The 71,321-nt window shown below is 48.4% G+C and overlaps 4 protein-coding genes across 7 annotated transcripts in view; 3 read left to right on the forward strand and 1 right to left on the reverse strand.

Annotated features, from left to right (window-relative positions):
- The first annotated feature begins 16,529 nt into the window (after window positions 1-16,529).
- Window positions 16,530-17,634, forward strand: LOC144158745 (uncharacterized). The gene has a single exon (XM_077689841.1). It carries the CDS (start codon window positions 16,804-16,806, stop codon window positions 17,632-17,634), a length of 831 nt encoding a protein of 276 aa, XP_077545967.1. The 5' UTR covers window positions 16,530-16,803.
- Window positions 17,635-27,138: 9,504 nt separating this feature from the next.
- LOC144169512 (uncharacterized) lies at window positions 27,139-30,048 on the forward strand. Of its 2 annotated transcripts, none has more exons than XM_077698718.1 (2): window positions 27,139-27,415; window positions 28,740-30,044. In XM_077698718.1, exon 2 carries the CDS (start codon window positions 28,751-28,753, stop codon window positions 29,117-29,119), a length of 369 nt encoding a protein of 122 aa, XP_077554844.1. In that variant the 5' UTR covers window positions 27,139-27,415; window positions 28,740-28,750; the 3' UTR covers window positions 29,120-30,044. The 2 variants fall into 2 exon arrangements, with proteins under 2 accessions (XP_077554844.1, XP_077554851.1); XM_077698725.1 differs by lacking the exon at window positions 27,139-27,415 and adding an exon at window positions 27,488-27,621 and having other exon boundaries at window positions 28,740-30,048.
- Window positions 30,049-48,516: 18,468 nt separating this feature from the next.
- Window positions 48,517-64,975, reverse strand: Sar1 (Secretion-associated Ras-related 1). The gene is made up of 7 exons (XM_077676711.1): window positions 64,818-64,975; window positions 64,267-64,323; window positions 61,722-61,841; window positions 58,736-58,801; window positions 55,632-55,735; window positions 50,354-50,485; window positions 48,517-49,763 (listed from the first exon to the last, which is right to left on the reverse strand). Exons 2-7 carry the CDS (start codon window positions 64,307-64,309, stop codon window positions 49,650-49,652), a joined length of 579 nt encoding a protein of 192 aa, XP_077532837.1. The 5' UTR covers window positions 64,310-64,323; window positions 64,818-64,975; the 3' UTR covers window positions 48,517-49,649.
- A 305-nt stretch (window positions 64,976-65,280) lies between these two features.
- Window positions 65,281-71,321, forward strand: part of Mrps24 (mitochondrial ribosomal protein S24) — a 12,320-nt gene continuing 6,279 nt past the window's right edge. Inside the window, exon 1 of one of the 3 annotated variants that reach the window (XM_077676739.1) lies at window positions 65,281-65,439. In XM_077676739.1, the coding sequence (XP_077532865.1) occupies window positions 65,410-65,439 (30 nt within the window). In that variant the 5' untranslated portion in view covers window positions 65,281-65,409. The other 2 variants (XM_077676720.1, XM_077676730.1) reach the window with 2 other exon arrangements.

Consider the following 71,321-nt stretch of genomic DNA (forward strand, 5'->3'; position numbering starts at 1 on the left):
CGTCTCTCAAACTCTTGCGTGAGGTGAAGCCTGCAGAGACCGTTGCGGCGATAAAACACTGTCACGCAACGGGCTCTCCGCCCTGGTAGCGGAGCTAACCTCACCTCATTGGTCCGTTTGAACGATGCCCGAACCCGACTCTCGCCGGGGACGCGAACGCGCGCCCTGCGCGGGGGTCCGTTCGGGGGAGACGCTTCCAGGACGCCGAAGGCGTTGGCCGAAGGTATGTGACGCTTTCTTTACCAGCCGGCGGCAACCCTGTTGCGCCGGCGAAAGCCCACCAGCCCTTCCGGCTGCGGCCCGTGCCTAAGGCTGCTCCTGTTGCCCCTACGCTTGCATATAGTAAGGCCGTACCTAACACTCGACGATCACGCCGTGCGGTACGCGCCTGTGAGCGAATGGGCCCCGTCTCCCTCGCTGCTGCGAGCCGATCCGGCCAGCACGGCGATGCGCGCGCGCGCAACGTGCGCGCACCCCGGAATTTGCCCTGACAGAAGAGCCCACTGGCTCTGCGCCGACGAAACGTGCGCACTTGCGCGTGGCGCCCCATCGCCCCTTTCACCTAACGGGAAGTACGTACCGGTACTGTAAATTATGTAATTGGGTCTGTAAAATATGTGACTAGAATGTTAGTATAAAATAAACGTCTTCCCTCCGTACCCTGGGCATATTCCTTTGTCGCCCCCTTCTCCACCTGCCCAACAGAGGCTGTGATAAGTTGGCGCGACGGCGTTTCAGTATCGTGAGCGTGCTCAACTAGCCCGAACCCACGGTGGTTCCTCGCAGTGTGCATGAATGCCTGCCTTGTGCAATGATAGGATTATGCATATTGTGAGGTAGAGAGACCACAGGGGGAAGGTGTTAGTTTGGAGCTGGTGAAGTATAACTGCTTATGTGGGGGAGGAAATTGTTGGCGGTATAGTCGGTAGTGAAAGAGGATATCGTTTTATGTTAGCAGGGGTTGGGGCGTATAGTTAGTGGAGGTGGTTGGCAGAGGTTGTTGCTGTCCGGAATGGCCCGGTGTACTGCTTCTCGAGCCGCGGTATGTGCCGCTTCATTGCTGACTAGCGGAGCTACATTGCGACGACCGGTACAGATACTGTACCCAATTGAGCTTACTGCGGCGTAAACGAAGATTACAACCCTCAGTGCTGGGGCCGGGAGGATGTTTTTTATTGCCAGGAACTGTGATCTGTTTTGAAATTGGCGCCCTCATGCGGGGGCCAGCGCGTGAAAAAATAGCGGGAATTTTGGCGCGACGGCACGCGGAGGAGACAGACGAAGACGAGAAAGAAGGAGAGAGAGATAGAGAGAGAGAGAGAGAGAGAGAGAGAGAGAGAGAGAGAGAGAGAGAGAGAGAGAGAGAGAGAGAGAGAGAACCACTTTATTTTACGGCTGGTTCAGGGGGAGGAGGTGGCGGGCCAGAGGGTCTCCGCGACCTGTTGGACCCTGGAGACGAGGGTGGTCTGGGTCTCCAGGGTCGAGCTCAGCAGGGCCTGCTCCCAGTGGTTGGGTGTGGGCAAGGGGGAAAAGGGGAGCGCGGGCAGTCACAGAGAGAGTGTAGTTGAGAGTCCCGGGCGCCGCAGAGTGGGCAGAGTGGGGAGGGGAACAGGGAAGGGTGTGAGTGGGAGAGGGAGGCTCTGCAGGGGAAGGAGTGCGTTTGGAGGAGGCGCCAGGTTCTGGCCTCCTCCTGTGTGAGGCTGGGGTGCGGGGGGGGGGGGATAGAGGTGGCGGAGGAGGCGGTAATATTGTGTGATCTCCCGGTACGAGATGAGGATGTCCCGGGAGCTGGGAAGGCCGTGGTTGGTCCCCAAAGAAGGGCCTGCTCGGGTAGTCATAGCTCGAGCTTCTCGGTTGACCGCCTCGTTGGCAACTATTCCCGTATGGGCGGGGACCCACAACAAGACCATGGGGTGGGGAGGTGGTTTTCGGGGTAGAATTTGGAGGGCAATTTTGGATATCCGGCCAGCTTGGAAATTTCTGATTGCGGATTGTGAATCTGACAGGATGGTGTCTGAACAGGGGTCTTGGGCTAGGGCGAGGGATATGGCCGCCTCCTCCGCCGCTGTGGTTGAACTCGTGAGGACAGTGAGGGAGTCCTGAGGTGTGCTATCCTCGGAGAGCGCTACTATGGAGAATGCAGCTCGGAAGGGGTAGCTAGCAGCGTCTACGTAGATGGTATGAGGTGAGGGGGGGGGGTGCAGGCGTTGCAGGTTCGCTGCGCGTGCAGCACGTCTGGTCGCATGTAATGTGTCGTGACAGTTGCGAGGTAGTGGTTTAATTCTTATGAGTTGGCGAAATTCTCGGGGGATGGGGACGGAGGATGGGGGTAGGATAGGGGTTGAGATGGAAAGTCGAGCGAGTATGGAACGCCCAGTGTGGGTGCGGGCCAGTCGGTGGATTTGGGCCGTGCGGTGGGCTTCGATGAGTTCAGACGTGGTGTTATGTACGCCAAGCTGAAGGAGGCGGTCGATAGGGGCATTTGGTGGAAGCAAAAGAGCAGCCCTATAGACTTTGCGGAGAAGGCAGTCCGATTTGGCTTTGTCTGTTACGGTGAGCCTGCAGTATGGGAGGTGGTACGTGAACCTGCTAATTACGAAAGCATGGAGCAGCCGAAGTCGCTCGGGCTCCGTGAGGCCGTGGTGCCGAGATGTAATACGTCTGAGGAATCCTACAGTCTGAAGTGTGTGTGAGCGGAGTCGTTGAAAGGTGAGCGTATTGCCGCGGTAAGCTTGTATAGTGATGCCAAGTATACGTATGGAGGGGACGACAGGCACTCGTGTGTTGTCAATCCAGACGGTGATGGGGGGCGCAGTGGGTGGGCGTGAACGAGTGGGATGTAGGATGAGAAGTTCTGATTTGCGCGGTGAACATGATAGACCGATTGTGCGGGCGGCTGTGCTCATAGTTTCTGCTCCTAGCTGCAGCGTCTCTTCGATGTGAGCGTCACTGCCACTGGTCATCCAGAGGGTGATGTCATCGGCGTATATAGAAGTGTCTAGGTTGGGGATGGTAGTAGGGTGGTGGCCACAGGGATCATAGCAAGGTTAAAGAGAAGGGGGGATATAACCGAACCCTGAGGGGTGCCGACTGGTGGTAGGGGGAAGAGGTCTGAGGTAAGGGGCCCTAGGCGAAGGGTTGCTGTTCGGTTACTGAGAAAGGAGGCGACATAGTAGTAAGTGCGAGATCCCAGGTTGAGGGAATTTAGAGACCTTAGGATGGCTGCGTGAGAGACGTTATCGAATGCTTTGTGCAAGTCGAGGGCTAGGATGGCCGCACGGTCACTCTTGGATGGGGAAAGAAGTAGGTCATTGTGCAGTTGAAGGTGGGTGTCCTGAGTGGAGAGGCCGGGGCGGAAGCCGGTGAGGTTGTGTGGGAGAAGGTCATGATCTTCTAGGTAGGTTGTGAGACGGCTTGTTATAATGTGTTCAAGGAGTTTTCCTAGACACGAGCTGAGGGATATCGGTCGGAGGTGTTCTATTTTGACGGGTTTATTGGGCTTCGATCGGTATCAGGTAGATGTCGGCATGGCGCCAGGAAGTGGGGAGGGTGCCAGATCGCCAGTGGTGGTTGAACAGGTTCAAGATGGTGTCGAGGGTGCATCCGTCTAGGTTACGTAGGAGTTTATTAGTTATGTTATCTGCTCCAGGAGATGTCTTGGTCACCATGTTAAAGCTTCTTATGCCCTTTACTTACTGCAAATACAGTTAGCTTTTCTCGCTTACCGTTCGCCTTTGAGACTCTTCAACAACTGGTGTCGACGTGGAATAGCGGTAAACTTGGGTGAGCGTAGGTGTCCAAGTCCCACTGTCGCCATGCGCTGTTAGAAACGCTTTAACGTAGTTGCAGGTGTTCGTACCGGGGTTGAGGATGGCGAGGCCGTGTAGGATGGCGTCGTGAGTGACATTATCGAAGGCTCCTTTGATGTCCAAAGCAAGAATGCAGTATTTGTGGTTTTTAGGAATACGAAGGATGATGTCTTCCTTTAGTTGTAGAATGTCTTGAGTGGACAGGTGCGGTCTAAAGCCGTACATGGTATTTGGTAGTAATGCATTGTCTTCTATATAGTGAGTCAATCGAGTGTGAACCAAATGTTCCATCAGTTTATCGACGCACGAGGTAAGAGAAATGGGACGCAGGTTTGAAAGAGAGACAGATTTCTGAGGTTTTGGAATAAGTGTGATGTCGGCATGGCGCCACTGTGGTGGGAGCGTGCCGCGGGCACAGGCAGAGCCATCTAGGTGGCTCTGGCCCAGTTGTCATTAATGTATTGGAGGAGATTCTCAAGAGCCAAGTCGTCCAGATTGCGGAGGAGCTTATCGGGGATGTGGTCGTGTCCGGGCGTAGTGTTGCGGATGAGTTTACTCAGTTCGGCTTCGAGCTCTTGCATGGTGGAGGGTGTGACAAGTGCGACATTGTGGCTTCCCGAGTACACCGGACATTGAGGAGAAGGTTGTGACGGGTCACGTGCGAATTTCTTTCGCAAGGTGTCAATTAATTCTTGCTCGGTGCCTCGGGAGTTTGGCCACCAGGGGGCTGAATAGTGTGTATGCACTCCACATGGGCTCCGTCTTTTCCAACCGTTTGTGGCGTAATTTCTACGTGTATCCCAGTGAAAATCACCACGACGTGTATCTAGAGGTCTCCGCTACTACGGGACACCTTTCTTCAGAAGATCGGGCCAGCGGCTGGCTCGCACAAGCCGCTTTTCTCATCCAAGGCGGGGCCGCCCCGCTAACCCTACTCAAGGCTTCGCCTCACCGCGGCGGAACGTCAGCGGCGGCCTAGTCCCAGCCGGCTGGCACCCCTCCCCCCCCCCCCCCCCCTCCGCGCCCCCGGGCGCCGCCCAGACTCGCGGGTACCTTCCCCCGAGGACCACAGTCACAGCATGGAAGGCATCGAAGTGGAAGGTGAGCCCATCTCACCTCAAGAAATCACGAAGGAGGCCGGGTGGCTCGAGAGCCATCGCCGACGGGGCGCACGAGCCCTCACAGAGCTAAGCGCAACCTCGGAGCTCCAGCGCGAGCAAGATGATGCCGGCTCCCGCTCTGGGAACAGGATTTCACGTGCTCAGCAGCTGCTGCGCCGGCAGAAGCGGATGCCACGGCAGCCGCCCCTGACCAAGGAACACATCAAGGTCGTGCTCCGACCGCGAACGGGGCTAGACGTTACCAAGGTTAGCAACGCGGGGTTACGTGACGGAGTGCTCCGCGCGACAGGCCTCAGATACGAGGAGGCATCGGAGGATCTTCTTCGCATCAACTCTATAAGAAACATCATCGTCGCCAGCACTCCCAGCGTACAGCGAGCAGAGAAATACATTGCCGTGCAAGAACTTCGACTCGGAGATAAGAAGTACGAAGTCACCGCGTACGCAGCACCCCCTGAAGACACCGTAAAAGGGGTTATTCATAATATCCCGGATTACGACAGTGCAGAAGATATTACTAGAAGCCTCGTATGCCAGAAAAATCCCACCATCCTTCAAGCAAGGAGGATGGGCCGAACCAACTCGGCCATCATTATTTTTGAAGGCAACACGGTACCATACTACATTTACTACCGCGGAGCCGAATACAGGTGCTTCTTACACAAGAAGAGACACGAAGTATGTGATGCTTGCGGCAGGCTTGGACACCGCGCCGATGTCTGCCCGGCCCCAGAAAACAAGATTTGCAAGAGCTGCGGCACCAAGGCCCCAACCGAAGATCACGATTGTGAACTAAAGTGCGCGCTCTGCGGCCGCGATCACCCGACCGGCGACAAAAAGTGCCCACTTCGTTTCTGCACCCCCTACCTTCTCAAGAAGCGTAAATGGGAGAAGAGACAACGACAAGAAAACTACAGAAGACAGGAAGACGACTTACGTAACACTATACTGAAGTCACCCAGCTTCAAGCAAGACTGCAACACCAACACGCGTGATCGCTCGAGCTCCTTCCCACGCCTCTCTTGTCAAGACCGACAAAGCAGAAGCGACACCTTAGCAGCCGACCACTCTACCGGAAGCCAACGTCGGTCGAGATCAAAGTCGCGGCGCCGCAGCCCCAGCACTCAGGGTGCAAGACGCAAGTCCAGATCCAAGTCCCGAAATGGAAGGCATTCACAAGGCAGCGATCAACAAAACAAGGTGAGCTGGGCTAGTGCGGTCTCCCACAGCAAAGCTCTGCCGAATAACATAGAAACGGAGGACAGAATTAGCCGAGGGAGGGCAGAACAGGAATCCGAAATTGTAAAAATCAAACAGATGCTGGAACTGGTTCTTGCAGAAAACAAATTGCTGAAATCAGAGTTATCCAAGCTCAAAGGCGCGAGCGATGGCACGACACCATCCTCGTCCAAATCAGTCGCTCCCTCTTGCAACTCTGGGAAGGTAGCAGGCAAAACTGGGCCCCCCAAGAAGCCATTGGGGGCAACAGAACCACCGCAAATTCCGATCCTTGATAATTCGTCTAGCGATGAGATGGAAGAATCGAAGTCAGATTCTCCTCCATCGAAACGCAGAGCCAAGGAATTAGCTTCAGATCAAAGCCATGCCCCGTCGGGTGGAAATAAATACGTTAATGAAGGAACGCTCCTCCAATTCGGTGAAAAGCTTACCGAGACAATTAGCGCCACGCTTGGCGCCAAGTTCGACGCCCTTGCCGCGAGTATTGGAACTCAAATGGCAGCGCTGAACGCCAGAGTAACAGCTCTAGAAGCCGCCATCCCGCGCCTCGGAGCTGGGCGGGAAGGGTGCGCGGGTCCCATTAAAGGCACCAAACCATATTCCCGACCCACATTGGTGGAAGGCACAAGAACGTCTCTTGAGTATGCATCGCCCATAGATTATGCTGCAGGGAAAGAGTAACGCGCTGGTCTTGTGGCAGTGGAACTGTCGGGGGTTCCGAAAAAAACGAGGTAACTTAGAACAATTTATTAAAACTACAGGTTCGAATGAAGCGCCGGACGTCATCTGTCTCCAGGAAACCGGCGTTCAAACAAAACTCTCAAACTATAAATCATTTTGCGATTTGGAAGAGGGCGCGTCGGGTGAATGTCCAAAAAAGAAACCAATAGTAGCCACTCTTGTGAGGCGGAACCTTCCGGCCGTGCGTCGCGACATCGGAGAGGACACGACGGCTGCGAACCACGTCCTTGTAGAATTAATCCCAGATAGAAAACACAGGGGAAGCAGCATTTTTGTACTAAACATTTACAGCTCCCCCCGAAGCAACCACAGATTCGCTAAGCTTTTTCGTAAAGTGTTAGACTTAGCTCGAGGGAGCACGATAATTATAGTAGGAGATTTTAACGCCCACCACACGGAGTGGGGATACAAGCGGGCCACGACTAAGGGTAGGAACCTGTGGCTCGACGCGCACCAGGAAGGTTTTTCCCTGGTGACGGACTCGGCGCACCCCACACGAATGGGAAATAGTGTTAGCGATGATACGACTCCGGACCTTACGTTCACCAAAAACACACGCAAAGAACCCACGTGGCTAAACACACACGAAAATTTAGGTAGTGACCATTATATCATCACTATCACAGTGGAGACTAGGATCGCCAAGCACAATGGGAAACAACTTAGGATTGTTGACTGGGATACGTTTCGCAAGATCAGGGACGCCGAGCGTGTCTATGATATAAACGATGTCCCTCTTACAAGCGACATAGACGATATTCAAGAATGGGCAGAACAACTGCACAGAGATACTAAGCAAGCCACCAAGGATATCCCGGTAGAGGCGGATCTTTACCAGGCTGATGCTAAACTCCTACACATGTGGGAGGCCAAACAAGGCTTACAAAAGAGACTCCGAAAACAAAAATTAAATCGTACCTTACGACGACGTCTTGCTGCCCTCAATAGGGACATTGAAAACTACGCCAATCAACTGATGCGGCAGAACTGGTTCAGTACATGCGACAGCATGGAATCCCAGATTGGTCTTGCGAAAACTTGTAATCTTCTCCGCTGCCTCATTGACCCGGAAAACAGCAAGACCACGCAAAGGCAGAACTTGAGTATTCTGCTTCACAGATTTGAAGGTTCCGACAAAGAGCTAATTGAAACAATCCGACAGAAGTACATAGGGGACTGCTCCGCAGAAGTGCTCCCGCCATATTCAGGGACCGGGAACGAAACCATGGACCGCCCCCTCACGGTGCACGAAGTACGAGATGACATTCACAACCTGCGAACCCGCTCCGCCCCGGGTCCAGACGGCATTACAAATAAAATGCTACGGAATCTGGACAACAATTCGGTCGAGGCTTTAACCCGATACATGAACGTGTGCTGGGAACGGGGTCAAATCCCGGGCCAGTGGAAAACCGCGAAGGTAGTCATGATTCCCAAATCAGGCAAAAAGCTCCAGATAGAAAACTTAAGACCTATATCTCTTACTTCATGTGCCGGGAAACTTATGGAACACGTGATCCTCAACAGAATTAACAAATACATGGAGGAAAACGGCCTATTTCCACACACAATGATCGGTTTTCGGCCTAAACTCTCAACACAAGACGTGATGATTCGACTTAAACATGACATCATAGACGGAGCGCATTGCTCACCCCTAGACACCAGGGCTATACTGGGAATTGATCTCACGAAAGCATTTGACTGCGTAAGACACACGGCCATCCTCGAAAACCTAACCAAACTGGGTCTAGGCCGAAGGACGTACGATTACGTTAGCAACTTTCTTTCGGACCGCACGGCTACGCTCAGCGTAGGGGGTATTCAATCGGATACGCTGGAACTGGGGAGCAGGGGGACGCCGCAAGGCTCTGTCCTCTCTCCGTTCCTGTTCAACGTAGCCATGATTGGCCTCCCCGAACTCCTGGATAACATTCACGGCTTGCAATACAGCCTGTATGCAGATGACGTCACGCTGTGGGTTCCGGGTGGAAGTGACGGACAGATACAAGACACACTACAAAGGGCAATAGAGGTAATAGAAACTTACGTGATCCCTCGTGGCCTGAACTGCTCTCCAGAGAAATCAGCGCTTCTACTCTATCGCCCGACTAGCAGGGGACGCCGGACAGACTCAGTAGCTCCGGACATCCAGCTCTTTACATGCGGAGGCCAACGCATCCCGACAGTTTCAAGTATCCGAGTCCTGGGCCTCCGCATCCAGGCCAACGGACACAATTCAGAGACCATACTCGCTCTCGAAAAGAGCGTACACCAAACAACTCGCCTTATCTCACGAATAGCCAATAGACACCACGGGATGAAAGAACACAACCTCGTGAGACTGGTACAAGCCTTCGTCATTAGTAGAGTAACATATGTCGCCCCATTCCTGCACCTGAAACGCGATGAAGAAGCCAAGCTAAATGCCATGATAAGGCGGGCTTATAAACAGGCCATAGGGATCCCGTTAACAGCCCCAACCGCACGGTTCGAGGCACTCGGGCTTCACAATACCCTCAGCGAGATTATTGAAGCTCAAAGGCTGTCACAGCGGGAGCGACTTATCCAGAGTCTGACCGGCAGACATATCCTCAAATCACTTGGCATTTTTCCTGCAGGGATACCCCGAGCCAAAATAAACCTACCAGCGGAAATAGGGGATCGCATGCACATACCACCGCTACCGAAAAACATGCACCCCGTACATAACCAAGAGCGGCGACAGGCTAGGGCCAAAGCCCTACACAAAAGATATGAAAAATCAGAGGACGTGGTATACGTAGACGCCGCTGATTACATTGCTCGCGACGCCATGGCCCTCGCAGTGGTCAATTTCCGTGGGGATTCAATTGCCTCATGCTCGGTCCGCACGACGGACACAGAGGTGGGTGAAGAGGCGGCCATCGCCCTGGCGATGACAGCTTCTCCAAAAATTAAATTCATTGTTAGCGACTCTAAGTCGGCTATTTTAAATTACTCGAGAGGGCGAATTTCACCCGAGGCGTCCCAAATCCTAAAATCTCGATCCCATGACGAGCGGAACGGGAAGATATACTTGATATGGGCACCGGCCCACTCGGGCCTGGCCGGAAACGAGTGTGCGCACGATGCGGCTCGAGGCTTTACCGACCGAGCTGGCGTCGACACTTCTGACCCAGACGCTCACTCGCTCCGCTGGACGGGCAGAGACAGGCTCGTGTCTTACAGGGAGCTGACTACTCATTACCGGCTTGAACGAGCCCGCTACCCCCCCGCTCATCCATCCCTCAGTAAAAGGCAATCTGTGGTTTGGCGGCTTCTTCAGACGAACTCGTACCCGAACCCCGTCGCGTATAGTCATTGTTATCCTGGACAGTTTTCAGATAAATGTCGGAGATGCAAGGAACGGGCCGATCTTGCACATATATTATGGGCATGTCCTCAGGCGACTCCTCAGAGCCGCAAAATTAGCAGTAATGAGCAGTGGGAGACCGTACTGCTCAGCTCAGACCCGGCGGATCAAGTCTGGGCCGTCCAGTTAGCCGAAGACGCTGCTAGGACCCAAGGGCTCCTGGCCGACGCCTAGGGTGGAGGTCTAGCTCTCCTCCACAAACTGGAAAAATAAAAGTTATTTCTCTCTCTCTCTCTCGGTGCCTCGGGGGTTGTGTATAAGGCGGTGTATAGGCTGTTCAGTGGCCGATTTTGTCTCTTTCGTTCCCATTAGGGAGAGTATTAGGTGCCATGTTTTACGGGAGCCCAAAGTGCCCTGCAAGCGATCGCAGAATTGCATCCAGTGGTGTTGGCTTAAGGATTGTGCATATTCCTCAGCTTGCCGTGTAAGGTGTGCAATACGTAATTTCAATTTCCGCTTTGTTTTGTTGCGCTTCCAACGCTTGATGAGGCTGTTTCTCGCAGTCCACAAGTTGTTGAGGCGTTGGTCGACGACTGGATAGTCGGTGGTGAAAGGGAATTCTTTTGAGTTGGCTTTCAGTACACCCGAAAGAGCGGCCGTCCATCTATCGAGGTCGTTAATTTCTTCGGCGGGTAGATGTTCGCGAAGGTCTTTCCAGTCCGCGAGTCGGGCTGTGCCTATGCGAGAAGGGGCGATACCTTGGATTGTTATAGATATAATGTCGTGGTCGCTACCAAAAGTGTCAGGGAGGCATCGCCATGTGTATTCCGTCACGTTGCTAACAAAAGTGAGGTCTGGCGTAGTATCCCTTGATACACTGTTGCCTATCTGGGTGGAAGGAAGGAAGGAAGTAAACTTTATTTTCCTGAGCACCCTTAGTCCAGGGCGCCGTCTTGGGAAGCCGTGGCCATGGCTTCCTCCGCTCTGGACGCTCTGCAACCTCCTGAACACTCCCACCAGGATAGGCTGCGACACAGCTCCTGCCTATCCTGGTGGGAGTGTTCAGGAGGTTACAGAGCGTAAGCCGGTGTTGATTCATAGCGTCCCATACGATGGTGCCTTTGCGGGCATTACGGGGATAGCCCCAGGCCATATGCGGAGCATTAAAATCTCCAGTCATCACAAGTTGGTGCTGTTTATCGACGAAAATTACTTGTTTTAAAAGGGAGGGGAAGTCGGCCAGAGTGAGCTGGGGAGGACTATAGACGTTTAGCACAAAAATACTGTGGTCACTCTTTCGAGTTGGCAATATTTCCACGAGAATGCAATCGATGGTGGACGTCAAGGCACGATGCTGGGCAGTATATCGGTTGTGAACGAGCGTAGTTGTGCGTAAGGATGAGTCGTTTTGGAAGGTAGTGTAGTCTCGAAAGGTCGGGTGCTGTGCGTCAGCTTCTTGAAGGGTGATGACGGCAGGGAGGTGTTGCGATGTATATGGTTGGAGAGAGGCTTTCTTTTTGCGGAATGATCTACAGTTCCAGGGCCATATTGTGAGTGGTTGGATAGGCGCGCGGAGTTTACGTGGAGAGCGTGGAGGAGGCATCGTCGTTCATAATGGCGTCAGCAATTGAGGCAGGGGTGAGAGTAGGGCCCGGTTTGCGTTGTTTCTTCCGTTTGGTGGTGTCAGTTGCTGTGTCTTCCAAGGCCTCAATTCTGACTACAAGAGCAGTGAATTCTGACTGGAACAGTAGTTTAAAGTCGGAAATGAAAGAAGTAACGGCTGCCAGAGGTGAGGTAGAGGGAGGGGGGTCGGCTGGTGGGGGCACTGGTGTGTACGCTGGGTGCTTGTGTAAAGTAGTGTTCGCAACACTAATATTTATTCTTGAAGTAGGGTTATTTGACGTTCATTCTCAGCTATTTGCACTTTTAACTGGGTGTTTTCACGGATTAAGGTGTCGAACTGTGGAGCTGGCGCTGTTTCCTGATGGGGATCAAGGGGTGGGAAGTCGGCTGTAGTGGGAGGAGGGGGGGCGGCGACGCATGACCAGCTCCAGCTCACCTGTGATTTCCGTTGGGAATCCGGCTTCAGAGGTGGGGTCTGGTGGTGGAGAGGGCGGGATGTCGAAGTTCTTGTGTTGGCTGACGGATGCGCACGCGTGCGGGGGGTGGAGGTGGTCGTAGCTTTCGGCGGCACTCTTTGATGGCAGTAAAGTGTTCTATACGCGGTTACTACTCAAGAACGGCACCACCTCATGTAGTGTATCACTCCGCCAAAGCGCCGGACCCGTGACGTCAGTGCGCGCGCGTTTTGAAAGGGGTTTGCTATGAATGCGTGATATCGTCTGCCTTGTCTCACGCAGTTTGTTTGTCGTCACTGGAGTCGTTTATAAGCATATTAAGTCCAAAAAATCACGGGAACGGCTCACGCCATGTTCAAAATATTCCCAGTAACGCCCTACTTGCGCCGCGCGGAGAAACATCCAGCTACGGTGATAAGGCACAGTGGCAACTTCCGGTGCCGTTCTTAAGTTGTCACCGAGTATAGTCCGCAGAGCTTGCACTGGGGGGCGGCAAGGGTGGTCGGGAGCAGGATCCGGTGTGTGGCACTGGGGGCAGATGCTCGGGCGGGGAGAGGGGCACACATCGGAACGGTGTCCGAGTTCACCACAGCGCACACTGCACTGATAGGTGTTGCGGTAGGGTTTGCAGCGAAAAAGTGTTCCGTAGACACCACGTAGAAAGGCACGTGGAGGCCGTCGAAGGTGATGGTCGCCGTGTCGGACATACCGAGCATGCGAGCTTCCAATATCTGAGGTCCTGTTGTTGTGATGAGTGTGAGGAGCTGCTCAGGAGAGGTGCCCGGATCTATGCCTTGTATGACGCCTCGACAAGTGCCCGGAGGATGCTTAATACGTCGGGATTTCGTAGTCGGTGGTGCCCAAGCGAAGATTGGTAAATTTGCGTAGTGCGTGTATACGCAGGCTTCGTTGGGTATGCTGAGCGTGATGAAATACTGAGTGGTTTGTGGAAACGGGATGACTTCTGAGCAGAAGACCTGTATAGGAATGTTTCTTGCTTGCTGAATACTGGTGGCCAACTGTCGGGCTGTCCAGGCGTCGACTCGCAGGCCGGCTCGAGGACGAATGATGATTTTGTTGTCGTTTGCGGGCAGCTTTGGGAGTGTGGGCTTGCGTTGATTCGCTTGCGGTTGATCGGCTTGCGGGAGTCTCTTGCGTTGATGGCGGGCATGGAGCACTTGTTGGCACGGGTCATAGCGCGGGAGTGTGCGTCCACTGGCGGGGTCATGCGTTGGTGACATTTGGTTCGATTCATCCATGGCTCCCCCGCTCGATCAGAGAACCCTGCTGAACCACATGGCTCTCGAAGAATCGTGTCGGAACGTTCCGGTAGAGTTAGTAGAGGCGTATCGGCCGACCCAGCCCGGTCTTGTGTGCAACTTTCGCGTCATCTATTATCGATGCCAAAACGCGGACCCGTCTCGCTTCGAATCAACTGAGAACTGTTGTTCATAAACCACAATTTACATTTCATGAGTTGAAATTAGATTCTTGTATCGTGTAGTTCTTGTATCGTGTATCGTTCATAAACCACAATTTACATTTCATGCATTAAAATTAGATTCTTGTATCGTGTTTTCAAGAATCATTTTTCCCCAATCAGAAATCACGGCCGTGGGGCCAAAAATGAATATGAATAAACCTAAAGTAATGAGGAATAAACATGCAAAAAACGTACCTTCAGCTTAGGAAACGAAACGCTAGAAATAAAAGACTATAACTCCCTTGGACAGATGGTTAGTGCTGACCCTAGCGATGAGTGAGAAATCTGGTGTAGAATAGTTATGGATTGGGGAGCACTCGGCAAGCGCTCCTAAATAATGATAAGTAAGCCACCTCTGTCACTCAAAATAAAGATCTACAACCAGTGCATACTGCCGATGATGACATACGGAGCAGAAACTTGGCGCCTTACTAAAGAACTACAAAGCAAACCTAGGTCAGCTCAACGGGCCATGGAACGAATAACGTTAGGAATAACATTCAGGAACAGGAAACGAGCTACCTGGATCAGAGGAAAAACTAGAGTTGACGATATCATAGTTCAAATAAAAAAAGAAATGAACTTGGGCTGGTCATGTGGTGAGACGAACCGACAACCGGTGGACAATTAGGGTAACAGATAGTGGACGCCAATAGATGAGTATAGAAGGGGGAGGCCAATAACACGATGAAGGTATGAAATACTGAACTTCTGGGGTAAACTGTGGGCTCGAGCAGCGCAGGACAGGAGCGGTTGGAGGTCGATGGGAGAGGCCTTCATCCTGCAGTGGACCTGAGTGTATGATGATGATGATGATGATGAATGCGGGGAGATGTCAATCAGTGCTCACGTAGAAAGAAATGCTTCAGCTTCGCTATGGTCCAAGCCTTGAGCGACTTAGTGCAAGCTTCATAGTTTTTTGTTTGGGCAGGCCTGCGCATTCTCAACCATCTCTTTCTTGCCGTACTCATGCGTTGCCGGGGGAAGTGAAGAGTGCCAAAACTAATGATGATCGTGATGATGACAACGACGATGATGACATTCTTTCGCCCAAAACTGGGTGAAAGGAGGAAGGGGAAGTGGGAGTCTTCCTGGATTAGTCCCCCTCAGGTGGCGGCCTGCAGCCCTTGGGCGCGAGCATCATCTTCGGTCAGTTGGCATGCCTTAGCCTGCATTTCGGGGTCTAGGCTAAGCAAAAAGGTCTCCCTCTTCTCCGCACTGCAATGATGAATGAAAGTGGTGGCGCCCCCAGCGAGTCGCCCTCACTCACATGATTTGGGCTTGTGATGCTCAGCCACGAACTTTTAGAGCCAATACCAGTGCCACCACTTGAGAGCTTGGTTGGTTGATCAGTTGGGGCCGAGATATCAACCGTACCCGTACCCGTAGCCATATTCAATCTGGGGGATTGACAAAGACCAGAGCCACTAAATAAGCTACCTTTATTTAGTGACACTAGCAAAGACGGACTAATAACTCATGTTTGAAAGGTCGTTAAGAAATATAGCTAGATAAAAACCAGAGTGAAAAAATGTTTTGGAGAAAGTATCGTTTTGGGAAATGAGGAGGACGAGGAGGAGGAATAAACTTTATTTAGGCGAGCCTTAGGTGCTGATGTCTGGGCACCCGAATGGGGGGGTTCCTTTAGTACGGGATACCCACCCTGGCCAGCGCTGGCCAACAGGAACCTCTCCACCAGGCTACGCTGGGAAGAGAGGTCGGAGCTGGTCAGCCGTGCCACCCACTGCTCGTATGTAGGTTAGGGGTTAGGAGTAAGGTACGGGGTTTGTTGATGCCCCATACCAGATGGTTTACGGTGCCAGGGTGGGGGCAGAATTTGCAAGATGTGGGGTGGAGGGTGGGGTACATTGCATGGAGTAGGGTATTGGCCCGGGAATGCGTGTCTTCTCGTCTTGCTGTTGTGGTGTCGAATACCCTAGCCGGTGGAGGGTGGCTCTTGCCGTAGTGGTGAATTGCAGGCATGTGAATTGAGAAATTCGATGCGCTTCTTGCATTTTTTCCTACGTATTGTTGACGCCCAGTTGTAGTAACTTTTTTTGTTTCCGTTTAGGGGGGAAATCCTAGTGCGGTTTTGTAAGCTTGCCGAAAAAAAAACACTGCTTGGAAAATTCACAATGAGCATAGAGCTACTGCGCGCGATTTTTGTGCCTTCTCTTAACCTATATCTAGGGCTGATTGATTGATTGATTGATTGATTGATTGATTGATTGATTGATTGATTGATTGATTGATTGATTGATTGATTGATTGATTGATTGATTGATTGATTGATTGATTGATTGATTGATTGATTGATTGATTGTAGGGTTTAACGCGCTGACGCAACGCAGAGGATGAGCTGCGCCGTAGTGGAGGGCTCCGGATTAATTTAGACCACCTGGGGATCTTTAACGTGCGCCGAAATCTCGTACACACGGGCGTTTTTGCTTTTCGCCTCCATCAGAAAAGCGGGAGATCTAGGGCTTTGTAGAAAGCAGACGCGGGGCGGATGCGGCTTCCTATATTTATTTAAGCGTAGGCCCGACCAGAACTGTGAGCGCCCAAAACAAGCGACCGCCCAGGTGCGCAGTCGTGTTCCGTCTCCGTGAGGCGCGTGGCAAAGCTGACGCAGCAGTGCCAGCCCCGCTGATGATTATGTGAAGGGATGTAGATGATGATGATAGTGCCGCCATTACAGCTTCATACCCAGACAGGGGGATTTCCCAGGGCTTGAGAATGGTCATTTGCTTCCGCTTCCTAAGAACACTTAAAATATTAAACATTTTTATTTTTTTTTTTGGTTTCAGACGTTTTCTGGGGTGAAAAGCAACACTGCATTTCCATAGCTGCTGAATTTCTTAGCTCTGAACAAGGAGCCGCAGAAGTGCTCTTGTCACTATCATCATCACCACACGCCCAATAAAGAAGCTGAGTACGAAACGTTCCCTGCCTCACATCCGAGTCCGCCAATCAAGGTCGTTGCGCAGCTCATCGAAGCATGGCTGAGGGGAATGGAAAGCCGTCTACCAGCCAGGGGGCCATCCCGAAGACTACGTCCTCTACGCCGAAGACTACGTCCGAGCGCCTCAACGCTGCCCAGATGAGCGAAAGCATTGCCCGTCGTGGTTACGAGATGTGCCACGTCGGCCGCCACCGGGACGGCATCGACTTCTTCTCAAGGGCCATCTCCGCGAACCCGAATGACCACCGGTACTTCGCGAACCGCTCCTATGCGTACAGCGTTCTGGGCGAGTACGACAACGCACTAGGAGACGCGAACATAGCCATCCACTTGGAACCGCGGCACCCCAAGTGCCACTATTGCCGTGGCATTGCGTTGCTGGGCCTGGAACGCTACGCCGACGCCCAGCAAGCGTTGGAAAAAGCGATCCAGCTGGACCCGGACGACGAGAAGGCGCGACAGCACCTGAGGGAAGTTCGCGTCCGCCGAATCGCGGACATGGGATTCGCCCGGGACCAAGCAACGTGGGCCTTGGGGCAAAGCCACGGCGACGTCGAACTCGCTGTGGAGGCGCTGTGTGAGGAATTGCCCAGCAAGACGGACATCAAGACGGACCCTCGCAACCCTGGTGGTTTCCGCTCCATTTGGGTGGGGAGCATTCAGCCGTCAGTGACGAATAATCAACTGATGCGTTTATTTGGACAGTTCGGGGACATCCACAGCATTCGCATCCTCCACGACAAGCACTGCGCTTTCATAAACTACACGGAGGAATCGTCAGCTGCCAAGGCTATGGAGGAGATGCAGGGACACTCCCTGTGTGGGGCCTCCCTTGTGATCCGCTTCCCGGACAAAAGGATGTTTTGAGCCCCTAAGCGTGCATCACGGAGACGTTTGTCTTTCGGCAATAAATGTCTACTGGGGGCAAGAACCGTTCTCTGTCGTAGTTTTAATCGCCAGAATAACTGCACGGCCATACACTCGAGACTGACACACAGCAGTTTCAAGTTTAACTTTTGGAGTAGCAAGCCCTACCGTTAGTGGGGCTGACCTCTTCAGCTTTCATTAAAGGTTATCTATCTATCTATCTATCTATCTATCTATCTATCTATCTATCTATCTATCTATCTATCTATCTATCTATCTATCTATCTATCTATCTATCTATCTATCTATCTATCTATCTATCAATCAATCAATCAATCAATCAATCAATCAATCAATCAATCAAGTTTAATTGATGGTCTTCCATTGCACAACTGAAGTTAGATAGCTGAAACTGCCAGGTGACGTGTTTATTACGGGAAGCCGCGTCTTTGGGGCAGCAACCGGCAACTCGATTTTGTTTTTTGGTTTTTTTTTGCGTTTCTGGGTAGGCCGCCGTACATTCGAGCCTGAAGACGCGGTGCGTTCTCGCGAAGAACGAGACTTCGCGGGTACCATAACAATATCAAAACCTTCATTTTCTATTTCTCTCCCCTTTTATTTGTATATTTGGCTACAAGACAAGTTTCATTCACACACACACACACACACACACACACACACACACACACACACACACACACACACCGCAGTGGATCACATGGCGTCACGTCACACCTACCAAACTTTCACTCCTGAGGCTCAAGGTCATTGCGACGCGATGAACCTTGCGAGACATAGCATACTAGAGCTTTAGCTCTAACAACTTGCACTAACCCACACTACCTATGTGTGCTTGGACACGTGCATTCGTTTACGTGCAAATGTAAAAAGAGCGTGACCGGCGTAACTTTATGATCGCCTACGCCACGATTGCTTTGTGCTATTACCCTTACGCAGAACTGTGCGCGGTAGCTTGTACAATTGTTTATATCGGGCGTGTGCGTCTGCCCGGGTGGGGGGGGGGGGGGCTCCTTTTCCCGGAGGCAGCTGCCGGCGACTGCACCGGACCCCACTCCCGCGGAGCAAGAGCTACAGACAGGACTCTGCCACGTTTGGGCCCTCTGCAAGGACCCAGGCTCTTGGAGGTCGTGTGTGGCCCGGTCTAACGCCACACGGCCTGAGCCGTGGGATCCGTTGGGGTCGGTACCCGTCTTTACGCACGGTTGCTGACGAGACCACCGACGACCACAGCTGAGGGCAGCCAGCGCCGGCCATGAACGCGCCCCCGCCGATACTTCGGGAAGGACCACCCAGTTTTCGAGGATCGTCCCTCGCCGGTATTCAACCGTCAGGCTTGGATTCTCGTGAGCACTGCTCACCACAACTGTTGTTGGACCACTGCTCCAGCGTACGCACCTTGCCGGTATCAGCAAGACTGAACTGCTTCAAACGACTTTCGAAGATATTGCTTTGATTTGAAAAACACAAGAGCGTAAAGTGCACCACGAGGGCATCGCGCGAAGATCCAGCTTCTTAATGCTCAGTAGGCGCTCAAAAGAGGCTCTCTTTCGCCTGCCGCGCCCCAACGAACTCGGTGTCCTAAACAGTTGCGGGACGCAACGGTTTCCGGCGTGTCCCTTGGGACATTAGTACCCGCTACCTATAGGCCGCTTCATCATTTGATGTAAAGTTGTCGGTGTTAAATTAGCGCCTAAACTCTTCCCTTACGGTGCCATAGGCCATCGGACACGGAGTTCCGATGATTTCAAACGTCCCGCGAAAGCTAAAAACGGCGCGATGACGATGCTTAGCGGCTTCCCCTTTGTAACGGGGTGGTGTTGCAGCGAGATCTTAGTCTTAACGCCACTGTACAATTACGTCACCCTTAAAAAAAACACCCTTTACGGAATTTTTGTGTTAGCCTTTTTCGCATGTCTTCCCAGATTCTTCTCTGCCCATTTCGCGCCAAATTCTAACCTTCTTTTACTAACGCAATCGGTTCCACTAAGAAAGTTCTCGCTTTGAAATAAATTTAGTGTCCTTCATCTCTGTGAAGAAGGATAACCTGCGAAGCTGTGATGCCGAGCCTCAACGTGAGCGACAAGATGCTTTTACCGGGGCGGAGTCCAAGGAATGCACAAAACAACACACGTTTGTTTGCAATTTGCGATTGAGCAGACTTCCTAGTTGATTACCTGAATTAAACTTGGACGGACTAGAGTTTCATTGCAGCGAAGAAACTTGGAGCTGTCCGTTTCCCTCCCGTATAGAAGCCATTGTATTGGCGGCAATTCCCCAATATTTACAACGTCACTGCGAAGTATGTAATTTTGAAACGTAAATGAAGTTTAGCGTAATGTTAGATTCGTCTTAGCGGCTAATGGTCATATAATTTAGTTGAGGATAGTTTCGATGAAACAGGAGTTACAGCCGATTTCTCTAATTATACTCCCTCCGTAGACGGACATGCTCCACTGTGCAGTACACAATGTTGAAAGCCCAGCTTACAATTAAAATCCAATTAAAGTCGTCTTCACCACTCAGCACAAATTCATTGCTAGGAAAACTTTACTCTCAGGGGCAATATAAGCGCGTTATATCCATATATGAAGGCCATAGGACGTTTTTATTAATAACTTTTATGATTATTTTTTAGGCTGAAGATGTGGCGGAGTTTTGCGATTACGCGGACTTGAGTGGGCGCCGAAATATGGCGCAACGCTCGCGGGGAATCCTTGTCGACATCGCTCTGTAGTCGAAGACGATCTGCTTGATCCTAGCCGTTGACAGCTTCGCTGTAAAAAATGAGTTTAACAGGCGGGGAGTAGAAAGGGCGAGGGGGGGGGGGGGGCTTTGCAGGAGTTCGCACAGGGCGCCGAATGAGATAAGGCCCGCCATGCCGTTAACTTTCTTTTTTGAAATGCAAAATCCAACTTCGCTGTTATCTTACGCTTTATAGACAAGAGTTTTACATTTTATTGACATTATGACTGGAAACAAGCTGTACTTAAGATGGGGAAATAGGCAAGGCAAACGCTGCACAGTGCGCTTGCTTTCAGTGCTTGCCGTTCCAACGGGCATTTGTTCTTTCCCAGTACAGGATCCCTCGTAGTTCAATAATATGAAAGCATAGCCGAACTCGTCTTACGCGGCTGAAACTGCGGGAAAGCCTACAATAGTCAACCATCTGCTCGGAATCAATAAAAGATGTCTTGTCATTTTTATTTATGCTGTGGAAGCAAATGCAGTACGTACAGGGCCGTCCACGCTAGGTGCGAACACGGCGCAGCGTGACCTTGCTCCGCGGAGCGCCAGCGTACAGCGCACAATCCGCGGCCGCGCATCGAAGCTAAGCGGCGCAGGCGCACAGGGGCTTGGAGGTGGGGCTTCGTGTCGTCTGCTACCGCGGGAGAGCGCCGTGCCTGCTTTGCTGTGAAGCAGGCTTGCCTGTAGCGTCTAAGCGCGCTGCGACGGCGTTGCGGGAAAGCGCACTTTCCTTACTGCGGCGCGTTGTGTAGTTTCTGCGTACGAGAACCCACAGCTTCCGCTTTTCAGTTCCGCGGTGCAGGTTAAATGCAAGTATTGTTGCAAACATTTCAGGACTGGCTTGGTTTGGTTCAATGAGAGACGCTGTATAGAACGGCATCGTATAATTTCGGCTACTAGGATTTATTTAATGCTCACTGGCATTACGCAGAACATAATTGTCTATGCATTTCGCCTCCGTGGAATTTCGGTCACAGCGGCTGGGTTTCGATCTGCCGAATTTCTTCCAGATGTGTGTTGGCTTTTTTCAAACATATGAATATCGCGCATCGTCGAGATGGTTCAAGCAGTCGCCCAGCCAGGAAGTCACGCCCCCAGCACAATCGTCTACTCTACGGTCGAATCCTGGACCGGTCCCACTCTAGTGTGCTAAATTATAATGCATACGTCATTGGTTGCGCTCCCTACATGGCTAGTTATTTGGAGAAAGCGGCCCCTCCCTTTGTTGCCACCTGTACGCATCCTCCTTTATGGTAAGACCCGTACTTCCTCGCAATGGGCCTGCGTGAGCAATGAAGCTGTGGTCACCAGTTCCATGCTACACAATTGTGGAACAGCTTCTCCGTTCTTTAGGTCCACAACTTCTGCATTCTTCTCTTTACTATCCCCACACACATGGCCTAGCCAAACGCCACGAACAGAAAAATCACCAATATGTTCAATACATTTTCAATATGCTTAACAATGCATGCAATGCCTTACAGTGCGCGTCAGGCTTGTCTAGGGCAAGCGAGCGCGCGGCTTGGGAGCGTGCGCGCGACATCTGCTGATAGCGGCTGGGTTAGAGATAGCTTGCCATTGCGCGTGCGCCGATCTCTTACAGGGTCAGGCCGGTCGTCGTTTCGCATGTGCCGCTCGAATTCGCAGACGCCACCACCCTCGAGGGGCGATTGTCTTTCACAGTGGCAACCGGGAGCGCTGACAGGCCAGATAGACGCGTCGTTCGACGGGTGCAATGACCCATCAGGCGGTTACGCGATGCTAGAAAACGACCTCCGCTAATCTTCTGAATCTCATGTTTAGGAAACGAAAAGCACGCAACAAGAAAGCACTGCAGCGCTTTCTGTCAAAACGTTTGTGCGATTAAGTAACGGCTGCACTGATAATGCATGGCGTCAAATTTCGCGCTTACCCCGTGTCACCGCCTGCAATTGGCACTTCAGAATAAAAGCGCCCCTTGTGGGGCGTGGCGTCTCTAAGTTTGAGAGGCCCATGCTATAAGACGACCGACCCCAGCCTGTCCGAGATCCACGCACGCGCAATGGAAAGCTGTCTCCAACCCAGCCACTATCAGCAGGTGTCGCCAGCATGCTCAGAAGCCGCGCGCTCGCTTGCCCTAGACAAGCCTGACGCGCACTGTACATTAAACAAACACTTGCATTGTGGACTCGGCATATTCTGATTCCTTTTCTCATTTACGATATTTCTTGTCGATTTCCATGAGCTCGTTGATCATAATCGAAGTGGCATCGAGCAATCCTGGAGAGTCTTCGAGCAAGACCGAGCATCTAAATACTCCGATCAAAAAAAATTTGGGAAGCTAGCACTCACGCGCAAGACTTCAATGTTGAAGCTGTTGTTGGTGAGCTTTGCTGGACGCAGCTAAGCTTTAATATCATTGTTTATTTTCATAGTTGCGGTGCTAGTAATCGTCGTCATATGCATCAAACCGGTCGTCGTCTTTCTCGAAGCGAGTGGTGGATTGAAAGTCATCCTCTGCATTGTAGTCTTCAACCAGCCCTTCGTCATCGACTCGAGACGCGGTTGCAGGATCTGCCAGTCGTCTCGGGAAGTATTGCCACACTCGTAGCCATGTCTCCAATTATCCACAATGGCTTCCAGAGAATGTGTCGGTCGCGGTGACCTCTACCAAGCAGCATGTTTTTTTTTAATTTTAGCATTGGACTTTAGCATTAACGCTGAAGTTTTGTTGCATGCGCGGTAGAGATTGACGACCACGCTGGTTGTCTTTTTTTTTTTTTTTTGCTATAGCCACTGCACGAGCCGAGGAATCGGCGTTTTCTACAAGGTACACGCTCCCGAGTGCTCGGCATGTTCTCGCTTCTAGAGGTTTTTGCCAGTTTTTTATTCGCGCTAAATCCACTGCGCGTGCCGGGGACGCTCGGAGGTCGCCGCAAGCACGCCCCAACGAGCCTTCAAAATTTTCTCTCTTTTTTTGCTGCAACGGTGGTCTTACGGCCAGTAACACCTCCGTTGTTTAAAAAGCCGGCCGGATGGCACATTCGGGCATAAGGCCATCTGCTTTAGAGAGCACACGCAGAAAATACAGCTTTGCTCCCTTACCCTTTTTAATTCTAGGGTGCGGTTAAATCCCGAAAAACCCGCCAGGACATCACCTGGCCCGCCGCGGTTGCTCACTGGTTGGGCTGGTTGGCTACACTGAGCCGGGAGACCCATGTCCGATCCCAGTAGCAGGTGCCACTTTCAAAAGAGGCGAAATGCAAGAACGCGCGTTTGCTGCGTGGTATCAATGCACGGTAAAGTTCCTTGGGTGGTTATTCGGAGCACTTCTCTGCAGCGTTTTCGTAGCAAGTGTCGTTTTGTAGCGCTAACCCCTATAACCCGAGCCAAACCAGTTCTGAAATGCCTTCAACCTTCAACAATACTTGCATTTAACCGGCACCGCGGAACTGAAAAGCGGAAGCTGTGAGTTCCCGTACGCAGAAACTACACAACGCGCCGCAGTAAGGAAAGTGCGCTTTTCCGCAACGCCGTCGCGCCGCGCTTCGACGCTACAAGCATGCCTACAGTTAGGCGTGCTTCACAGCAAAGCAGGCACGGCGCTCTCCCGCGGTAGCAGACTACACGAAGCCCCGCCTCCAAGCCCCTGTGCGCCTGCGCCGCTTAGCTTCGATGCGCGGCCGCGGATTGTGCGCTGGCGCTCCGCGGAGCGAGGCCACGCTGCGCCGTGTTCGCACATAGCATGGACGGCCCTGTACATTTTCACAGGAACATATTTTTAATCCCAACAAAACTGATCAAGCGAACCGACTGCAAACCAAGTGCTGCAACAGTAGCTAGATTTATTAATAACAAAGAAAATTAAACCAATCCTTAACTAATGTTTTTCGAACGTTTTTATTTCTTTTACCGGTATGAATGTGTTTTTTAAAAGAGAAGAACGTTTTTCTCGGATAAAAATGTTTGTCGTGCTATTCTTTTTTGTCGGTTTGTACATCTGATGGACTGTCTATTAGGGTCACAGAAACTTGCATTTATTGCCTCGCAGCCCGTATATGCCCATTATTGTAAGCATTTAGCCTGGTAGATTTTCCATTGAGCCATCATTTATGCTGTCTTCCCAACTTTTTCTGCGTAAATTTTTCCTGCTCGTTTCTTTTTGCAACCTAGAGATAGGCAACGCTTTCCAGTTTATACTAGTCAGATTGATTGATTAAGAGGCTTAACGCGCCGACGCTACACAGGCACTAAGGCGCGCCGTAGTGGAGGGCTCCGGATTAACTTTGAATCACTTACAGGTGATCTTCAACGTGCGCCGAAATCTCGAACACACGGGCGTTTTCGCTTTCCGACTATCACAAAACCAACCGACGCGGCCAGGAATAGAACCTGCTTCCTAGGGCCCAGTAGCACGACGACTTAGCCACCACGCCGGGTAGAGTGAAAGTTTTGATCTGACAGCATCGTGAATTTCTTGTTGTGCCGCACACACTGCCCTTTCGCCGCTGTTTTTGCGGATGAAATGCCTGGAAACCGTTAACATTTGCTCCAAGGGCTGATCTTTAAGGCAACAATGTAGTGAAGAAGTGTTGCTACAATCTTCTGGCTTGTCAGCTGAGGGTGAATATTCCAATTTTTATCGCTGTAGCTGCACGGCGGGACAAGCGCACCTCTTGAAGTAACTTCAACCGACAAGTTTTGCCCGACTACTACACCCTTTTCAATAAGCACAATGCCCTCAGAATCTTCGAGCTTATAGAAGATAACCTGGGTGGGCGAAGCCTTCACATTCTACGATTGAAATGTTCGACATTTGCTGAATTCCTGCATAACCGCGGAACACAGCACAGTTCCTAACGTATACGTGCTGACTTCAGCGCTTTCTACACCACCCATACCGTCACTAGCGCAGTTTTGTCGCACAAAGGCCCACCATTTTGACAGGACGCAACATGGGTGGGAACCACTGTCCTCCCTTTGAATGGTTTTCTGCATGACTTTGGCGTCTTTAGTTCCGACAGGTATGTTAGGGAAAATACGGGGCACCGCGCTCTCCCTCAAGGTCCACTTGCCTCGCGGAATCACATTTTGACCGTTCTCGAGGTGTTCGTAACACGTAACGATGTCTGAACTTCTGAAGGCTCACAATAAATGTCACAAACTTATGTTTATGAAGTAACCTTAAAGTTTTTCCGCGGAATCGCGCTTTCCCGCGCCTTTAATCCGTCAGAATCCTTCGGCGGCTTGAAGAAATGCCGCGGCACGGACTTTGCCGCTGCCGAAGCATAATTAGAATGGCAGCCCGGCGCGCAGCACGTCAACAAACCGCACCGACACTTAAGATCCACTAAAATATGTATGCACGATGACAGCACAGAGTTAATACGTTAATACAGACGTGAAGAACAGGCGAGCACCAACAGCAGAGCGAAAACACATGGCTATAGATCTCAACGCAACGCCAGCGCCACCTCTCAGAATGGCGACAAAATGGGGCCGCCCCAAAGATGCAGTTTGCCAACTGAGCTAATCTAAATACGTTGTACACACCCTATGCAACCTACCCGGGGATAGGGCAATCGTCTCTTCGGGCGATATCAAGACATATTAGTCAAAGCAGCCCTAGATTATATATATATACGTTTGTTGTGCGTAGGACTATACAGGGTGTCCCAGCTATCATGCATCAAGATTTTAAAAAACAGTAATGGCGTAACTCGAAGAAAACCTAGTGTATAATGTTTGCAGTACTGTGTAGAAGCGGGCAGTATTTTTTTCGTTGATGAGAATCAATTAATTCATTGTAATTAATTATCTATCTCGAGAAGTGCTGTCCTAATCACTAAAGTGTCAATGAGGCACTTGTACGTACCCACGAGGGGCATCGAACTGCGGTAGTTTCAGCGACGAACTAATTGCGCACACATTTATTCTGACTGATAAAGAAAACCCGCGAACTATGAAAAGCAGCACGTGACGGCGCCTCCACTCGCATCGTAAAGCAACGCCCTCAAACAGGCTGCCTCTGAGTCAGCCAGAATGAAATAAACAAAAGAAAGAAGGAATAAATCGCGACCGAGTCTGTGCCTTATCTGCACATGCGCCCCACGAATCTTGCTGTTGCTGCTCCTTCTATGCATGCCATTATCAGAGAGAGAGAGAGAGAGAGAAAGGACTTTATTGAGGTACCGGCAGTCGGGGACGGATCAGGCCACGCAGGGCTTCACCGTCCCGTAGTCTTCACCGCTCACCGCGGCGTCGGGCCGACCCCGAGGTCTGCGTCAGGGTGATGCGCTGTCTCTTCGGGCGGGTAACACGCGAAGCAGTTGCTTTCAATCAGCTTAATTGGGGTCGCTGCTTTACAATGCGCGCGGAAGCGCCGTCACGTGGTATTTTTCATATTTCGCGGGTTTTCTTGATCAGTCAGAATAAATGAGTACGCAATTAGTTCGTCGCTAAAACTACCGCAGTTAGATGCCCCTCGTGGGTACCTACAAGTGCTTCATTGACACTTTAGTGATTAGGACAGTACTTCTCGAGTTAGATAATTAATTACAATTAATCAGTCAAGTCTCATTAACGAAAAAATTACTGTCCGCTTCTTCACAGTGCTGCAAACATTATTCACAAGGTTTTCTTCGAGTTACGTCATTGCTATTTTTTTTAATCTTGGTGCATGATAGCTGGGACACCCTGTAGAAGAGAACAAAGGGGATTCGTTGGTTGATTCGATTCATTCTTCAGTGATTTAGTGACCGAAGTGATTGAATGAAAGGGAACGTGTTGACGGGGGGAAGGTCTTTTGTTGCCACGTTTACCCAGTGCTTAGCAATTTTCTTGCAAGAAGAAGAAGAAAAAGAAAGGAAGGTGCATCACGTGCGTTCATGCGCGTGCGTATGCTGTTCCATCTCGGAGCTTGCCAGCTGAACGCCACGCTGATTTCGTCCACCCAACAATTCCCTGACGTGAACAGCGCAGCGGTGGGTGACAATTTCGCGACGTGGCAGGATTTGTGGCCGCTCCCAACCGGAAAGTAAGTGCCGGGAAATGGTTCGCGAATTGGAAACGTTGCAGCCTCAAATATTCACGAGGTTTCGCGGAATCGACGCAGAATGTCTCGTACAAACTTAAGGCTTTCTTTTCGCTGCTCATCCTAACCTGTACCCGTTCTTTACCGCTGGTATTGAGCCGCTTTCTTGGCGGACATTAGGTATTCAGGATGTTCACGGCGATAATGTGGTAGGTAGTGGTTGCCGGACGTTGTTCCTGTTCAGCCAGTTTCGAGGTTCGAGGTCCGCTAACTTGTTGCCGTCGCGTGGCCTCACGGATGTAGACGCAGTCTACCTGCCTTCGTTCCATCTTGTGTCGAGCGTACAGCGTTTCTTGCTCCTCCTCGCTTGCTGTCGTGGATCATGAAGGCGTCGCGAGCACCGGGAGCTGCTAAAGTGGGCGTTGCCCCCACCCTTGCACGATTGGCTCGCTCCATGTGCCTCGATCAATGCAGCCGTTTCCGGAGTGCTGAGCACCGGTTCTAGCTATTTTTTAGCGGTTTGTTTTACACTGGCCAACTAATTTTTTTTTTTTCATGTCTGCTTTTCATTTCTACTTTCACATTTTACCTTTTTAAAAAAACGCACAACGGCGGCCTGACAATTATTTTGAAATATGCGGCGACATTTTTTCGCGTGCAGTGATGTCCATGACATAATTTTCACCGGGCAAGAATCTTTACTCTGACTTGAGCAAGCACGGCGCATCTGCTTGGACCTGTGTTCACACAGATGCCTAGCGGGTTTTTCTCGATAAGCCAAGTCGATAAAGCGTCCTCGTGGCCCTTGAATCTGAAACCATACACTGCTTATGATAGCGAAACCAAAGCTACTCATCTTAGTAGTCCAGCAGAAGCGACATTCATTATACTGAATGAATTTTTCTCATATTATACAGTTCTAGCACTTAAGCATATCTCTAATCTCAAAATATTGTTGGGCAGAAATGGTATAGTTAAACTATTTCCTTTATATTTAACATTCCTCAGCGGAAATGCGTTTTGGTGGAGCGCGGACATTTCATTTAGTGCTCATAACAAGGTACTTGCTTCAAGAATTCTTAGCTCTTCAAAATCTTTTGCCGGAATGCAAAGTTAATTTTAATGACAACCTTAATTTGAGACAGTGCAATGTGGACGTTTAAGGAATTCAGTACCTGACAGTGTTGAATAGCTTTCTTCCGGCAACAGGGCGGGGTCTCATTCTTCGGCACCTCGTAACGGTTAACGATTCGAGGCAGTTCGCAATCAGTGTTACACCGAAGAAACGAATGGCCGCACGCAATAGAAAAATAAATGTTGTCTCCAGGTCTTCGGCATATGGTATCCTGCCACGGACACCTGCAGGAGCACGGCGAGTGCCTGGTGGCCCTGCGTCCCGACCTGAGCCCCGTCGGGAAACCTGCAGTACCTCCGAAGCAGCATCGTAAATCAGGGGAAGACGAATTTCCCGGCGCCCTCCCCGATTGCGGCCAGCAAGCCGAACCGGCAGCGTGGAACGAGGTCCTCTCGGTCACTGGGATGGAACCGCGGGAGACCAACCAAAGCCCACCGGCAGTCGGTGGTCGTCGCAGCCGCCGTCTCCACGTCTCGTTCCACGTGCGGCGCAGAGTGGCCTGGGTGCTCCTCGGCGGCTTACCCATCCAACGCCGCCGCATCGAGTGCGTGGAGGTCCACGTTCTGCCGTGAAAGGCAGTCACTCCAGCCGGTGCATGAAGTCCGCCAGTTCCACCGCGTACACGCTGGGCGACCACTCGCCTGGAAAACTGAGCGGGACCCCACGGGAGCCTTCATGACCACATTGGAGGCGTTAGACGGGCCACTTAAGCGTGGTTGTGCTGTTGACCCTGGCGCTGTAAGGCATGCGTAACTTGCGCTGACTTTTGAGTGCTTTTTTATGTAAGACGTCTATATCTCTGCTGTCTTCAATTAAAGAACCTATTTGTGAGCGAACGCAGGTGTTCATCGCCTTGTCTGTCGTCATCGCTGCCATTTTTGAACACTCTAGTGTATCTAATAACACCACGTAGTTGGCTCCTTGGCTGCAGTTTATCGTCGGTCAATGTCCAAAGTCTTCTCCTCTTGTAGCAGCGGCAATGCAACCTCACCAGCAATACCCCTGTCGTTGCGTATCACTTGGCCGCTGCTGATACTGCTAAGCGACCGGGACTCCACCTGCTCGTTGCTGAGGTTCTGTGTTTCGGGCTTTTATTTTGCGGTGGTTTCCAGCCCTTCGAACCAATGTTTTTCGCAGCTCTAATTTCACTGCCTGACAGGATTAGGCACGTTTGTGTCTGGTTTTGTGTTGCGTTGCAGCCGCGCACTAATAAGAGATTATGCCACAAAACGTTTCCTGGGAGACATGCGCTATTAGCAGAATATCTTTCGTTGCCTAATTAACATTCCCACACGCGAAGAGCTCGTATTAGAATAATGTGTGTCGTGCCTAGATCATATTCACATAAGAAGACCTTATTACTCCAATAGATCTGGAAGGGTGGTACAGCAAAAATTAGCAGACCATTACCCTGCCGTGTAAGCGATCCAGCCACTGTATAAAAGGAGTACTAGTTCTACTTTGCAAACAAATATTTGATAAAGGTAAACTTTATCAACAGGGGCGGTATTCCCGTGTTTTGTCCCTTTTGTGTCCCTTTTGAGCGAGCCCTGATTGGCTAAAAGCGAACACCCGGATGTGACGCCATGCAAGCACAGCGGAGCTATGAGCCGTGGCTACTCGGAGCAGACGATTTGAAGCAGACGATTTTTCGTCGTGGTTCGCTCGCGGAAGAATAAACACATAAAATATACTCTGATACGGTTTCAGTTCTTTAAAATGCGTTTACAAGAACAGTTACGCTATTTGAATAAAAGGCCCACTGCTTAACCGGAAGTACGTCACGATGAAAGGGACGCAAAAGGGACGTTTTCGAAAGGGACAGTTACGAGAATACCGCCCCTGATCTCGTACAACAGGAGCGGACTACTAACTATTAGTTCACCTTTTACGACAGATGTGTGGTATTCTTCAAAACGTGAATGATTCGTGAAAAGAGAGTGTACGTGTAAACCAGCGCAACGTCCGTCTTCCATGGATTACCAATGATATCCTGGCTGCCATAGCCTAAAAAAAACGCCTCATGGCAACGGTCTCTGCGCTCACCTACTGATCATGCCAGCCGCGACAACTTCCGTATCTCGCGTAATTGGGTTTCGGCTCTAATTAGTTCCGGAAAAGGAACTTATCATAGCAAACAATTTGAAAACTCCAAACACGACGCAGCGAAAGTCTGAGGCTTCGTTAACGAGACTAGGTCATCGCGGTGCGTGGTAGACGTAAATGAAAGAGCTTTCGGATCCATTAATAAAGTCATCCCGAACACTTCCAACATATTATTTGCGTCGCATGGTGTTAATCCTGCAACTTGTCGCAATAAAAATTATGTTCCAACTCGATTAATTGATTGATTTATTCGTTGATTGATTGATTGATTGATCGATCGATCGGTCGATTGATTGATTGATTGATTGATTGATTGATTGATTGATTGATTGATTGATTGATTGATTGATTGATTGATTGATTGATTGATTGATTGATTGATTGATTGATTGATTGATTGTCACGTGTCTCGACAGGCAATGAAGAATTATTCCGGGTGACGTTGACAGGTTAACCTAACACACCCAGTATGTAAGAACGAAAAAAAAATATCCAGAAGCAACTAAAATGCTGCAACTGAAACGAAAATAAAGAAAAGCAAGCAAGCTCTTGAAAGCACACTGAAGTGTAGAAAAAACCTGGCCCCCGTCGGTAGATTACAATGCCGTAATCGAAAGCATATTGCGCGCAGCAACAGGTGCAGCTTTCCGGCTCATCACAGTCCTTTCAGAAGGAACTGCTCTGTAGTGATTCAGCATAGTGCCATGAATTTTCGCACAGCCGGTGCAAAAGCTTACTGTATGCGTAGTTTGAAGTTTAAAATATTGTTCTACCAGGCTCCAGAGACATGGAAACTGTCCCATTGAAATGCAAGGGAAGGAATGTTTGACAATGAAGTACACAAGCTATTCAGAGTTGAGGAAAGTTTTTTTACAGTGTTCATAACCCAGCCGACTCCTTGCTCTGTGCGAAATGTCATGCTAGCGATAGGTTCCTGAACAGTCGGTTTTTTGAGCGGGAAAGCTGGATATGAGAGAGAGGGAGTTAGAGGAATATTTGATTTGCGGTCAGACTGAGACCTATTGGTATTCTTAGAACGCCAAAATAAAACATTGCCAAAATCATGAAAACAGGTATCGCTGATCTTTTCGCGTACTGTCCTTTCGCGGACTGTGCCTTGTGACGTCACAAATCAAGAATGGTGAAATGGGATCGGCGTAGTTTGTCTGAACAGTTTCCTGAAACAAACATGAAACCAGGTATGCGTAAATGTAAAATATGTGCTGGAACTCCTGTTGAGCCCATGTGCTTCAAAAAGGCGCTATCTTTAGCTCTTACATATCATTAAGGACGTTCTTTTACACAACGTCTGGTAAGGTTGCTTTCAGTTTTCGATTTCGGTTCAATGTTGCGCATAGTCGCAAATGGAATTCCTGCATACATGCTGCCTACTGTAGCGGAGTTGCACGCCTCATTCCCTCCGGCCGGAACGCGCTGGCTCCACTATACGGCAGGAATCCCGGCTTTCAGTGCTGGGCACAAAACTTCGTTTTCAGTTATGCCTAGGTGAGGAGTTGCGGCCGCATAGTGGATGCGAGAGCTATTGCCGTCTTCACTGTAAGTTTTTTTTTAGATGCGACGCATCTCTTGCTCTGAAGCATGTCCCTCCTGCGTCGGTGTCGGCAGCTTCCGCACTCCAGCTGCGCATGCGCGACTCTCCTCCCGTCTTCTCTCCGACAGCTGTGCGCGCAACGCTCTCACTCCGTCTCATTATCATAAACAACAGCTGTGTGCGCGCGCTTCGCTCGCTTCGCTCCGCTCCTATCGCCCAAGTGTGCGCATGCGCGACTCTCCTCCGTTGTCTCCTCTCCTTAAGGCGCTGTGAATATAAAGCGGGTATCGCGCTGCGGCGGTTCAGTCAGCGCTCGCTCTCGCCCGACTTCGCGTCACTTTGCTTGACGACTGCGTGCTTGACTTGATTCTTGCGATGAGGACGTGATGGAAGCGACGGTCCCTTCAGCGAGTGGTGTGGCACAATCCAGTACCAGCGTCACTCCAAACGAACCCCCCGATGCGTCGCATCACACCAGGGTTCCCTCGCGGGAGGATGGGCGTAATTTTCGTTTTTATTTACCACAGCAAGCGGCAAAGCTCCAAGATTACTGGCACAGTCGGCTCGACTAGGGTGGCTGGACACGTCGTCTAGCTACCCTAGCTAGACGACGTGTCCGGCCGTCACCGCCATGTTAGTAAATCGCGCAAATAACTTTCACTGCTTCTTCTAGGCGGCAGCACCTCCCCTCCTACAAACCCCTGGGAAACCTCAAATATTTATTTCCAAGCAAGCTAAACACCGCCCGCCGTTAATAAAGTCAAAACAGCTTTGAGTAGTGTGCTATCTTTCAGGTAGAGCATAAAGCCATTCAGCGTTTAGTGTCCTTGTTATCACTGAGCGAAAAATTCCCCGGACCACTTAAGTCTGTTTACGTGCTTTGAAGGCAAACGCCGCATGGCTTCCCTCGGATCCATTACACATCCATTACATTTCATCACACACACTTCCCCCCAATCAGCGATCTGCGGTGGCTAGGGGCACCTGCTCTTCTCACGTGCCGTCACGTGCACCATTCCGACTATATTACCTGAGCGCGGGTCGCTTAGCGCACTCAGAATCATAGTTCTTCGTGACTGGCGGGCACCTGTTCTGCTCGCGACCCGCCGCGTCCGCCTGTAACGGGATATGAAGTTAGCAAAGCACCCGTTATGCTAACTATTGTTCCACCGCTGGCGACGCGCAGAGTTAGCGCCGTGGTAAAGCACTCGGCTCCTACGGCGGAGTTAAAATCCCATACGAACCCAAATGTCTTTTTTTTTTTCCTCTTTGCAGCGGCGGCCATCTTCTGTACCGAACAGCCACAATGCCAATGGAGCGCGAAAAACCGTGCGGCTTTCTGTGCGGCTTTAAGAAGCTGCACAGAAATTCAATTGGCTGCGAAACGCATCTAATTCCGTGCACGGCTGTGGAGGATCGTGTGGAGGACCGTGCACGGCTGTGGAGGAGGAGGCTGTGGAGGACGGCTGTGGAGGCGCCAGCCCCGTGCACGATGATGACAGGATTCGTTGGGCAATTTGAGTTATCTCACAACTCCAGCGAGAGAGAGAGAGAGAGAGGGGGGGGGGGGAGGGAAGGAGAAAGATAGCCTTTATTTTGGCAGGAAGACTTTATGTCAAGGGGGGAAGTGGGAGTAGAAGGTGGGTGCTCGTGGCCTCTTGAAGGCGTGCAGTTCGAACAGATACAAGCGGGCTCCTTGCGAGGGCGGAAGAGGCCGCGTGGGGAGAGGAGAGCAGGCTCACGGCTCTAAACTGCTCGTGCTAAACCAATTTCTAGAGAAAAGTGTGCAATTAAAGTCAGCGAGCAGCTTTCAATATATGGGGGTCAATGTATAAGGAGGAGGCATTTGGAGGATGGTTGAAGGTTCTGTAGCGCGCGAATTTAGGACAGTGCCAAGTTTGGTTTTGGAAATTGGCGGGTGTGGGGGAAGGTGTAGAAGGGACATCGAGGCGGCAGTGATGGGGTGTACCATCTACGGAAGGTCTCTGGGGTAAGGCTACTATTTACAAAATATTTATTCACGAAAATTTCGGCTGATCTTGGGAGCGGGGGCAGAGCGGATAAAAGCAGGTTGGAGCGAGGGCCTTAAGGTGGTCTTTCTTTTTCCTTTTTTGTACTGTAGGAGCTGTATCGCTGGAAGTAGTGACTCAGAAGGGGAAGGAGCCAAGTCGGGTAGCAGTGGAGGCCTAGAGATTATACACTCCCATGCAGGCGATTCGGCTGCCTGGTTCCCCAGTGATAACTCCTCGTGTCCAGGCAACCAGTCGATGCGAAGATGAATGCAGTTAGATTTCAGGATGGAGATCTGATGAAGGATTTTGTTGGCGATGGTATTGGTCGACGCGGGACTTCTAAGAATTTGTAGGGCTTCGAAGAGTCCGTCAGGGTGCGTATCTGGAAATGGACGGAGGAGTGAAAGTCGAACATCCTTTAAGGAAGTACTTGAATGGTGGCATTAAGTTCCGCTTCCAGAATGGTTGGTTCCATTTCCATCGGTGATGGAGGAGGAGAGGAAAAAATCTGTGCAAACAGCTTGACAAGCCCCCTCTCTACACCTGGCTAGAGCGATTGGCATAGCACTGACAACAACAAAAGTCTAAGAAAGGGAACTTTCAGTGTAACGAATACCATGTACAGTGTCATACATGCGAAAAAGTCAGTGGCACATGGAGTCGTGATAAATAGAAACCACACGCAAGTTGTTTATTGCAATATAAATTTGCTTCAGCTGTAAATGACACTACGGAAAGTGCAGTCCCTATCTATTTGAAGGTGATCGCGGGAGCATCGAACCCTGCCCTTCAAGCTGCATAACGGCCTTTTTCAAAACCCTGGAGGTAGAGATCGCGCTGCCTTCTTCCCTTCGTAGTCTCTTGCATGATACAACTCGTAACGTGGAGCTGCTGCTTATTTCTTCGCACTTCGAACGATCACCTTCAAGTTGATCGCGACTGTACACGGGTTACGTATTAACAAATGGAAACAACTTATACAAACTGAATACTTTTCCCACGATGAAATCCACACATATCCGTCGGGAGGAGGAGGTGGAATAAACTTTTATTGTGCGCACCAGGATGTGCTCAGCCTGGAGGCCGCGAGTGCGAGCTGCGTCCAGAGCTCGTTGCACCAGGGCTTGCTGTCGCTCTGCTGCTGAGCTGGGTCAGCTCGGCCTCCCACTGCTCAGGGTTGGGGGATGGGATGGGGTTAGGTTGGTGAGGACAAGAGAAAACAAGGTGGTAAGTGGTGAAACGTACGTCACCGTTTGTGACAGTGCGGGCAGTTGTAGGGGAAAAGTGACGGCAGATGTGGTGTAGGATGGGGTGATTATAGAAGGTTTCAGTTTGCAGGCGGTGGTAAAGGGTGGCGTGGTGTGCTGGGAGGGAGGGGTGGAGCGGGGGGTATATTCTTCGTGTGTGCCTGTAGTGGGACAGTATGGAACAGAAGGTGGAATCAAGAAGAGGGAGCGTGTCCTCAGTGGTGGGAGGGTAGCACCCGGTGTCGGCCCTTGAGGTTGGGAGTGCCCGGTAGTGCAGATCGCGGGCTGCGGCATGAGCCGCTTCATTCCCAACCGGGCCGGCATGGCCACGAGTCCAGACAATGGTCCCTTCTAGGTCCGGAGGCAGGCAGCGTAGCATGGGGAAGGCCTGCTGTGGGGCGAGACCGGCCTGGTAAAGACGGCAGGCTTGCTGTGAATCGGTAATGACGGTGAGATAAGGCTGATTTCGATATGTAGTAATGGCATGGGCGATAGTCAGGTTTTCGGCTTCGGGTGTAGGCATATTTCGGTAAGTGGCCGCAGTAAGGATGCTGCCAGAAGTGACCAGGCTGACTAGCGTAGCCGGAGAGTGGGGGGAGGGATGTGCAATATCCGTGTAGCGTATCCGTCGGGAAAAATAAAAATTACATAGCACACACAAAGGAATGCAGGTCAGCATCCAGAAAAATAGGGCAGGAAGAGACAAGAGCAATAACAGAATATCATGGGGAATCGGATGCAAAAAACGTGTTTCTTAGCTGTCTACTATTAAGCTGGAAAATATGAATATTTTCTTGCAGGTAAGTATTTAAAGGGTTGGAATTCGGTGTCTTAAAGTTCGGTATGCAGGCATGGTCTAGTGTTCTAGATTTTGTATGTTCCATTTTGTCACCGTATTTTGTTTTAATTGGCTTAAATGTTTAAAAAAGTTGTTTTGTATGGAATCCTTATTTAATGCTTGACATAGGTAGTAATTATGTAAATGTTCGGCACTCCGTACTCCCAAAGTTCTGAATTAACTCTGCACTGGAAACCCAAATGTAGAGTGAGTAATTATTCACATTGCTTTCCGCTGTATCCTACAAATGTTTTGTATGTTCCCGGAGGTGGTGGTACCCCGGACAAGCACACAATAATTCGAATGAGGCAGAAACAAAGATTTGTATAACCGCATCTTAATGCTTCTCGGGAGTTATTCTCTATGTCTATAAAATATACCAGTTATTGATGCAAGGTTTCGTGATACCGAATTCATGTGATTGTCTCACGACATATTGCTTGTAAAAATTAATCTTAAGGTTTTGAATTCATTCACAAGTGTTATATCAGCAAACATAAGTTTTGGGGAAGGTGTAGCGGCTGCCGCTTTTGCGTGCTATATGATTGCTTTGTTTTTTTGAAACAATAACCACTAAACCATTATCCGATGTCCATTTCATGATTTTAGATAGTATGGTATTCGCTATATTACCACGAGCAAGTCTGGTTTCTGATTATATAAATATGCTATCGTTTGTGTATATAACAAATTTCGCCGGTGAATCAATGTCTACAATTTCCTTTATATACACGTTAAACGAAAAGGGCGCTAACACATTCCCTGGGGTACTCCATTTCGGGTCTGCAAAAGATTTGACGAATACCGGTTGTTTTTAACAAACTAAAATTGACGAGACAGATAGGATTTGTTTAATTATAATGTTTGGCCTTGCTATTCTAGAACATCTAAGTTTATAGGGTAGCAGATCTCGGTTTAAATAATCGAAGGCTTTCGTGAAGTCGATAAATATTCCTAGCACATATTTTTTGCTGCCTATGATTATTAATGTGTTCTTTGTGGCCAAGGAGGGCCGTTTGTGTGGATCGATGAGGACGGAACCCATACTGCGCCTCTGTTGGTTTTTTTTTTTTTTTTTTCAGCAAAGAATTCGAGGCGAGCATAAATAAGTTTTCTAATCTTTTAGAAAGCACTGGCAAAATAGAGACGTGCAGGTAGTTCCCCACGTTATTACGACCCTGTTTTTATCAATTATAATGACTTTGGATATTTTCATCTCTTCTTGGGGAAAATACGTGAGCGAAAGCACAAGTTAAAAATATCTATTGGAGCTATGATGTCGATCACAAATTTTACAGGTTTGATTTGTATGTGTTCCTCGTCGCAACAATTTGTATTTTTAAGGATAAGGAAGGGAAAAGTACTCCATCAGTGAAAACAGGGATTAGAAACTTTAGAAACATACCAATGGACTGACTTTCCTTATTTACAGTGTCGGCTGGATGTCTGATAGACGGTATAGGCGAATTGGGGAAGTGTTGATTAAACGCATTTGTTGATTTATTGTTGATGGTTACTGATCCTATAAACACCAACTAAACAATTTTCTGTTTTCAATATCTCAAGAATCCTGCCTATTTTCGTCGTTTAACTCACAATAAGCATCTCAACAATCAGGGATAACCTCCTGAAGTGTCCTTCTTTTGTAGATCTCTATAGCGGACATCAAGCCAAGAAGATCCTACTGCAGAGCGCGGGAATAAATAGCGGTGTGCATCTGAGCAAAGCGCACTGCACCGTTCCGATTACATTTCCCTTTGCTCGTTTATCCTACGTTCTTTCTGGGGGACAATAAAAAAACACAACCTAAACCACTCAACAATCCCGCGTATACCGCCATCGCACTGAATGCGCGAGGTCCTAACGGTTGGTTGAGGCAGTATCCTTGTTCCTTTGCCCGAACAAGTTAACACCTGGCCGTGCTGCGCAGGCGCGAGGAGCATTGGATTGGATTAGAATAAGTTGAATTGGATTGGATTAAATTGAATTGTATTGGATTGGAAATCCAATCCAGTTGGAGCACGGGTGTGTAGAGAATTGGGTCTGCACCGTAGTCGGCGCATTCGCCGGTCTGCGCATTCCAGAGGACTGATCGTCAGCCGCGGCAGACGCACTGGCGCCGGCGCGTGCCCAGCTGTGGGCCTCCGTTGCGCAGTAGCCAATCGTGCGCCGGAGCCGCATAGCCGTTTCGCGTACGCGACTTCTGGAGAGCCGTGCTGCGCATGTGCGAGGAGCAGTGACTGCACTGGACCGGGCTGGACTGGATTTCGCTGGACTGGATTGGATTGTAAATTGTTTTAGCAGCAGTAAGCATGATAATTAGCTAATCCTAGACAGCCAGGAAACCTAAGAATAACCAGCTGAACCAGCTCCCGCTACGTATATCCTGACATAGCCGCCACTGATAATTTTCTTTTTCGCATCCACGTCGGAGTGTTGCCCGTTATGGCGCGGCAGGAGTCTCGGTAGCTTCTTTATGCCTTGCGCAGGATGCATGCATCCTGTGCGGGCAAACGGAGACGCCTGAGCACGTCTTCCTTGCATGCAACACCGCCAACTACTTTTGGGACGACATTCAGACCTTCTTTGGTACACGATGACAGATAACCCAGTTGGTCGAGCCTCAGGTACCTAAGCTTGGAGGCGGAATGTCCGCTCCTTCGCGATTGTGTTCTCGTCCTGGGCCTCCACTCTTTCTGGAGGGCACGGACGGACGCGGTTGAGTGCTCGGTGAGCCCAAAACCAGTCTGGTGCCACTTCGTTCAAAAGTAAACTGGACGACGAGTGCGCTGGAGGGACCCGAGTCGGACGATCGAGACACTGCGCGAGGCACTGGTCAGGCGGCGATATCCGCCGAGATAAACGCGTGTCTGTCTTGCCTACTTATCCCATTTAGCACATACGTCGCAAGGGGTGAGTGGACATTGAAGGCACGCATGCCAGACACTGCAGGCGGCAGTACTTACCTTATCCATCTTTTTATTTCCGTTTTCTTGTGATTTCATCTCGTCAAGTCGCAACCTGTTGTTGGCGTGTTTTTCTTGACGCATTGTGAAATTTGTTTTTCATGCTAGAAGCCTTGTTATTGCCTGTAACCGAGACCTTTTTTTCTATCTATGTGCCTGTGTGACCACATGTGTCCATGCCTGTGTGTCCATAAGCCCCGTAGGCGCTCTCGTATTCACGTCCTATCTCTTAATTTCTGCCTGTCAACTGCATAGAGTTTCTTACAGTATACTAAGAAACTCTATGGTCAACTGTACTCATATTTATTTCTGTAAATAAGGGAAAAAAATGTGATCTCAATCGGATAGACGCCCGTTTCATCGTTTGCCTTGCCTGATTGGTTTTCATAAAAGAAAAACCATTCTTGGCCAATACCCCTAAGCGTGTATGCGCCATTATATGGGCCACCACCACCACCGGACCAGCTGATAAAGTGGAAATCTACGAATATATCTACGAAGGCGAGGACGTGCTACAAGAGGATTTTCCCTACGCGGCTGTGCCGTCGGAAGACGACGATTGCTACTGAATAAAACACTCTACGAACTTCAATGGTTTTTGCTTTACAGTGCCCTCTAAAACGGCTTTGCACTGCTGGGGTCTGGCCGATCCCTGTCTCCTGGGATCCGCCGCCGGAGTTGGGAAGAAGATAGGTTGACCCCCAGCTCTGCTGTTTCGCCAGCTTTGCACCACTACTAGTGCAAGCTGCGCCATTTTTTTTTATTTCCAATTGGCTGCACGTCATTGTTCCCCGCCGCTGCTAACCCCGTTCCCCTCAAGCCTTTAGGGTGGCCTAGAGGGTAGGCGTGCGGTCCCACGGCGTAAAGGTCCCCAGTTCGATTCCCGGAGGACCTCCCTAACCACGTTTTTTGGGGGGCTTCGGGGTTTTTGGGTACGGGAAGGATTTGCATGTGTCGGCTTAAACAGCTCTGCTGTTAATATGGAAAGCGACTCGGGCATGGCAGTGTCAATTTCCCAACCCCACGCGAATATGAATCCTAGCTGCGGCATATTCTCGCAAGGGATTGACCAAAAAGTGCGAAGGCAATACCTTGGAATTACCCCCGAAATGGAGAGTAGTCTGCTGCAGTCAAAAACATATGGACACATGACACAAGGCCCCGCTTGAGAGGCAATTGGTCGCGTCAGCCCGCGCGAACAAAAACAATATCGCCATCACAGGCAGCGAGAGTCAAACAAAAGATTCGGCCAAGCGAGTGCTAATGTACCGACAAAGTCGACAATTCATCCCGTTCAAATGCGCCAAGAAAACTTCCGAGGAATGGTAGAATCGATTGGGAAAAATAGGAGACTGATCCAGCGTGCAGCGTGTTACCAAGAGGGCAGCATGTCATCTGTCAGCAAAGTGTTGAAAGTAACGTCTGTGCAGAGTCCTCTGCTACGAACATTCTGACCCGCAGTGACTGCTGGCACATCAGCGAGAAATTTGAAATTGCTTAATACACCTACCACAGCCTTGACTATAGCGAAATTTAGCATTAAAAAGCGCTTCCGTTCAATTTGCTGTAGTTGACAGGCTAAACCACCTGTTGTTTTTCTGCTCTTCAATTTAATGCAACAGGATTATTGACGCCCAGTGCAAGAGCCCACCCCGCTAATGCCCCCCCCCCCCTCCCCCTATTAAGCTGACATCCAGGATGTGTTTAATAACGTTTTCCACGAGACCGTATCAGAGGCTCGTCAACCTACAGTGCGGCCCTTTCAACTGTGCAAGTGCCTTCAGCAGAGGCCTTCGACCCCATATGTCGCCTTATTTCCGCACACAGGCCAAGGTCATTACCCATGATTCGGTCATTGATACATTCAATACTAGTGTCGCCATCCTGCAATTACCGAATCAACTTTAAACAATACCGGATCTCCACCGCGGCTTCGAGACGAATGACCGAACACTATGAATAAAAAAAGGATTACTAGGCTGTTAACAAGATACCCGCAAGAAGAGATTGACCTCACGTCCCACTGTCTCGTACCTCGCGACCTAACCTCTGCTATAAACAAGTCCCCCTCTTTGTTCTGCCTGGCTGCACCTGCTGTCGATCCCACGGCTCACACCAGATCATCGAGTTACCATCAAGAACGAATACGGCCCGCGATTGTCCAAAGTTTCCAAACCCTCCGCACACTCGAGTGACTTTTCTGGCTAGCACACCAGAAACTCACCACTACCGGCCAAATTGCCAACTGCCGCCAGGGCATTAGGTCACCCCACGCACCACCCTCTCCAACTTCCGGCCAACATCGAATTAGTACCTATCCACCCACCCCCCGATCCCTCCACCCCCTTCCTTCTACGAATTCCCAGTTCATCCGCGGCGCACTTTCATGCACAACCCTACGCACTACGCCCACCTAGACGCACTGAACGGTCTTTTTTTGCTGGTAGAGACGCATGACGTAGTTAAATTATTTATGGCCCTTCATGTCGTTTTTTCACACGCACAAAAAAAAATTTTCGCCACTCTCGCCACGTGCAAGGCTATGTAGTGCCCGTGACTGTGTACGCGTCGACATCAGCTTTCGCGCAAATCACCTCCCTGACAAAAAGAACGACGGCAATAACAGCGATTATTTTTGCTTATACCAATATTTTGTGAAAGGAGTGCATCTTCTTAGCAACCTAACTACGGAATGCGATTAGCTGCCGTCTGATACCTGCAGTTTTGAGACGGTGGCAGAGACTCTCGCATCGCTCGTACTCGCTTGCGGATCCGACCAAACAGGTAACTGCTGTAACTGGGGTTCACATTGACATCGCTCGAGTCGCTAACGTAGTATGACATCAGTGAAACTTTGTTATACTGGAATTTGGAAACACATCGATGTCAATGTTAGTGGTGCTAGTGATGGGTCCCAATCTCCAGACAAGCATTTAAGTACTTTTCAGAAACGTTTGCTGTACCCAACACTTCGTGTTGCGCGTCCTGGCCTACAGAGAAAGCCTACAGCAGGCGTTTTACAGACTTAAAATCTGGTGTCACAGCCCCTTTAAGGTACACATCTTTCTACCAACGAATTAACGCAGATATACCTGTCAAACATCGAATTATAGTAAAGGGTGCATTACATAATATTTCAAAAATTGTAGAGCTAAACCACGACTCCATAAGGCACTTACTGCAACGCATAAATGCCAAAAAGGTTATATATGCTTTCTAAAATTCATAAAAAAGGGAATAACGGCATACCAATGATTTCGGGAAGGGTACTCTAACTGAGCCAACATGAAGCTGAAAAGTCTCCCTTATTGGGAAAATACCAACAACATATTCGTCGTTAAATGGCTAGCACTCTTGTGATAATGAGTCAGTTCTCATTGATCTTAGTTACATAACAATATTTAGAATTTGCAAGACGAAGGCATTGATGCAACAATTGCACTAAAAAGGCATGGTGTTCTACAGATGTGAACTGGGGAAGTTAATCTGCATTGCAGACTGTAACAGGTAATTTCTTCCCGATCTTAACCCCCGCACAAAAATATTACGACACAAAGGCACGACTTCAATGTCGGAAAAGACGTTCAAAAATAATTTGCGTTATAAAATTGCTCCCACAAAATAAACATTCCAAATTTATTCACTGATGATGCATGCACATATTTCTATCAATGAGACAAAAAAAAAATAGTTTTGTTATGAAGCATATACCACCCGAACGAAAGAAATGTCACATTAGAGCACTCTAATTCAAACAGTTGTCAACACACTGCAGGCTCTCAAAACTGGCATATCTGCATGAATTAAGACGTAGAAACACATTTATCAGCGCCTGTAAGAGCAAGCAGGATGATTCGAAAGTAAGGAGACTTGACAGGAATCACAACACTGCTTCAATTAAATCGCATGCACCTTTCGGGTAGTTTTACTGGCACTGTCATGATGTCCAAGACATTGTTTGGCGAAGACGACTTTGCCACCTAAGCATCTAATTACATCCCTTCCAGTGACTGATGCAAGTTGCTGCGTTGCCCCAAATAACTATTTAATGTGTGGTGCACATTTGTGTCACTGTAAGCTATGATTGTCACCAAACGTTTGGTTGGGTGTACTGCACACGTAATTTCTCAGCAAAGGTGGTGAAGATGACACGCAACACAAGCTCTTGCCTATTTTTAGTGAAAAAATGCAACATATAAGTGTGATGCATGTGCAATATTTAACAGAAATTTTGACAACACAAGCCCAGTTTGTTTCTGCAAGTTATGGACTAGCCCTACACAAAGAAACAAGTTGGTCTAATGCATTTGTTTTTTTCCCTGCTAAGAGGTTTTCCACAATATTTGGTGTTTTTCCCACGATCTTGTGCTAAAATGCAACAGGCATTGAAATCCAACCAACATGCAAAGTTCATGCATGGGCACAAGACTGCTGCAGCACCTGTGGAGTTGGAGAACCGGTAGGGTACAGATACGCACAATGAAATTAGTATGTGGATGTTTTATACTAAGTGCAGCTCAAAATCCTGATGGAACGCACTAAGGACCTAACAAACAAACAAGAAGAACATAGCGATATATTCAAACATTACTGTAAGCCTAGGCAAAACATGAGATCGGAATCAGTATGGTTCCCCCTTTTATTAAGCCATGTCGGAAGAAAAAAAAAGGAGGGGAGGGCTGCAAACATTGGGCAACAATAAAAGAGACATTGAGGGAGCCATGAAGGGGGTAGAGTGTGCAGTTAAAGATTTAATAGGCCACGTCGAGCACTCGACTGGAGTGCAGATTTCATCTTTGAGAATTCAGAATTAGGTTTTGTAAAAGTAAAACTAACATTTTCTTTGGGGCAACACTGCCTCGGTTTTGTGCACATGCCATTCCATGCATGATGCAGGGAGCTTTCCATCCCCAATACAGCTAGCCTTGGCAGAGTATTAGGCCACAGGCATAACAGACGAACTGACCTATGCAAGAACAAGCAAAAATGCCCATCCGACAAGATTTTAGGGCAAGATCTTCAAGTGGCCAAAATTAATCCACAGCCCACCGCTCATGCTGCCTCATTGGCTCCCAAGTGTAGTTGGCGTGTGTACAGCCCCAGCATGAGGTTTTACTTTGGCAAGAATTCATTTTGCAATCAAATTCGAATTGGGGTTTTAACATTCGAATAGTACATATGGGCTATGAGGGGTGCCATGGTGGAGGGCTAAGGATTAATTGAGACCATCTTGTTACCTAACATGCACAGATATTTTGGCACGCAGGCATTTTCTTTTTTTTGCCTCCATTAGAAAAGTAGCCGCTGCAGCTCGGATTGAAACTTTTTCCTCAAGCTACATCGCCTTAGTAATAGTCACTATGGTGGGCAAAACTGCTTAGAGGGGTTTGAGTCTGACTGAAGCCTGCATGAGCAAAAGAGCTGCCCATTTGGTTTCAAAACTGTAGCAAAAAAAAAACCACTGCACAAGGTAATTAAAACTTCAATGGTTTATGAACTCAGCTCATGGGAAACAACAATATATAGTTTTCCCTTCTTTTCCAGAGTAAATATAGTCAGAGTTGCATTTTGCACGTGCACGATTTTGGAATGAGGCGAGGTCATCTCAAGTACATTTTCCCCTTCAAGCACGAGAAATTACGAACTAATTCAAATACAGTTTGACAAGAGGTGATCATAATTATATGAACATGTGCTGCCTCAATGCAGCCCTCATGTTAGTGAGGAGTGGGTGATGCCGCATTGTCTCCCTTGAGGATAGGACTTGCAAGTCTGCTCCCGATTCCACTAGATGTCACTGCATGCCCCTCGGGAGAAGGAGCCTCGCGACGCAACACCACTGGGAAAGAGGGTCACAGCATGTCATTCCACTTCCCCATCTGCTATGCTACGGCATTGTTTTTTGCGGGGGCGGGACCACAATCCCACCCTGTTCCTTTCTTGCCTTCGTTCGCCCGAGGTGGGATGACTGTTACTGTCTTCGCAGAGCACAATCGGGATCCCACTAATGATGCCTGCGCATTAGCGAGGAGAAGACACTATCATGATGTGTCATGACCCCAAAGCAAGCACATCTCACAAGGAGGAACTCTCCGTTTTCCATCGGATAGACACCAAGCACGCTGTGGCTGCAACACTGACGGAATCTGGCTGCCAGAGGGGAGACTCACTGTGGTAGCCAAGTAGAACGAGTGCATGCTATCCTCCCCTACATACTCCATGCTCCCGCATGCCCCTGCATTCACACACACCACCCAAGCAACCAATAGATGTACATTACACATCTGACACAGATCCACTCTAGATGTGTGGATGCCTGGGGGGATGCCCGCAAGGATCCAAAGGACGTCTGAAAATTGGATTTTCAACGAATGTGTCTTGGGCGTTGTTGCGCACAAATGCTTTATGCCTCACTACGGGCTTGGCCCAGCACACAAAGAAATTAAAATGTGAAGTTTGGTTACACAAAAGCCAAATGATAAAAACAAGGCGCACTGGTGGGACTGACATATATATCTTGCATGAAACGTATATGTTTATCCCTACACGCAACATATTACTGCAGAATGAGAAGCATATTTTTACGACACAAATGAGTGCCCCACACAAAACCAACTCGTTACCAGGTGGAGTACATAAACAAAAGTTGTATGGAAAATGGCAAACTAGCTTTACTCAGTGGTATCGACACCAATTGACTTTATTCATTGCCGAGAATTGTCATTCTTGATGGTGGGCTTCTTGCAAGAGTGTAAAACAATTAGAGCCAATTTTGGTTTAATTAGAGCTAATTTGATGATATTCAGATAAATCTTAACACACACCAAGACAGACTGTTGAGATAAAAAGACAGTTTAATAGAAAAGTGCTTTTTCCTTGTCAATTTCATATCCAATTTGGGCAATAAAAGTTCAGCAGTCCAGAAATGTATATCCTTTGAACATCCAGAGTTGATTCTGTCGTACATCCACGCTTTTCCAAACATGGGAGTACAGACGCACGTCAGAAGAGCAGCTTATTCGATCGCAAGTGGCAACGAGGTAGTCACACATACCCTCAGTCCTTACACTAATCTCTCTCCTACAGCGAGACACTCCCAATAATCACCAGAATCTAGGGCTCCTCCTTAGCACCTCCTAACCCCTCGGGATATACCATATACACCGATTCAATGCAAGCTATCTGTGCCATTCACATGAGTAGAATTCCTGGTCACGCAGGAATCACAGGCGATGAGGCAGTGCTTAGCCTGGCCTTCAAACTTCTGCACCGGGTGCCTGGGATTCCCTGGCCTTATCCCCCCACGTGGGACACTACTCTGCACTACAAACAAGAAATAAAGCTGCACTGTAAAAACATCAGAGAAACTCTTCGTGCACTTCCTGTTCCAGACAAATCTCTAACCACCACGCAACTACGCATTCTTTGACGCATGCACTCAAATACCCTCCTTACACCTGCTCGTTCCTTTCTCTACTGTATCCGGCACTCCCCAGCATGTCCCAATCGTCCCGAACCATATGCTAATTTAGAACACGACATTTTCTCCTGCCCAGTTGAAATTCAGTCCCCACATTTTCCACACCCTCCTCATTCAATGTGGCAGACTTGGTTAACCTCAGACAAGTTTATAAACCAGCTGGCGTTGCTGAAACTGGCCCGGGACATTTTCGACGCTTAGTGTCGAGCCTTAATAAAAGTATTTTTCTCCTCTGTCATACATCCACATTCGATTTCCAAACACGGGAGTACAGTAGACGTCCAACCTTAGAATTGGATGTTTGGTTCCACGGAGCCCGAGGCAGAGCACAGCTGTTGGTGAAAGGAAGATAGTATCTACCAGATCTCGCTGCTCATCACCCACGCACCAGAAGTGTCAAGTCTTGAAACACTTTTGCAAGCTTCATGTGAATCCTACCAAAACGCAGCAAAGCTGCCACCTAGCTTTTTTTTTTTTCTTGGGTGGGAGGATGTTCAGGCAGTCAGTCGAGTATGTATTTGTATTAGGCACCATTCTGCTCCGTGGTCATGGCATACATGCATATGAAGAAATTTGTCCTCTGAGACAAGCATGGACAAGATGAATAAAATATTCATCTATGTATGTACTTGTAGCACAACTGTTCACTAGAATCTCACTGAGCCACGCAAGTAGTCAAATGGTTTCTTGCCTTAACTGACGGGTGTTCATTAATTCCTACATTCCTCAACCTATTCAAGTCCCCTGCTAGCCAAATGCCCTTACTAGTATAGAGATGTCGCCTAAGTACACCACAGTGGCCAAATCCTCTTTAGTGAGGGTGTGCTGCATTTGTCCTGTGTAGCATTTAGGACTGCTGAAACTATCTAGTTTAGCTTCACTGGTAGCCAACATTTTTACTGGTACAAGCAGCACTCCAAACCTGGGGAAATCGTAGAACGCAATTATTTGAGTGGTAAAATGAAGTTGTGGGGGAGGGACTTCAAGACAATTTTTTGCTGATGCCAGGCATATTGTGCTGTAAAAGATGGTGTCAAAAATACAATTACACCAGCAAACCCACAGTTATTGAGAACTTTGCTCGCCTTACCTTGGCAGCATTGAGTCAGCGTGCGCCGCAGCTGCCTTCGAGTGACTGATTTTACACGAGCATTAAAACAAGCTGGACGGAGTGCAGAGAACATAACGTAGACATTTTTTTTTATGCACACGAATATGCAAATTATAAAATATGGACACGCAACTGAATGAAAGCTACCAGGTCTGTTTTACAGCACACCATGATCAGCTGTTCGAGCCAGCAGTTGCACATGCCTCGTTCAGTGAATCTTTCCCAGCAGCCACGACTTCAGACAGACCGTGCGAAGTGCCTAATCTCAGTACATCTTGTTCAACAATATATACTTATCTCTCCAAAGTCCCCCCCTCCCTGCCATACACAGGGCAGTTTTTTCAGCGAAACCTTGCAATGAACACTGTAGAGACTGAGCACTAACCTTACACTTTGGCTACTAGTGGAGCAAAAAATAAAGCATTTCCAGCTTGCAGCCCCGCCAGTGTGGGGCAAGCACAGCTCAGTGAACTAATCGGAGGTCAGAAAATTAGTTCACGAACTCTGCTGCCATGGCCTCTCTTTCGACACAACAGTGCTGACATGGTTCCTTTTTTTATATTACAAAGCACTCATTGTCAGATACAATTGTTCTTACCTATATATTTAGAAAAAAAGTGGTAAGAGAACACAAGGAAAGACGAAAAGAACACAAGGTGAACATCGGCAATTGTTTTCTTTATCTAGCAAGTCAAACAGTTCTTTTAGTGGGAAGAGGGGGGAGGGTGGGAAAGGGGCTGCAATTATGTACACAGGGTAGAAAGTCCTCAGTAAAAATAAAAAAAGAAAACAGCCCTTAAACAGGACAGTAAAGTTAAGCCGTGAGCAGACAACTGTATGCACTAATGCTCATGACACAAGAGCCATATTCTCCACATTTGTTTACTGCTATTCCTCAAGCCCGAGTGCTCAGACATGGGCAGTGACGCTGACAGGCCAGTTTTGGTGCCCAGTACTTCTCCAAACTTTTGGCCACCAGACTTCTCGCAAATGGGACCAGATAATGTATACCGAGTTACACTCACTAGACAAGACCTCAAAAATAGAGACAGGAAAACTGGATGTGTGATTAGCCCAAATTGGCAACACCACTTTTAAATGCTTAAGCACAATCACAGCAACATTCCAGAAATGCCCTTATAAGCTGCACGTCATTCCACAGGAAAGAAGCTAGAGAGCCACTCTAACACTACAGCCACAAGCAAAGCTCGACAGACTAAGTACTTTGATGGAAGTTTCTTTTTTTTGACACATGCAAGGTACTCAGAATAAAATAGCATAAGGTATGCACAGAAAAAGTAGCATGTCAGCGTCACTGAGCTCCGCTCACAAGCCCACCACCCAACCTAGTGTTCCAAGACTCGAAACATTTTGTATGCCCAACGTCGCCCCCAAGCACAGCAATTTAAAACAGAACAGGAACAATAGTAAAAAACACAAAGTAGGCAGGGACGAGGGCAAGGTTAGTCTGCCTCCGCCTTTCTCCAGTCTGTACAGCACTCTTTATACAGGACGTATGTGTGTTTAGGTACGGGTCGAAGCTAACGTCTGGAATGGAGCCTATGGGAAAGAACCGAGGTCTTCCCCGCTGCTTCTCCATCGGGCAAGGGAGTGTTGGCAGGGACAACATGTGACAGGAGGCTAAGGTTACAAGTGAGGAAAGGGGGAAAAAGTCCTTGCAGCAGTCGTCCACCACACTGTCTCTTCTTCCAGTCACAGGGTGTCCCCCACACATTCGCTCTTGCTCCTCGCTTTCGAATGACTCCTCCCTAGGAGGGGACAGTGGGCACCTAGATGTACTGGGCCAGCCAGCGGAACCCTTCGCCATAGCCTTGCCTCTTGAGGACACTGCACATGAACATCTCCAAGGGACGCGCCGTCATCTCCGACCTAGGGACCTTGCCCTGCAGATTGAGTGCAAGTGGGAGTTATGACAAAGGGGAAAAAACAGCACACACACAGGGTGTTTCCACAACTTTCTACACATTAAGAAGAGAAAACTTGATTTTACTCAACTAAACAATCGTTTGGAGCAGCATTATTCATATCTCATTTTCAAGTCTTGATTAGTTGAAATAAAAATGAGAACCCTTCAAAAATGCACCAAATTCAACTTAATGGCTACTGGAGTGCACTGGTGCACCTCAGCCCACCTCAATACTCTGGACATCAGCGTCCCGAGTCACACGCATGTGACAGAATTTAATTTTAGCACTGAAAATTCTCTCTCTTTAGGCAACTCTTGCAGACACTTTTGGCATATTTTTGGGCACTCCAGAACGTACACAAAGCCAAGCATCAGATAGCTAACTTCCTAACTCCTGATTAGCTGATGTGACTACCACCATGGCCAAGAATAAGAGTGATAAGTGTTTATCACCAACTAGAATGGAGCCCTATCGCAACAGTTCTAATGGTGACTAGTTGATGAAGGCTTGAGGAACCGTATGTGTGCTCGATAGAGACAAGCCTTCAGAGAAAAGACACTGCTCACCTTCCCGGTCGTCTGCGAGTAAAGGCAGAAGTACGTGCGGAGCTCATCCTCACTGGCAGCTCCCGGCTTGTCAATCTTGTTGCCCAAAATCAGCACTGGGCAGTTTGCCAACTGTTCATCAGTCAGCAGGCTCTGCATCCAAACACAAATCGAGGCTCGCCATTCATGCAGGCAAATAACCACAAGTGCACAAAAGAATCCCCAGCCTGCCTGAGCTAAACACAGCACAAGGCAACGCGAGGAGGAGTGGTGGCCCCACCCTACCTCCCACACCTTTTCTTTAGGCCTGTACAAACTAGGCACAATGTGCACCATGAGGCTATCTGGGGCCGCTGGCAAAACACGCACGATATTGCTGACACGAGAGGCAGGTGCTGGCTAGAGTAGATTAAACTTTAGCTCGCTAATTTCTCAGCAGTGTGGGGCGTTGCCTTCTGCATACGCTTAGAACAGTCCTGGCAAATTTAGAAAGCCCATCCAAGCTTGTAATAGTTGCCAGAAAGCTACAGAGTAAAAAAAAATTAGGTTTCATTCGCAGACGATTTCCTTCAGGGTACTTGGACATTGATGCACAAAGGTTACAAATTTGCTCGATGGTCATCAGCATGGAAATACACTTAAATCTCGTTATAGCAAAGCGGTCTATAACGAAATAATGGACAATATAATGAAATAGTTGCAATTCCCCTTGAAAGTCGCCATAGAAGCCCATGTGCTTAAAACTTCGTTTTAACGAACATCAATTGTGTTGCTCAAGGGACATAACGAACGATTTTTGTCCCAAACTGACAATAACCACCAGCTTTGCGAACAACATATCAATTTGTTAAAAATGCGTGGCCCCCTTTTTTTGCATCCGATGCGGCATTTTGAATTTCCCGCGACAGTGCCTCATCCGGCGGCGCTCCAAGCCAAGCCAAGCTCTCAAAGCCTGGCGGTCTGCTGCCCAAGGCACGCTGCGCTGCTTCTGTACTTGTTTGCTTTGTTTAGGCATGCACAGGAAGCAACAGCGGTAGCAGTGTAGGCGTAGGACGTGCCGCCGGCTCGCTTTCTACATCCCGTTGCGCGTTTCACGAGAGGACAATGAATGACAGCAGCAGTGGATGTAAGCGTAAACGCAAAGTTTCCGCTCTCAACCAAAAGGCAGCCATAATTCCGAGTGGTGGCAGCAGAGACTTCTTATCACCTCTCCACCATTCTTGGCAGCAAGGAAGCCATCACGGCGCTGTTGCACGCGGCGTTAAAGGTAGCCAGAAGAAGTTGTGGTCCCTCGCTTTTGAAGCCATCGAAGAGGCTCTCTTAAAATGGTTTTTAGATGCAAGGGCGTTGAATTTGCCGGTGAGGGGAGCCCTCCTCCAGAAAAAAGCGAAATACTTCGCTTGTATTTTGGGCTGCGACAACTTTGTTGGAAGCGACGGCTGGCTACAGTGATTTAAGGAGCGCCGCAACATCATCGGCAGATTGATTGATTGTGGGGCTTAACGCGCTGACGCAATGCAGGCGATGAGGCGCACCGTAGTGGAGGGCTCTGGATTAATTTTGACCACCTGGGGATCTTTAATGTGCACTGAAATCTCATACACACGGGCGTTTTTGCTTTTCGCCTCCATCAGAAAAGCGGCCGCAACAGCCGAGAATCGAACCCGCGACCTCGTGCTTATAGCCACTCCTGGCTATGAGGCCTTAGCCACCTCCTGGCCTTAGCCACTAAGCCACTGGGGTGGGTAACATCGTCGACAGAGTCGTCACGGACGAGTGCCGATCCGTCAACAAAGAGACGGCAACGGCATAGGTGCAAGCAAACGTTGGACCAGTCATTCAGACGTAGGGGGGGAGAAAAACGTGTTCAACGCCGACGAGACAGCGCTCTCCTACCAAATGTTGCTGCAGAAGGCTCTGTCCTTGAAGGGAGAGCTGTGTCGTGGTGGAAAACACAGCAAAGCCCGTGCCAGCGTGCTCCTGTGCATGAACATGGATGGGTCTGGGAAGATCCTCCCTTTGGTGATAGGGAAAAGCACATCACCACGGTGCTTTAACTCTTTCACGACGGCGCCATAGGCAATCGGAAGCCGGCGTCCGATGATTTTAAATATCCCGCAATATCTGAAACCCGCGCTCCACAGACAACTATCGCCATCTGGTGTGTTCTTTGGCAACTTCTCTTTCAATTTCGGTTTCGTTTGTTTATATGTCGCGTGTGGCGGCGGCGTAGCAAGAGAAATTTGAACCGAAGGGGGAGGGGAGGAGGAGGAAAATCGGCGTCGGGTTCTCGCTGCGCTCCGCACAGCCGGACTACTGTAGCAAGCACTTCGGCAGCTCCTGGTGTCGATTTTTCTGATTCCAGCAGCAGTGAGGGGTCAAGCAATGATGTGGGATCTTCAGATTTCAGTTAGGACGACGAAGCTCCGGTTCAGGTGCCTCGCAACTCAACAAGCGCTGGCGGGTAATTTCGTTGTGACTCCGCGCTGTATTGATAAAAAAAACGTGCTTCTTATCTGACGACTCCGGTTTTGATTTAGTGTTTAGGGTCTCGAGAACGTACGGCCGGGATATTTTGCCAAATGCACCGTGCTGTATCGCGCTATCACCTTCAAGATAACCTGGCGCTCGTGTCAGATTACCGATGCAGGGTTCAGGTGGGACGCTTGTCGAGAGCGCTCGATTATTTTTTTTTCTTGTTTTTTACCACCGAACTGATAAGAATTTTGTGCGAGGACAGAAAAGAGTATACCGTAATTACCTGATTATAACACGCACCCGATTTTCTTGACAAAAAAACTAAAAAACTTGCACATCCGATTGTAACGCACACGGAACTGTGTGAGCAAGAAAAACGAATGCGAGAGAAACGGGTGAATTATTTCCCGAAGTAATCTCACTCATCTCACTCCTCGTCGCTCTCCGCTGACCACAACATCTCGTCCTCGGTGCCGTCAAGCACGATCGCGATGCCACACTTCTGAACTGCCGTTCAACCATGGTCGATGGGATCGTGGCCCACGCCTCACACGCCCATCCCGCGAGCTTCTCCAGAGGCGCACGCTTCAGCCGACCGCTCGTTTTGAACGCGTGAGAGCCGCTGCTGCCATTGCTGTTATCAAGCGCGCAAGTGTAACGATTTGACGATTTGTGTGAACGCCGATAGAAAAGCCTAGGCGCCTAGGCGCCTATGCTTCCTGCGTCCGAAAAATCGTTGCTAAAAGCTTCGGTGCCTTCTTGACATGGCGATGGCGATAGGTGGGACAAAATTTCCGCTGTTTCGGTTTCGTATCCGATGCATGCGATTTTTCGACCTATTTTTCCGGAAAAAAAGTGCGCGTTAGAATCGGGTAAGTACGATACTTGGATGCACGTTTTACAGAGGCTCACTCACCCTTGAGTGCCCTCGCGGCGTGGCACAGCCGTCAGTTGCGCTAGGTTGACGGGCCCTCAAAACGCCAAAACTTGGTGTACACTGTTGAGTTATATATTGAATCATAGCCAAGGAACGTAGGAACAATTTGTATATCTTAAAATACCTGAAATAATTTTTAGTCTCGGTAAAAGTGCCGATCTGTGTTTTTCGTATACTTTTCTTGGGGGCTTTTTTCTGATTACTTGACGAATAAACTGTAAGTGATTTTACCTTTAACAAAACTGCTGCTTTGTGTTTGGAAGAGCAATCTATAGGCTACAATTTCATGCATTGCAAGGCTACGTGTGTCCAGTAGCTCAAGAGAAAAAAAATGTTTTGTGGAAGCACTTAAAATCGGCCGTTTTTCCGCCGTAACGAAAGAGTTAAGGAAAAAAAGAGACTTCACCTCCAGTACCTTGCTAACAGGAAGGCCTGGATGACATGACACATTTTTGTGGGGTGGCTGCATGACTGGGATGAGAAGTCGAAGAGGCAGAATCGCAAGATATGCCTGTTCTTAGATAACTGTTCTGCCAACCACATAGGAGTGGCTCTTGAAGACATCGAACTGCGGTTCTTGCCCCCCTTCAACTGCACAGCAGTGATACAGCCTCTCGATCAAGGCTGGGTATAGAAAGGAGGTTATAGACCGGCTCCTTCTAAACATGTACCTGAAACGCGACACCAAGATCGATTTTTACATGGGGATGGAAATGCTTCACGCAGCATGGATGAGCATCACTGCCAGCACCACTGCCAACTGTTTTCGCCGTACATTTGCTGCCAGCGAAAGCAGTCGTGACAGCAATGAGCCAGCGGACAGAGTTGGCACACCCAATGACACCCCCGCATCAAAGCCGTGGCGTTGTGGAGCGCATTCAGCGACGCTGGTGTCGTGCGTGGAGGCGAAACCTCCTGGGACTACGGGAGCATGGATTCCGACGTTGTGGCCTCGGAGGAACTAGCAGACTGACTACGTGCTTGGCGCTGCTCGGCCGCAAGGAGGAAGCGATAAAGAGCGTGTCAATGACGACGACTTTCCACCCTGCGCGGACGACATGCCGACATCTTCCCAGGCGCTGGACGCAGTGGATCTGCTACACCGCTACTTCGGCGGGAATGAAGACGGCGAAGATGGCCTCGACATAGCTGATGCTGCGGAGAAAGCTGTTCTTCAGTTAAGGAAGATGAATCAGCGCAGCATAATGGATGTTTTCACGCCATTTATGTAAAAGGGTACGTGGTATGCGGCGAGTAATTAATAATCAGTTCCTGTGTGTCCGATTCCAGTTTTTGACGTTTTTCGCATAGCACTTTACTGCAACCGTGACTGCTACGGTAGCTGATGCTCCACGGTGACCTACCTTTGTCTGTACATCCTAGTAGTAAGTCTTATAATTAGTCACCAGCTATAACAGACTAATGGCTATAATGAAAAAAATTTCCCGTCCGTTTGACTTCGTTATAACGAGATTTAAGTGTACTACACTGTTTACTGGATGTTTTTATTAGCTGCCGTCATACTTGGGACAGCCACCTATATAAAATGCTTGCTACGAAATTGTCAGAGATCCAGGTTTACCCCGACTGGAAGGGACCATATTACAAAATTCAGGTTCGCAGCTCAATGCAAGCACACATCACTGTTCCCTTCAGTTCAGCCATTCCTAACTCCACATAACACAACAGTTTTCGGATTCAGTCAAGTTAGAACAGAAGTGCAGTATAGCAACAGTTAACCACAGGATCTACATCCCATAAATCCACACCACAAGATACACATCACACATGGATGTTATGGCCTATCTTCCTTGTACACCCATCAGCATATATCATTTGCCGATTACAAAAAAACTAGAAAGGAGAAAAAAAAAAGGGACTCACGTCCAGCTCAGCTTTGGACTCAGGGAACCGCTCCCTGTCATGAGCATCAATGAGGAACACTATGGCATCCACAGCAGGGAAGTAGTCCTTCCACACCCTCCGGGCTGCACAGTCGAGAAAGTGGGAAAGGCAGAAATACTCAGGACATTTATGCCATTTCCATAGCAAAGTTGCCAGATAGGCAATGGTAAAGATCTGTGGCGCTAAATTAAAGGTACCATAAAAGGGAAAGAAGACTTGTGACCTAGCGTGTTGATGAAAAAGCCGCGCATGCAGGGTCGCAATGCTCATCCTTTGTCACAAGATTGAGTCTTGAAACTGGCCTTTTCACAACAAAGGCTTTCTGGAGGGAAATGCATGGCCCTGGCAGTTTTTTTCCCCCACCAGCAATTTTGACGAATAGTTCGAGCTAGAGAGCCACTGCGGTGCTAATCGTTAACAATACCAGGAATGGAAATGGTTTTAAGGGGGGACAGTGGTCTTAAAACAACAACTTTTAATTTTCAAGTAGATTTTGTGAGACTTGTCGGTCTTGCTGCTTTTTTCGCACCGATTTCAAATATGCCATCATTTTTTCAGTTGGTCAATTAGTTCCTAGGATAATAAGAGATAATTAGCCATTTTTGGTCAAACAATAAATAGACAAACCAGTGTTGGTCATAAACTGTAGTCTATATTTTCGAATACTATGAACCCTGGTGAATGCAAAAATCGAAGCCATTTTTTAATGATTTTGCTTGGAGCTAATTTTACAGCTCGTTACACCTTGGTGGCACCAGTGGCAAGGAACTATTTTAAGTGCCCATTTCAAATACCGCAGTTTAACGAGCTGTAAAATTAGTTCCAAGTGATGCATCAAAAAACTGCTTCAATTATTGCATTCACCAGTGTTCATAGTATTGGGAAATATAAAGATTACAGTTTCATGACCAACACTTGTCTATTGTTTGAACAAAAATGGCTAATTATCTCTAATTATCTTGGGAACTAATTGACCAACTGAAAAAATTAATGGCATATTCTAAATCAGTGGGGAAAAAGCAGCAAGACTGACAAGTTTCACAAAATGTACTTGGAAATTAAAAGAAGTTGTTTTAAGACCAGTGTCCCCTCTTAAGAGTAAAACTGACCTCCTCAAAACAAATTTTGCATTTCCTAGAGGAAACATTTGTACAAGTCTGAATAAATTATTCTGCAAGAGATTGAGGATACGGCACTTTGGGCTTCAATGACATTGAATAATTGGAGGCTACAGTTTTACCCATCATTTTCATACGCGCCTAAGGTTGATGGGGGGGGGGGCATTCAAATAAGCACAAAAACAGCAGCGTGCTCATCAAACTTTTTACTGTCCCTTTAGTGGAATTTATCCAAGCTGGAATGTTTATAGTTGCATGCCTGAAAGGCATTCAACTGCGAAAGAGTTTTCCCGCATTGGAAAGGCTGGATAATGCAGGCTTTTCAGTTCAGAACAGACAGATTCAATTTAAAAACGGATCAAAAAAAAAAAAAAAACTAATTCCTGAATCAGCAAATCCGCTTACAATTCAGAGTTCTTCAACCACGAGAAAAGCAAGTTCAAGGTGCAGTTTCTCTCCCACAATTCTCCAGTTTATCCTGCACAACTTTCTACCTTTATGTGCCAGCATAAGCTGTGATAACACACTTGCATATTTCCAGGGTGATACTTAGTAGACTGCAGGCATGTTTATTAAAATTTCATGAAAAAAAAAAGTATGCTCTGCTGAAAGAGTGGCAAACCTTCAATTTTTGAAGACCAAGACAGCACCAAACCACATTGCAAACCAGTGCCACATTAATGCAGTTATTAGCGAGGCTGCCACAAAAACATTCCTAGTATTACGAGTCCTCTGAGCCTTAAAAACCTGAAGCTCCATGCTCTAAATATACAATTATTGCATTCCATGAGTACAACTACAAAATGCCCATGAAAATAGGAGCTCGATACATGCATTGTGGCACCCCTTTAAAGCGGTCTCTTAGCTGGAAGCAAACTTCCTGTATCTGCACTATTACAGCTGCAAGAAATAAGCTTGTGTTCTCCAGGCCACTTTGATAAGCATGAATGCCTGTTTTGGTATACATGTGCCGCATCTCCTTAAAGGCTCAACAAGGTGCAGTATAAATCAGCATACGCACAATGCCTCATCGCCAAACCAGACCCAATTTTACAAGGCTTTCATCTCAGGCAGCACGCCAGCTTGAAGGAGGTTTGACAAGCGCTTCCCATATATAGGCATCCTCAACAAGGTGATCAAAAACCAAGCTATTGATGGGAACCCATGCGCTTGGTTACAACATGACCCACCCAGCAAAGCCTTTTCGATTACTGTTATTGCATCCTGCGCTCGCAAGAGTGGTGGTACTCGAAGCAGGCTGAACTCTGCATTGGCATACAGAACCATTGACACTTCAGAACACACCATACCAAACCTCTCATTTTTTCTCTAATGATAAAGACCAGAACAGAACATCCCCACCCTTTTTACTCACTACTGAATCCACTGAAAACTCATTCTGACCCTTCTGGCTCCTTTATCATTCACACAGTGAGGGTTGTTACAATTAGCTGTCCTCTTAACTTTCTAGCCAGTCAGTTTGGCATGTATACTTTATCTTGCAAGTGTATTCAACATCATTTCTTTCCAAGATTGGCAATCCATAAGTTTAACTACTGTATTAGGAAACACTAGTTTTGAGCTTAAGCACTTTAGGTTCCCATTTTTTTGCTATTACTTTATTAGACTTGTCAGACCCTATTGATTGTTTTTGGCTTTTTCGTATTGCCTTGTTTGAGTATTTTTAAAGCATTTTTGGCCTTTTCTACATTGGTCTAAAGTATGCCCATAATTTATTCTGGGAAACTGCCAATAGTAATTGCATTGCATACGTGAAATGCACACATTAATTATGGTGAGGAGTTTCTCCAGCTCTTCACAGGCGACGGGAATAGTATGCTTTGTGGTCGACAAGTGTTCTACAAATATCGATACAAATGAATTGCTTTGCACGTATCATTTGATGTTAAAATATTCCTGGACCCACCAAAGTTTTGATCCAGAAAGAGGAACGCTATGACTTACCTTGGTGATGTCCGCCCAGGTCGAACGTGGTGAAGCGCATGTTGCCTATGGACAGTTCTTCAGAGGCTGCAAGCGCAACAAGGAGGAAAGAAAAGTAAGCTTTAAAACTTCCCACGAGTGTTTTTGGTTCAAATATATGAGAAATCCCAACACATCCGACATTCAATGAACTTCAATAACAGATGCAAAGCAATTCTCAATACCGAAGACAAGCTGTTGAGAATCGCTTTCCATCTGGTGCACCAAGCAGTATTCCATACGAGCCACTGCCAATAATACGCCAGTGACAGTTTGTTATTCCGAGCACCAACCTCGGTGTAGTATTTTTCCAGCGGGGCTACATATGGCCAGCTTACCGTCAATCTTTCACCTCGGTGTCTGAAAGCTCAAGTGTTCTCACTGATGAGGCAAAGCAAAACAGTAACGTATGTGCTGGCACCTGGCATAGCAAGAGGAGCTAAGAAACCGCCCAATGCTACATATTGTCCCGGGCTCGGTGAAATCACGAATTCGGATACATCGGAGAAAGAGCAGGCCGCTTACGAAGCTGAACATTGCAAATGTAAATGCAAACACGATCGGCAACAGCTGGCACCGAAGGTCGTAACTGAGAGGCTGCCCATAAGCAGCAGGTTGACAAGACTGAGCGAAGACTGAGCGCCGTGGAGTGCAAAATGGTGCAAAGCGACACAGGTGCTACACCAGTCAATTTGCAACAGCACAAAGGCAAAGTTTCAGAGGGACTTTGTGGGCAAACATTTATGCAGTTGTGCAGTGTGGGACAGATTGCAGTTTAAGAATGATTTGAAAGATACTGGCAACGTTTGAAATGTCCAAGTGTGAACGTGCAGCGGACATGTAGCTGCATACTTTCCCTGAAAAGACCGACATAGCATGCATTCTGTCATGGCTCTGTTTGACATATGGACACTTGCACTCACCCTCCCCACCCCCACACCAACAATTTCCTTAATTAGCAGAGCCAGAAACATGCTTATGTGCCAATGTGTTTATCAAGTTCTTTTTTTTAACTGTCTGAAACAGCCTCATCACACCTCTCATCAAAACACATGCACGCAAAGTCATAAATACGAGGCATGTGTGCTTCGTGCTTGAATGCACAGCTCGTTATCCATGCAGTCACTGAGAGGCCTGCCGTCACAGCTGAGAAGGCAGTCCAAACACCTTGATGAGCAGTGCAAACCGTCAGGTGTAGCATGCCCGGAACGCCAGCTCATGTGCTTGCTTGCTCAATCCCTTTCTTGCTGGCTTTCTTAAGTCGCAGGCTTATCCAATCACACGCAATCAAAGACTTGCTCAGGGAAAGGGCAACTGCCACCTTTGTGTGTTGTCATGTACCATTTTGAAATATGTCAAATATATTATAGCAAGCATACCCTACAAGCTGAAATTAGCTTTATATGAACAGAAAAATGTACAACCCAAGTCAGCCATAAGTAGAGCTGTGGAAGGAAAGTGTCGTCAACCTCCGACGAGCACAGCCATTTTTACAGCACACCAGCTGTTTTCTACAGTAAATGAGAGAAAGCAATGCGCAACAAAAAAGGAAGATAGTGGCCAATGCATTAAGTTGCTTTGCACAACGAGTGCAATTCGAAGGCTATGAGCACAATTCTAGTTTCAATGGAGTAAATGAAGCCGATTTCAAGTGTTGACAAGCCCCACCAGTTCGTTAAAAAACGAAAGGAAGGAAGGCAGTCCTGTTCAGCCAACCGGGTGCAGGAAATAGATCCCTCTCCACAAGGCGTAAGCCAAAAACCGGGGGACGTAAATGTCTCAAAAGACACAGTGAACTAGAAATGCCTAGGGGTACTTGTGCGCACATGGGGGCACAGCTCTGCTGGAAATGAGATTTAACGTTTTCAGCAATTGTTAAGGGGCCCAGAAAGTGCTCAACAGCAATGCTTGTCACAGAATACAATGGACCAGACTAAGCACACAGGACCTTCGAACCAGTTTAAAGAGAGCACTGATGCAAGTTGTAAACATTGCCTTGGTTGATTTACCAGACCAATACCTAGAATGCCCATGACAATTTCTAGATTTTTCTGGTCAAATTACAACGAGAAAACTGTGTTCAAAAGTGCTGTGTTCCTTAGTGCTCTCCTCCCTGCTTCCTGTGACAACACTCCACAGGGTAAAATTTCATAGCTTACAAGCAAGTTCAACCTGTACAAGCTTATATGGGTAAAAAAAGTTTTTTTTGACAGCAGAGATAGGCTGAAAACACAGTGAAAACCAGTACAACGTCGCTGGGGCATTTGACGAGGCATCCCTGAATGGAGCTTCCTCTCCTGCTGTCTATCACAGATGAACTAAGGCTTTGCAGCCACTATGCAGCCACACACAGGGCTCTGCTTGTGCCCTTAGGCAACACAAGACCGGAGGCAAATTCATGTACTGCTATCTGCACATTCCCTTCAGAAGACCAGCAACAGCACTGGAAATGAACGATGTCCAGCAATTTTAACTATACGACCTACCACAAAATGAAAAAATAACTACACGAGTACAGCGTGTTGTTGGGCTAGTGGGTACTGCATTTCAAGAAAAGAAAAACTGCACGTCAAACACATGACAATAAGGAAGAGACACGACGGGACAGGACTGTCCCGTCCCTTCCTTATTGTCTATGTCGTGCAGTTTTTCTTACAACTAAATGAACTGCCCTACCGCTAACAAAATGGAAACTTTCACCTCCTCCACACTCCAATGCGTTTACAAATGGCAGCAAGAGCAGCCACCGAGTGCAAGTAGAGCACCGATACTCAGCCTCCCTCAGGAAGGCACCACAGAGTGTTTGAGAAGGGCTGCTCGTAGCAATAACCCGTGAAGCAGCTGCATGCCTCTGCAGCCCTGGTAGGCAGGAGCTCGGCAACCAGGATACAGCCTCCTCACAGTCCGTAGAGCCCACTTTTCAAAATGCCAGTTGCTCCTGGAGAGACCAGCCACGGAGGGCACTCACTCGGGTGCAGCGTGGGCACGTGCTGGGCCATGCGGTCATCCTTGAGCATGTGCAGCAGAGTCGTCTTGCCCGCATTGTCCAGGCCCAGGAAGAGCAGCTTGCCACTCTTCTTCCACAGGCCTGGGGGAAGAGGAGGAGGCGAACAAGCATGCCCGCATCACACACACTGCTGCCGTAGCCTACCCTTGCCTGCATTCACTATGAAACGAACGCGACAAATGTGCACCAAGCCAGTCCCGACTTGCACCTGCCACCAATGGCACTTTTGGCTTGGGAAGATTTCACTCAATAATAATAACCTTCATGACTAAAACATGAGCACAGAGACAAGGCTGGTGCTATGCATTTTATTTGGCATGCACCAACTCAAAATAAGTTATTATGGAGGGATTAACCAGAAAGACGTACATAAGCTTGTTTTATTAGCTGAACCCTAGCACTTCAGCTCATTTTCTCCCGATTGTATTCAGCCTCCGAAGCCATTGGTTTATTCTCTGTAGCTCACATTTCCACCCAGTTTTGCAGCACAGCCAACCGTGCATGCTCATATTTCTGTTGTGAAGTGCACACTGCTTGTCCTCAGCCTAGCTGCTTTTATTTTTGGTTGCCTCGCTGTTAAATTCAGGGCCCTAATTTTCTGCACTGCTACCACAGTGCAGAGTGTGTTAGAGTGAAACGCAGTATAGGAGATGCAATTTCAAAGGGTCTGCACAAAGGGATCTGCTACAACCCTGTTAGGTTGCAGAGCTGAGAGAATTCACTTTTACTACATTTAGTATTTTCTGCGACTAAATACATTCTTGTTGGATTCGAAAATGTAGAGCCAAATGTGAACTGCAGTGCACTATTTCATGAATATTGCCGTGATTTCAGTCAAGAACGGCCAATGTTAAACTGCACTTCCTGCGGCAGCTCTTGCAGCGTGTACCCAGATATTAGCATAGCATAAAAAAATAGCTGTAGTGCCAGCTTTGTTCATTTTAACATTACGAGATAGTGTGGCTCCTTTTACAACAGCGTACTTGTGTGCGACCTTCACATGGGCAAAGGCTTAAGTAAACAAAAATAAGAGATACTTGCACAGAGAAGGCACGCAGCAGCAGCTGCTCCCTGTATCTATGTCTGAGCCACACAGAAGATTGAAATTGTAATTCATAGAACAAAAAACTAGGCCACAAATATTGCCGAGTGCAAGGCCAACTGCAGATATGGTCGGCATATGTGTAGTGGAATTTGTTTTACCAATATTGCACACCCCTCCGATTTTCAGCACTATTGCGGGAGAGTTGAGTGGCAGGTCGGACAGCAATGCATTAGCGCACTGCACTGATAAGGGCGAGAGCACACGCTATTGTACAGGAAAACCTGCTTTAGCTAGAAACAAGCCTTGCAGTTGGCAGTAGCGGCAATGTGCATACGTGCCTACTATCACCCATTCAATTACACAGCGCAGTGATATTAAACAGCAAGCTGCGTGTGTATGACACAAGTCTGTGTAGAGAGACTTAATAACAGCCCAAGCTTCCTCAACGAAACAATAGCCGTTTGTTCTAGACTCCCAAAGATAAGCACTAACGGCAAAAGAACGAGTACCCTCACACTTATGTGGTGAACTACTACTGTAAGCACACAGTCAAAATTCCACACAAGGCCTTTTCCATCAAGTGCCTGTAACACGGCTGCTGCCGCTTTATACCAGTACCGTTAAGGGTAACATTGGTTTCAGTCATGGCATCTGGATACAACTACATGTCTCAAACTTTGTCAAACAGTACCAAGCTTCAAATGAGCACATGGTGGAATGTATTGCTCGAGTGGTGCATGAGAGGAAATTGTGCAACGACCCTGTGGAACACCGAGAAAAACATTAGTACCCAGTTAACTGGCTTGTGACAGAGAAACTGCTGCTTGTGAAGCGCTGATATCTGGATGTATACAAGTGCTAGCATAAACAATACACTTCAGTGGTCTGCCCTGTAGGCTGCAAGGGCCTAAAGTTCATCAGGGAACCACAACGCTGTTTCAGAGTTCTTTGTCAAGGCTGGAGCAGTCAGAAAAAAATTCCGCTACCCAAAATCGCGAGCCGTGCGAACGCAGTTGGCGCAAGCACCCGAGATTGCGACATCTGGCGACCTCACTTATGGGGTCAGGTGCACTATGATAAGCACAAGAGTGCGTATCTCTACGCCCTCCTTCCCCTTACAGCGAAAGGCCAATTTCTGTAAACCTACATGACAGATCGAGCGGCACTAGCCGCTAGTACGCCCCATAAACGTGTCCAATAAACACACTCGATGGTTTCCATTCTACGGACGCCGTTTCAGGGAAGTTCCGGACACAGCAGTTATGTTCCAAACACGCAAATGGCAATGACTATGCACGCACGCTCAAAAGAAACTAGGCGAGGTAGTTGTTCATCCAACTGAACTCACGAGACTTCGATCAATGAAGCACCTCGCGAGCACAGCTCTGCCGCGATCACGAAAACGCAGCCGAATCGACGACAAAGTTAACACGAAATGTTAATAAACAATCACATACTTACCCAAGTAACCTAGGACACCGCCGAGCCATTCGAGGAGGAACATTTCTGGATGATGAGCTGCGAGAAACAACACCGGCAGACGAATGACCTGTCAATACATTTCTCGGTTAACCTTTCGGTTAGAGCCAGATTGTGAAAGGATAAACAATGTTTGACCTTTCACGACCAAGTTTTTCGAGGAAGGTTTTTTTTTCCAAGAAGGTGAGTCTTGAGGAAGTCGACTCCGGCTTACGTCATTAAAAATACCAGACCTGTGAAGCGAAGGCTCGGTACTAATCATACTGTCGGCGAAAACGCCTGCACTGTCGCCCTGCTAACTTTCCGACAGCATTAATAATACATCCTCGTAAATGAAACGACGTAGATTCGTGCTATTCCACATAGACGCAGCAACAAAACGGGATTTTCACAGCCGTAGTTATTTCCTGGCGCGTGTACACACAAAACAAGTTACAAGTTCACCACATCCAGCCTCTAAGCCTACGTGTTTTGAGTCTTATACGAAGACCAAAAGTTGTTGGAATGCCGAAGACCCAAAGCTTTGGCCTTACCTTTTGCGTTTTGACGCGAAGAGGGTTAGAAATAAATACGGGTACTGCTACTTTTGTATCAGATGGGGACTTTTCACGCCAGACTTTCCGCACTGGCTTTCGGAAGATGATGGCAGCGAAGAAGGGTACCAAATTTGCTTGCCTGAAATGAGGCATGCGATGATTGGCTGACCGAAAAAAAACGACGCTAGCGCTTGTTGGCGGAGGAAGTACAAATCACTATGTACAGGCAGAAAAAATGCGTAGAAATTTTTTTGTGTACAGAAAACTAAAAACTCTTTTTTTAGTAACGTTTACTACTTTATTTTTACAATAATATATGCTTATTTTTTTAGAAAAGTTATAGAAAATGGAGACTAGTTTTAAACTGCCTACTGCACTACCTTTCTACGTATGCTCCCTAACACATGGCAAATTCGACGTCATGTGGTCACGCACAAAGCTAAAACTAGCAAATTAATACAAATATAAACACTGAAACTTATAAAAAATAAGTTTAATTAATATTTTAGGTTTAGTGTTTGTCACTTCATGTCATGTAAAATTTGTTACATGTTGAATTTATCTGCGGTCCGAATATACCAGCGAGGCCATGGCGGCTCCCATGAAAAGTTTGTGTAAGGTGAGGACTTCGGCGAAACTTGTTATATGTCGGCCTGCCGTGAGATTTGCAACCCATCTTTTAGTGTAACGCGCAAGCAGCTAGCTAAATTTTCTTTTTGTACAAGAGTGACTCCACCTTAAAGATCAAGAGGCGCATGATGCCGGCCTTAAAGGACCATGCCATAAGATCTTTTGAAGGACACGGTGAATCGGTGAAATTTAGCGCAAATAGCGAGGTGATATTGCTAATATTTAATATTACTAGCATCTATGTCTTCATTGGGTTATTTTCAATAACTTAACTTGTCAGTTGGCACTTGTCCTCGTTTGTGTGTTCCTTTGCTTGTCGTTAAAAGGGGCCATGATCATAGACAAATTGCAAGATTGGTTCATTCGAAAGATTGCCTCGTTAGAATAACACTGACACCACTTTTAATTCAAACTTCACTGAGATAATTAGGAAAAAAGAATAGCCGTGTGACCCTTTAGCTCATTGGCAGTGGCTATTTTGCCGGCAGCCGGCAGATTAGCCTGGGAGAAAAGTTGCCGGCAGTCCCTTCCCATTGGCTAGCACAGACCACGTGATTCTTCTGCCGGCACATTTCCATGAGGGCTATTTTGCCGGCTGCCGGCACATTTTCAGAGTTGCTATTTTGCCGGCAGCCGGCACATTAGCCCGGAAGAAAAGTTGCCGGCATTTCCTCGGCAATGCTGCCAATGGGCGCCAATTCTGTGGTAGCCTCAGATGTCAACTTTAACCTGCTTTAACGTTGGGGACAAGTTTTCGAGCTTTGCGGAGCTTGAGGGGAAAAGAGTGATTGGTACTGTTCAGTTAATTACGTCGTTATAGAAACGAGTCGTCAAGATTGCGGTGATCAGTTGAAGTTTGACTCAGCCCGACGCGAACTTTGACACTTTGATTACGGCCAATAATCCTTGGTGTTTCCTTCAAGCAAAGTCGCACAATAAAGAAATGATCAGCCGAAAAATCAAGATTTCATGGCTAGAATTCACCACGGTTTATTTTAAAGGGACACTGAAGTGATATGTAAACATTGCGGGATTACTTGCGCAAATTATAGTCCGGAGTCCCCAGGCCATGTTTCGACCACCCTGGGCGCGTTTACGCGATTTTATTTAGTAGAAAAATTAATTCGAAAATGCTGTCCTCCTCTCTTTACGCTCGCCCATTTTCTGCGGCGTTTTCGTGTGACGTCAGGAGGGGATAAGCTGGCAATTGGCCGCGCTACTGCACGGCTCCCCGGCCTGCAGGCAGAGTCAGTCGGCCCAGCGTTTCGTCCGCCGGCCGCCGACGGGTCGTCGCAATTCGTTCGCTCAGTTGAAACGAAGCCAGGACACGTTTGTGAATGGTAGAATTTGCCTTTCTTTACTTGTTAGTTTGTACACTGTATCTAGCTCCAAGTCAAGGTCGCTTCACACAACGCTGCACAAGCGCACATGCGACGCTTCGCTGACTGGTATGCCAGTAGAAAAATATAAGGCCTCTTGAAGGCGGGAGAAGAGCCAGCGAAGTCAATATGGGTACTAAGGAAATAAAATCAACTGATATTTTTACCGTGCAGCGTAAAACTAGGGTGCGGGAAGCACTTTTTTGCGCTGGGCGAACAAGCACAGCGGTCAGCAGCACGACTACGCATCTGCGAACGCTTTTCCGTCTACGAAATGCAATTGCTAGACGTGAGCTATTGTGGAAACTCGGGCGACGCTTACTGCACGAGCGCAATACAGCAAATAGTCACCTAAGCTGCTTGAAATGCCAAAACTAAACAAAAGTGTAAACTGGTTGTACAATATATACCCTATATTACCAAAGCCAGCCGAGCCCGCTCCGTGGCCGAGCGGTCTGGGTTGCTAGGTGTGCCACCGCAAGTATTTTGCAAGTCATGAGTTCGAATCCCCGCGGGTACGTGCTTTTTTTTTTTTGTAAGTTAACTTTTTCGTTTTCCGCCGATGTTTTCTATATTGAGTTCACCTTTTTTTGGGCCGCAACGTTCATGGCTCCACGAACTAGTTCACAAAACGCGCGCAGGCTGGCACTGGCGCGCTAGCGAGTTCTCGTTGGCGTGCTGTTGCCATAAGCACCGACTGCTTGCAGGCAGTGGGCACAGGCCAGAATGAACAGACCCTTGGCCTGGTGCGAACACGCTTTTTACGACACAGGCATGAGGGAGGCAAGCTCCAAATATGGGGGAAAAGCGCATGACATTTGGGCGTCTGCGGGTACGCGGAGGGCGTTCATGCACTGCGTAGGTTTCGGCTAGTGAATGCTACGATTCCAATCCGTCCTAGGAGGCTTATCTTTATGCATTTTTACAGCTGACAACATGGCAGAAGCGCGGTACGATGATTACTGAGTTATTGAGAATGCCCATCCAACAACGCCAACGGTTGTGTTTTACAGAACCGAAACCGAAACCGAAACTTGTTTGGTTGCTCACCTTGGGCATCGTCCAATCACGGTGCCTCCTCCTCCCAACGTCACAGCTTTAGTTGGTGCGGCCGCCGCAAACCGCGCATGGTAGTTTTTCTTCTTTCGCGCTTTGTAAAATAATTAGCGATTTGTCAACCGAATAAACGATGAAAAGTGTGCTAATTTGAGCCAGTCTACGCAGTGCAAGCAAAAACGGGAGCTTGACAAATTCACTTCAGTGTCCCTTTAATGCTATGATATTTTAAACACGGACTTCAGTAAAGACAATATTTCGGCATGAAATTATGCAAAGCAGGCAGACGTCCAAAAAACATATTTTTGCATTCATATACCAAACACAGACGATTAAAAACAGCGACTTATGCACAATCACTACACTGCCAAACTTTAGCTCTAGGCTGCTTGCTGATACGCACACATGGCAAGTGGCAACAAGCACAAATCAAATGTCGAAGTTCGCCTCGGGCGGAGTCAAAGTTCGACATGCCCGCCGCAATCTTGCCGACTCGTATCTATAACTTGACGTAATTCATTGAACAGTACCAATCACTCTTCTCCTCAAATATCCCCCATGAAAATGTGCCGGCAGAAGAATCACGTGGTCTGGGCCAGCCAATGGGAAGGGACTGCCGGCAAAATATCCCCCATGAAAATGTGCCGGCAGAAGAATCACGTGGTCTGGGCCAGCCAATGGGAAGGGACTGCCGGCAAAATATCCCCCATGAAAATGTGCCGGCAGAAGAATCACGTGGTCTGGGCCAGCCAATGGGAAGGGACTGCCGGCAACTTTTCTCCCAGGCTAATCTGCCGGCTGCCGGCAAAATAGCCACTGCCAAGCTCATTTCCCGCACTAGAACCTATGACGTATTATGGGCAGCTGTGCGATTGGCTGAGGCCGGCATAAGCAAACACAAATTAGGCAGGTGAGCATGCAGATTGAGCTATTTTCAATTAAATCATCGCTGCTTACCCCATCCTACGTGTACGTGCAAAGGTCCTGCCCGTGTGGCAGCGGTGGCAGCTTTGACGTAGATATCGCGGCCAACTCCATACGGCTAAGATTTCGTTCATTCAGGCAGATGGAATACCGGCGCTAATGCCGGTGCTGAACGTGGGCAGTAGCAGCCCGGTGTTTACAGTTATGAGTTGACGAACATAGAATCTGCATCAGCATGTTCACATGATCCGTGGCACCTGGCGTTGGGCGTGTAGCTTTCCCCGACTATTTCGCTTGGATTCGCTGGAATCGTAACAAAGTGCAGGGATGCGTGAGCAGTGTGTTCACAACAGAACTCACAATCGTTCACTGTATCCGCCTTTAACTAAAATTCGCCACCCACACCTGTTATGTGCTAAACGCCATTGCTAGAAACATCAGACAAACATCGGACAGCTCCGTTGCACTCGCCAGCTCCTCCCGGACGCAGTAAACATCATTTGCGGCATGTAGCTATCGCCCACGTTTTGCGGTTTTCATGTATAAAACCTTCCCACATTTCCTCTCTAAAACGCTTGAAATGAGTGCGCTGGTTCAAGCAATCACTCATAGCAGCGGAGCGCAGGCAGTGCATGGAGGACAATGTGCTGGCGATGGCAACATCCGATAAATAGAGAGTTTTAGTATAGCGTTTTACCTGTGGCGTTAACGTTTACGCGCCGCAATCGCAAACGGATAGCACCTCGTTACGCGATGGTTAGCGTGCTCGCTAACGCTATAGGCGCGCTGCAGTGGTGCTTTCCGCTATACTAAAACTCTGTAATGCCACCAGTGTTGTTCAGGCGCCAGTGTCGCCACCATACCAGTGCACGGAGCCTATAAGCACCAGTGCACATTACAGAGGGCTGTCCTGTTTCTTACCCATGCAATAGAGCAAAATTGCAGAAGGTGAATGACAGATTTCATCTTGTAGAAGGAATCATGTAAAATGCAGCTGAAACAGTCTGTCATTTTTCTGACTTTTGTGTGTCTTTGTGGTCTTATTTGAAAAGCCAGTATTTCTACATGATTCCTTCTACGAGATGAAATCATCTGTCATTCACCTTCTGCAATTTGGCTCTATTGTATGCGTAAGAAACAGGGCAGCCCTCTGTAATGTGTCAAACCATTTTTACAATGCCAAACGCATTGCACGCTTCCCAATGGGAGTGACTGGTACGCCTGCAGTGCCTAGATTTCGCAAGGTGGGGCCCCGAGCTGAACCGGGATCACGCAACCGTAACTAATTTCGAGAGTGGCTTGTGCCTGGTTGCCAAGGCAACCTGTTTGAGATGACCGAAGGAGGGGGCGCCCCCGCCAGAGTCAGAAAACTCAGGCTCGCGGCGAAGCACGTTTTGCCAACGTTGCCGCTTTCCACCACACGTCGCGCCGGGATGAACTGGTTACGTGACTAAAGCGGACTAAAGCGCTAGGAAGGCTACAGATTGGGGGAGAGTGGCCGGAGTAGAAGGAGAGGGCTTGGATGGCCGGTCCGGGCTGATGCGTTTGGCGTTGTAAAAATACAGGAGGCTGTAGGGAAATGTGTTAAAGGCGGCAGCAAGGGGGCGAACTGACCTCTGCATCTTAATATTTATTGGTTTATTTATTTATTTTATACACTTATGGCCCAAAGACATTACATAGAGAAGTAGGGGCAGAGAAGAAATTATTTACAGCATTCTTGCAGTGCATAAAAGGCTAATGTTACAGTTGCAAAATAAAGGTGTGTGAATATTTGAGATTTTCGAATGTTGAAGTGAAGAACACAATGTTTGATTTGGCTTCAATCGAATTGCACTACTCAAAAGTGCAAATAAGCAGTTTAAATGAACTCGGATACATGAAATTATGCCTTGCTGAAAACGAGAAATGCCCCGCTAGTAGCACATGCAAACTATATTCTTTGCAACAAGCTGTTGGGCACCCGATGTATCGACTTTAAGCACTTGCGATCAGCTGCTACAAACTCAGCGGCTTCCTCCATTTGTGGCAACAGGCTTTCTCACAATGCATCAGTGATGTGCAGCTAAAGGCTAAGAGGAATTTGCTTGTGGAGTGCCAGTGTGCCTATATTTTTGGCATTGGGCCAACTCGGGGTTCGCACAGGTCCTGGAACACCTTGAAAACCCTTGAATTTAAAAGTGTCAATTTCAAGCCTGGAATTTTCAGTGGTCCTTGAAAAACCTTCATTTTTCGGTGAAAAGCAATGGGTCTGCCTTTTCACAAGAATTGAAAGCGTTTGTCATTGCATTTAAGTGTTAACCAATGTAAAAAGAAATTGTAACAATCAACTTTCAGTGTATTGCATGAAGTACAACACGTTTAGCGAATTTTCATTAGCACGAGGCAGCATTGAGAGCAGGAACTTCTCAATCCAATCCACGTTGTAATACAATCCAGTGAAAGCAGGCTTCTGTTCTCTTTCTTGCATCTTCCATCGTAGCCTGTGGACACTCGCCCATTGCATGTTTGC

This window comes from Haemaphysalis longicornis, unplaced genomic scaffold, assembly GCF_048455015.1.
Source record: "Haemaphysalis longicornis isolate Haplotype H1 unplaced genomic scaffold, Haemaphysalis longicornis Haplotype H1 scaffold_1, whole genome shotgun sequence".
Classification (NCBI taxonomy): Eukaryota; Metazoa; Arthropoda; class Arachnida; order Ixodida; family Ixodidae; genus Haemaphysalis; species Haemaphysalis longicornis.

Coding starts and splice junctions, on each gene's coding strand:
- LOC144158745 (XM_077689841.1), top strand. CDS start 16,804: ATGGCTGAGGGGAATGGAAAGCCGTCTACCAGCCAGGGGGCCATCCCG.
- LOC144169512 (XM_077698718.1), top strand. CDS start 28,751: ATGGTATCCTGCCACGGACACCTGCAGGAGCACGGCGAGTGCCTGGTG.
- Sar1 (XM_077676711.1), bottom strand. CDS start 64,309: ATGTTCCTCCTCGAATGGCTCGGCGGTGTCCTAGGTTACTTGG. Junction 58,802..61,721: donor CGTGCCCACGCTGCACCCGA/GTGAGTGCCCTC, acceptor TTGCGCTTGCAG/CCTCTGAAGAACTGTCCATA. Junction 49,764..50,353: donor ACTCGCAGACGACCGGGAAG/GTGAGCAGTGTC, acceptor CTCAATCTGCAG/GGCAAGGTCCCTAGGTCGGA.